Source organism: Trachypithecus francoisi, unplaced genomic scaffold (genome assembly GCF_009764315.1).
Source record: "Trachypithecus francoisi isolate TF-2019V2 unplaced genomic scaffold, Tfra_2.0 Lachesis_group8, whole genome shotgun sequence".
NCBI classification, from domain to species: Eukaryota; Metazoa; Chordata; class Mammalia; order Primates; family Cercopithecidae; genus Trachypithecus; species Trachypithecus francoisi.
In genome coordinates, this window is record NW_022681473.1 from 88,067,840 (window position 1) to 88,139,928 (window position 72,089).

Consider the following 72,089-nt stretch of genomic DNA (forward strand, 5'->3'; position numbering starts at 1 on the left):
CGAGTCCCTATCCTGCTTGGTAGACTAAAAGAACACAAAAATATTATGTAGGTTAAGTATGGTTCGGCTGGAGTGTAATGTATGAGACCAATTTCAAAAACCAGAAGAGGTCAGAAGACGATGAACTTTCAATACATTAATAATACAGATCAAGAGAAAAGGAACATATTGGCCTGGTGCGGTGGCTCACACCTGTAATCCCAGCACTTTGGGAGGCCAAGGTGGGTGGATCACTTGAGATGGGAATTTGAGACAAGCCTGGCCAACATGGCGAAACCCCATTTCTACTAAAAATACGAAAATTAGCCAGGCTTGTTGGTGCATAGCTGTAATTCCAGCTTCACTTGAGCCTGAGACATGAGAATTGCTTGAACTCCAGTGGTAGAGTTCAAGCAACTGGAGATCAATTCAAGCTGAGATCACACCACCACACTCCAGCCTGGGCAACAGAGAAAGACATTGTCTCAAAAAAAAAAAAACAAAATTATATTAAACAAATAAACAAGCCCTCTACAGCTTTGTTATTCTTTGTCTCTTTGGAAGTGTAACATGTACCATTCACAAGCACCTAAATCTTGAAGTGATCATGGTCTTTTTCAATAGACTTCTTTTCTGCCTCTGTCTCACAACAAAGACCTTGAAGGCGAAATAAATTGGATCTGTCCTTGAATTCATAAGATCTCTTCCTGGCTGAACATTAAAAATGGTTATTTTCTCTTGAGATGGGAATTTGAGATCAGCCTGGCCAACATGGCGAAACCCTATCTCTACTAAAAATACAAAAATGAGCTGGGCATGGTGGCACATGCCTGTAATTCCAGCTTCCTAGGAGCCTGAGACATGAGAATTGCTTGAACTCGGGTGGCAGAGTTCAATGGTGGAGAGAGTTACATGTGTAGTCGATAAGAGTGGAAACTGTAACTAAAGGAAATATCTGTAATAGTCTACTTTTGGCCTGAATGCTGCAATAGTAAAAATAAACAAAATATTATGTAACAAGAGAATATCAGCTTCCCTAATTTTTATATTTTACCATTTTGAAGACCACCGTTGAGTGTCTTCAAAATTTCCAACAGTTCTGTTTTGCCCTTTTTTCCCCCAATATTTGCATATTCCCTTTTGTTATTATACTTTGAAGGTTACAGAAGTGCATCTGGTTTCCCAGGCAACTTATCAAGGTGCTGAAATTTTCAAATGACTTATTCTAGTATCATTTACTATAACTGGTACAACATTGCAATATCCAGAAAAGCACATTCTGTGAATTCTAATTTTGCTGTGGAACTTATGTAAAGAGAGAGGAAATAATGATTGACATTAAAATATTAATTTGATACTAATTTGTAGTAAAATAGTGTGTCTTTGAGAAGGCTAGATTTATTTTTACATCCTAGTTTTGCCACTGAGGAATCACAACCAACTTTTTAAACAACATTAACTCCCAATTCTAATATATAAAATAAAAAATATTTTGGGGGTGTGTTACATCTGAAAAAATGTTTAGAACTATGCAAAGCTCAGACAGCACTCTGAAATTCTTTCATAAATATTAGCTTATTTTCTCTACACTTGTCCCAACTCCACCTCATCACTCTGTTCAGATCATATATTACTAGATTGAGAATTTTCAGGTCAGGATCTCCTTCCTTTGGTCTCTGCCTCCTCAGGCATAGGAAACAAAATGACTTGCTCATGTGGGTGAAAAATAATATTATGGGTTGGAAAAAAGAAATGATAAATTGATACATGGGAAATAGAAAGAAGCAAGGAAGGAAGGGAATGGGGAAGGGAGAAAAGAGAAAGGAAAGAGAAAAGAAGGAAAGCAGGGAAGAATTGCCAAAGTACATTTCACACTTTATTAAAAGCAGGAATGGATATGATCTGATGATTTAACAATAAGGATACTTATTGTTTTTAAATGAAAATCAAACATAAACTGATACTGCTTTCTCTGTATTAAGTTCTCTCAAACAAAATTTCGTATTTTCCTTTTATTCTTCACTTACAAATGACTCCAGAATATATTATGTGCCGGCGCGGTGGCTCAAGCCTGTAATCCCAGCACTTTGGGAGGCCGAGACGGGCGGATCACGAGGTCAGGAGATCGAGACCATCCTGGCTAACATGGTGAAACCCCGTTTCTACTAAAAAAATACAAAAAACTAGCCGGGCGAGGTGGCGGGCGCCTGTAGTCCCAGCTACTCGGGAGGCTGAGGCGAGAGAATGGCGTAAACCCGGCAGGCGGAGCTTGCAGTGAGCTGAGATCCGGCCACTGCACTCCAGCCTGGGCGACAGAGCGAGACTCCGTCTCAAAAAAAAAAGGAAAAAAAAAAAAAAAATATATATATATATATATATATATATTATGTAAGCCTAGGAGATTTTAGTCTTTTATTTTAGTCCTGAACTCATTTATTAATAAATATATGTGTAAGTCTGAGCAGATGAAGCACTGTAAGGACACAAAACCCATATATTATCCTCCTCTGAAATTATGTGCTATTATTCTCATTTGAAAAATAAAGAAACTTGGCCGGGCTCGGTGGCTCAAGTCTGTAATCCCAGCACTTTGGGAGGCCGAGACCGGCGGATCACGAGGTCAGGAGATCGAGACCATCTTGGCTAACACAGTGAAACCCCGTCTCTACTAAAAATAATACAAAAAAATAGCTGGGCGAGGTGGCGGGCTCCTGTAGTCCCAGCTACTTGGGAGGCTGAGGCAGGAGAATGGCGTAAACCCGGCAGGCGGAGCTTGCAGTGATCTGAGATGCGGCCACTGCACTCCAGCCCGGGTGACAGAGCGAGACTCCGTCTCAAAAAAAAAAAAAAAAAAAAAGAAAGAAAAAAAAGAAACTGAGGTTTTTTTTTTGTTTGTTTGTTTTTTTTTTTTTTTTGAGATGGTGTCCTACTTTGATGCCCAGGCTGGTCTCACACTCCTGGGCTCTAGTCCTCCTTCCACCTCAACCTTTTGAATAGCTGGGATTATAGGCATTCACCACAGTGCCCAGCCATTGAGGTTACATTTTAATGCAAGATCATGCAATAAGTAGATGTGGATTCAGGATTTGAATCTACATATGTCTAGTTTTGTAATTCTCCATTAGATCCAGCCTGTCTTGACTTTCCTGACTTGAACAAAAAGAGTCTGACTCCAAAGATATTGTTATATTTATTATAGTGTGAATGATGGTTAAACACAAGAGATGTTCAATTATGAATCGTTTGGGAGTATTCACATGTTAATATGATTTCTATAAACATTTATTTGGTTAAGGTATGTCATAAATGGTAAAAAAATGCATTTGTCTCAGAGATTAAAAGAATTAAACAAATAATAATGATGGAATTATCATATCATAGGTGCAAAGATTAAAGAGGAAAAGGAATTCTAAAGTTTGATTATAAGGCAGTATATGAAAGAGTGCATCTCATGAAAGAATTTCAAAATGTATTTCTTTCTAGACAGATAAAAGCAGAAAGATTATCATATTAAAAATCATTAAAATTATTGAAGCACATTTAGCAATTACAAGACAATATTCTTGGAGAATGAAAAAAATTCTTAAATAGTAGAGTGATCACCATAGGAAGACTATTCAATTAAATATCAGTTACAGAAGGTAGAATTATTCTGATAAGATATTAAAATGTAAATGAACTCAAACAGAAAATGGATGAAATACATGGCATAATTTATTCTACATTATTTGGGTCAGTATATTTCTATTCTTAAAGAAAATCAATTGCACTTTAACAGGCAAACTGCTAAAGGACTATCTCGAAAGTTCTAAATTCCTAAACCAAACGTGATCCATTCTAGATAAGTATGCCCACAAAGACATGAGATTAGGGAATATGCTGAAGTAGAAGCACTCCTACTTTTAGCTCATTTTATATTTCAAACATGGCATCTTGAGTTCTCTTGAAACCTTTAACTGAACAATAAAAACAAATTTGTTCTGAGAATTTTCAAATGAAGTTCCAATTCAGCACAGTGGTTTCCTTCACAGACAAAGAGAAAAGTAAGAGATTTCTGCTTAGAAAGCAGTGCGGGCTAAAGAAAAATAGATAAAATTTAAGCAGCTTCACAGTGTTCTGGCTCCTCAATATATCACAGTGGGTGAGAGTTCTCTCTTACAAGTTGCTTTCTATCTACTTGACTGAAACATGTCAAAAGAAACAACAAAGGGTATCTCTTAATACCTTGCACAATTTAGTGGATGAATCCATCCATTCTAAATAAAGCTGGGAACTCAAACATAACTAGCTGGTTATCTCCCATGGGACGATCTATAAGAAAGCCTGAAAAAAGGCTCCAGGTTTTAAAGTGGTTATATATTCTACAGTTACATCTCTGAACTGTTCACAGCATGTAAATCGGAATACTAAGCTTCAGTAAGATTGAACTAAATTCAACAAGTAATTTGGTAACTTTTTTTTTTTTTTTGAGATGGAGTTTCGCTCTGTCGCCTGGGCTGGAGTGCAGTGGCCGGATCTCAGCTCACTGCAAGCTCCGCCTCCCGGGTTCACACCATTCTCCTGCCTCAGCCTCCCGTGTAGCTGGGACTACAGGCGCCAGCCACCTCGCTCGGCTAGCTTTTTGTATTTTTTAGTAGAGACGGGGTTTCACCGTGTTAGCCAGGATGATCTCGAACTCCTGACCTCGTCTCGGCCTCTCAAAGTGCTGGGATTACAGGCTTGAGCCACCGCGCCCGGGGTAATTTGGTAACTTTATCTGGGAAGTAGGCTATGTGGGAAGGCTTTGCTTGTCTTAACTTATTCTAAAATTAAACTATCACGATTGTGTTTAGCTGAAGAAGAAAATGTAATATTATCCCTCTGAAAAAGTATCTGGTCTAATGCATGATAATTATTATAGGAAAAAGAAATAATATAGGATTTTAACTATTCCCCATTTATTACATTATAATGGGAATAAAAATCAAACTTGTCCTGAGATAATCGAGGTGAAGTTCACATTCAACCCATGGGTTTTCTTGTAAGAGCACTCAGAAAAAAAGTACTCCCTCTAAACTAACTCCAAAGGGCAGAGATGGATGGACCTAGGTTTGTATTACAGCTCTGTCACTTAATCGCTATGTGATCATGGCCAAGTTATATAACATCTTAGAGTTTCTACCTTTTTCCTGTGCAACGTATCAGTAATGGCATATAATTTGCAATGTTATAGATAGGACAGCAGATAATGTATATAGTCCACGAAACCAAACCGTAGATAGTTAATAAATGACAAAGGTATGATAAAGAAAGTTTTATTATGGGGCTATAGTTCATTCATTTCTTACATTCTTTGAGCAGCTACTATGTCTTGGTATTAACCAAGCTTACAGACAGGATATCTGATATGTATTGATCAGAATCCACCCAGATTCATTATCAGAGTGTAAATTTATATTCTCTACATTTACACTTTCTGCTTTGAAAATAATATTACTTTGAAAATAAATATTAATTTTGAAAATAAGTATTACTTTGGTTCTGTTCTTAATAAATTCAGTTGATATTGCATGAACCTAAAGTTTATTATGAATTTTACATTGAAGAGAGCAGATATCCAGACTAATTCTATGTAGAGAGCAATCATCATCTTGTGAAATTTGTCTATGATTAATGACTAGTCAAAAACAAAAATAAACTATCAGTGGAGAGGAAGCACCATGTTTAGAGCAAGGCTGTCAGAGATACACATTTTAGTTTTGAATCCAGCCTTTGCTGTTAGCTATCTGTGTGATGATGGGCATAGTATTTAACCTCTTTGTGCCTCGGTTGCCTTATATTTAATGCATTCAACCTATGTTTGTTGTAATGATAAAGTTTATCAGTGTTTGTATAGCACCTAAAATAATGTCTGGCACAGAGTTAATGATGTATTTCTCTTTGTTAAACAAATCTGCATGAAAGAAGATTGTGATTTTGTTAGTCTCTTGAAGTTCTAAAAACAACAAAACAGCCCATTTTAGTTGGGTCATATGGGGAATGAAAGAAACTTTTTTTTTTTCCTATTCTTGAATGTGTTTGTTCTGAAATAGGAAAGGACATTCTCTAGCAACAAAACTCCTTGCCTTTCTCTAAACCCTTATTCCATTCTTTCCTAGGTGACAGTCATTTGGCCAATTTGCAAGGAAAAAGTGTGCATGTTTACAAGAACCCTTCGCTTTCCTGTCTCCTGAATTGAATTTTCCACAGGTAGTGAATATTCTGTTCTAACTCTGCCTTCAATTTTACAGGAGCAGTTTTCACACAGGCAAACTTGTAGAACATAACACAGCCCATTTACAGTAGAATAATTCAACCTGGGATTGAATTCTGGGGTTTAGTATTAGCATGGAGACTTGTCCACAAATGTATTGCACACATTTCTGTATTAATATTCTGCCTTCCACCTGCCTGATGTATCTGCCTATTTTCGTATTTATGTTTTTCTATACACATACCTATCCAAAGAAAGAGCTAGATGAATAGATACATTTCACATGTACTATTGAGCAGGTGGATGCATGGCAATAGGATGACCTTTATCTTAATAAACACTTTGTTCACCAGGGTGAATTTCTGTCAAGATGCCCACAGAGCTTAACAAAGTCCTTATTTTAGAGCTGAGACCAAATTGCTTGTTCCCATTAAGAAAGACCTTTATGTCCTTTCCACATTTCCTTCCACAAAACTAAAAGCAGACTAAGCATGGGTGACAGCACTTGGTAAAAGTGATTGTAGTGACATTTTAGATCTGTCAAGTCTTTCTGTAACTGCTGCGCTGTAGGTAGCCTAATGAGACACACTGCATAGTAACACAGTGAGAAAAACCCTTTAGAACTCTTGCTATAGTCATTTGAAGGGGGTTGTAACTCTGAAGGCCATCATTTTATGCTGGGCAGTGGAATCTTTTGGTAGCTACTGAATTGCTGCAAAATGTCTTGAAAGCAATTCCCTTTCAGTCATAACCATGCAAAGATTTAAGTATGCTGGGCTTCTGTTGGGGATGGATACAGGTTTGGCATCCACACAACTGGAAATCACATCCAGGGCAGTGCTTTCTGAAAATTCAAAGATTTACTTATATAACTTACAACTCCTATGTATGCAGACAGGAAAGCTGCATTGAATGGACTTAGACTATTTCTTAAATTATTTAGTCTTTTAATACTATAGCCTTATATTTTTCTGTCACAATAAGTTTGCAACTATTGAGAATGGTGGTGTTGTTTGGACATTTCCTTTGGAGAGATGATTGTAAAAAGATTTATATTCAGAATAATTGAATATACAATTTTAGATTTGGAGAAGTCTAGGGAAATAAAAATTATGCATGCCACTTCAATAAATATTTATTGAGAATCTACTTTATATAATACACTATTCCCGGCACCATAGTAAGAACAATGATTTAGGTATGATTGAGGTACCAAAATAGCTCAAACTATGGAAATGAAAAGGTCTAATATAAGCAGTTAAAACACAAGGCAGAATAAAGTAAGGATAATAATTTAGATTGCATTTTTATTTGTATATCCCTCATCAGTTATTTGCCCTTCTGTTTATTTATACCTCCTTACTTTTCAAGAAAATTATTCCAGGAACCTTATTATATACAAGTATGTACATGTGTGTAGACTGAATGTTACATTTGTCTATAGGATTCCTATAAGACTGAAATAAAAAGGGAGTGTGAGAGTATAAATAATTCATTTTATCAGACAGAAAGACGTTTTCCTGATACTTATTTCTAGAAGGAAATATCCCTGTAATCATGTAAGATGCTATACCAGATATTGGTTACTGGAGTGAACAGTATCTTCTAAAACACCTTTGCAGCTATGTCAGAAGCAATTTTATTATAATGTTTACTTTTAGTGTCTCCATAAACGACCATTTATTTCATTAAACTGTAAGAAGTCTTATGAACTAAATTAAGGTAGACTCTATATGCATTTTTCTAATGAATTGTGGGTGCTAGAAAATTAGCATGTTGATAAAATTAGGTGATAAAAGAATGATATTTACACATCCTTCATAGCAGGAACTAGACAGGTCATATCTGCCACTGGAAAATGAAGATATTGATGTAAATTTTCTTTCAATATTAGAAAAATAAACGAAGTGTTTTTCCTTTGGGAATAATAAATAGTAGAAGATGGGGTAGAAAATTGTATTTTTTATTGTAAGTTTTATGGTACTATTTGACTTTTAAAAATAAGGTACATCTAATACTTTAATCAAATATATTTATTTATAAATACACTGAATATTTGATTCTTCATTTCTATAGTGCTTTTAAAGATTGTGTTTCAAATGTATTCATAAAGTTCATCTGATAAAATAAGTCTCCAATATAATAATTAGGAGAAGTTGCTCTTGTATCATTTAGGAAATTAAGAGTAAACATCTAAGAGAAAAGGGCCCGTAACAGGTTACTCACTCATTAAGATCTTTGCCTTCAGCTAGATGAACATAAATTGTTCTTGCACTTTAGGACTGGATCAGCCAAACTGATTATTAGGAAAGACTCTGTAAGAGTTCAGAACTAGAACCCTAATAATCATTTTTTCTCCATAATATTTATTTCCCTGAAAGGTCATTTGGGAAAACCTGTCTTACAAATTTAGACTAGTAGCTGTGGCAAGTGTAAGTGGTTAGCACCTTCTCTCTTTATATCAGAAAAAGAAAATCAGGAATTTTAAAATTTTATTTATTTGTCTTTATGACTGCCTCCTCCTACTTTAATATAAGCTCACACTGAACAATAACTCTGACTTACTAATATCTTATCTAACACAGATTGTGGCACAGGCAGGTGAGATACCAGGATAAATACATGTCTAAATGACAGAAATAGTCTCACAAAGTTTAAATATTCGTGATTTATTTTGAATGTTACTATATTTGTGAAATAATTTTCTAGATTGTTTCACAAAATGATGTGATGTCTCATCAAAATTAATTTCTTTATTCATGTTGTTAATTAATTTATTTATTCATGTTGTTACAGTTTCCTTATTATTCCAAGAAAGTAGAGTTTAGTGGTCAAGTGTCTCATGTGTAATCAAATTACATAATTTCCAACTCCAAGTTCTATAGAATACTGTCTGTAAATCTGCCATTTTACCCAATTTTTCTTTATCTTATATGTTTTCAATTATAATACAGACAAAATGCTAGTTCTTACCAATACTTCATACCTTATAGAATGTAATGAAATGTATATATACAAGTGATTAGAACAGTAAATGAAATATAAACAATTTATATATACTTTAAATAGAATGATTAGTATACCTCTGTAGCATTACACATCTGTTTCAAATAACTGGGATGTGAGTTTCTTATAAACATTCACTCAGTGTTATTTTAGTCTGTTTTCCTATCACATGGCAGCTAGCAAATGAAAATGAAAGATGTAGGGAAGTCAGTCTTAAATTACGATACCTTTGAGTTTCCTCTTTCATCTATTCATTTTGATATTATACTTTTCTGAAACTTATGTGCAAAAAAAAAGTCTATAGAACATAGTATGTGCTTTAATATAAGCTGTATATATTTTGTTTCATGTATATTATTTAATATGTTTTAGATACTTGTCCCAGCCAAACATCATGTTGAAATTTGATCCCCAATGTTGTGGGTGGGCCCTACTGGGAAGTGTTTGGTTGATGGAGGCAAATTCCACATGGCTTGGTGCTGTCCTCTTGACAGTGAGTGAGTTCTCACAAGACCTGTTTGTTTAAAGGTATGTGGCACCCCCCCCCCCCCTTGCTCCTGGTCTTGCATGAGATGTGCAAGCTCCCACTTCACCTTCCACCCTGAGTAAAAGCTTCCTGAGGCCTCACCAGAAGTCAAGCAGATGCCAGCACCATGTATCCTGTTCAGCCTGCAGAGCCATGAGCTAATTCAATCTCTTTTCTTTATAAATTACCCAGTCTCAGATATTTATTTATAGCAATGCAAGCATGGCCTAACACATTATCACTATATACCAACTAAAACATTATGGTATTACCTAAGCTCTGCCAGTGAAATTCTAGTTGCCTAGGGTTTCTTCTACTTCATAATTCTACAACATTCAATATAATTACCTATTTGGTCTATAATGTTTTCTTTGTCCTAAGTATTTCCACATGCATCCATTCCCTTCCTGTAGAAGGGATGTGGTATCGAAAAGGGGAGTGACCTGATGACATTTATGCTTCAAATCAAATCCAGCCTCCTTTTTTTTTTTTTTTTCTAAACCTTTTAACCTTCTTTTCCCAAGAAGACTTGGATGGCCTTTATCCTATGTTCTCACAGCCTTCTTCAAAATTCACAAAACATATCAGGTGCTAAATAAGTACTTTTTAATCACAGAAGTGGTATAGTTTGAAATGCATGTGTCCCTCCACAATTCATATGCTGGAACTTAAACCCCAAGGTGATGGTATTAGAAGGTGGGGCCTTTGAGAGGGGATTAAATCATCAAGGTTCTGCCCTGGTGAATAAGATTAATGCCTTTATTTAAAAAAGTTGGCAGTATGTATTTCCATTTGTTTGTGTTGTCTATTTATTTCAGCAGTGTTTTGTAGTTTTCCTTGTAGAAGTCTTTCACATCCTTGGTTAGGTATATCCCTAAGTATTTTATATTGCATCTACTATAAAGCAGCTTGATTTCTTGATTTGATTCTCAGCTTGGTTGCTGTTGGTGTATAGCAGAGCTATGGATTAATTTTGTACCCTGAAACTTTGATGAATGTGTTTACCAGTTCTAGGAGCTTTTTGGAGGAGTCTTTAGGGTTTTCTAGATATAGTCATATCATCAGCAAACGGGGACAGTTTGACTTCTTCTTTAACAATTTGGATGCCCTTTATTTATTTCTCTTGTCTGATTGCTCTGGCTAGGACTTCCAGTACTAAGTTGAATAGAAGAGGTGAAAGTGGGCATTCTTGTCTTGTACCAGTTCTCAGGGGCAATACTTTCAGCTTTTTCCCATTCAGTATAATGTAGGCTGTGGGGTTGTAATAGATAGTTTTTATTACCTTAAAGTGTGTTCCTTTTATGCCAATTTTGCAGAGGGTTTTAACAATAAAGGAATGCTGGATTTTGTCAAATGTTTTTTCTGCATCTATTGAGATGATCATGTGATTTTTGTTTTAAATTCTGTTTATGTGGTGTATCATATTTATTGACTTGGAAATGTTAAATCATCTCTTCATCCCTGGTATGAAACCCACTTGATTATGGTGGATTACCTTCTTGACACACTATTGGATTTGGTTTCCTAGTGTTTTGTTGAAGGTTTTTGTATCTATGTTCATCATCCCATGCTCATGGATGAGTAGAATTAATATTGTGAAAATTACTATACTTCCAAAAACAATCTACAAATTAAATGCAATTCCCATTGAAATACCATCATTCTTCACAGCATTAGATATAACAATCCTAAAATTCATATGGAACAAAAAAAAAGTGTACATACCCAAAGTAAGACTAAGCAAAAAGTACAAATCTGGAGGCATCACATTACCCAACTGAATTCACACTATAAGGCTATAGTCACCAAAGCAGCATGGTATTGTTATAAAAATACACACATAGACCAATGGTGTCTATGTGAGACCAACAGGGAACGCAGACATAAAGCCAAATACTTACAGCCAAATGATCTTCGACAAAGTAAACAGAAACTTAATGTGGGGAAAATATATGCTATTCTATAAATGATACTGGGATAAGGGGCAAGTTACACATAGAAGAATAAAAATGGACCCTGTTCTCTCACCTTACAGCAACATCAATTCAAGATGGATCAAAGACTTAAAGCTAAGACCTGAAACCATAAACATTCTAGCAGATAACACCTGAAAAACCTTCCCAGACATTAACTTAGCCAAAGATTTCACAACCAAAGACTCAAAAGCAAATGTAACAAAAACAAAGATAAATAGATGGGACTTTAAAGAGCTTCTGCACAGCAAAATAAATAATCATCAGAGTTAACAGACAACCTACAGCATAGGAGAAAATCTTCACAATCCACATATCCAACAAAGATTAATAGTCGGAATCTACAAAGAACTCAAATCAGCAAGAAAAAAACAACCAATCGCATCAAAAAGGGGCTAAGGAAATGAATAGACAATTCTTAAGTGAAGATATACAAATGGCTAACAAACACAAGGAAAAATGCTCAACATCACCAATTATCATGGAAAAATGCAAATCAAACCCACAATGCAATACCACCTTACTCCTGCAAGAATGGCCATAATCAAAAAAGCAAAAAAATAATAGATGTTGGCATGGATGTGGTGAAAAGAGAACACTTTACACTGTTGGTGGGAATGTAAACTAGTGTAACCACTATGGAAATCAGTGTGGATACTCCTTAAGGAACTAAAAGTAGATCTACCATTCGATCCAGCAAATATATCCAGAAGATAACCTACTAGGTATCTTCCCAGAGGAAAGTAAGTCATCACAAAACAGGTACTTGTACATGCATGTTTATAGTAGCACAATTTGCAATTGCAGAAATATGGAACAAGCCCAAGTGCCCATGAATCAATGAGTAAAGGAAATGATACACACACACACACACACACACACACACACACACACCATGGAATACTACTCAGCCAAAAAAAGGAGCAAAATAATGGCATTTGCAGCAACCTGGATGGAACTGGAAACTATTGTTCTAAGCGAAGTAACTCAGGCATGAAAAACCAAACACTGTAGATTCTCATAAGTGGGAGCTAAGATATGAGGACGTAAAGGCATAAGAATCATACAATTGTAGACTTGGGGGAAAGGGTTGTGGGGGGGTGAGGAATAAAAGACTACAGATTGGGTACAGTGTACACCACTTGGGTGATGGGTGCATCAAAATATCAGAAATCACCACTAAAGAACTTATTCATGTAATCAAATATCACCTGCTCCCCAAAAACCTGGTGAATAAAAAATAAAACAATCAAAAAACAAAATAAATATTAAAAAGCTGGCAGTAACTAGCTATTCCCTTTTTGCCCTTCCTCCATGTGAGAATGCAGCAAGAAGGTGCTGTCAATGAGGAACGGGCCCCCATCAGGCACTGAATCTTCCCACATGTTGATCTTGAACTTCCCATCCTGTGGTACTTTATTATAGCAGTGGGGATAGACTAAGACAAAAATAAATAATCATATGAGAATAAGAATTTGTATGATTTAGGATGTGATACCTTAAGATTTCCATGAATAATGCTGCTTGCACTCACAAAAATTTACTAATTGTAAACATAACAAGAGATGGGTATTCTCTTACAGATCAACTAAGCCAAAGGATCTATAGAGAAAGTCTGGAGGGGGAGGAGAGAAATGGCTTGTTTTGCTCAATGCCTAGGAGGATACTTTTGGTTCCTTAAAGATGGAAAGCAGATACTATAATTTATTCTTTACCTACAAGTAGATGGTACTTTTATTGTTGAGAATGTTTTCTATTTTATAATAGATATGCCGAATACTTATTATACTTTGGAAAATAGTTTTGCTCGATTTTTTACCAGCATATATTGTACATGGATGACTTCCAAACCACACTTCAAAATAAAAAAAAGACATTTTCAGCCAGTTGCAGTGCTCACATCTGTAATACCATCACTTTGGGAGGCCGAGGTGGGCAGATCAGTTGTCAGGAGTTTGAGACAAGCCTGGCCAACATGGTGAAACCCCACCCTAACTCTACTAAAACAAAACAAAGAAAAACAAAACAAAACAAAATTTAAATAAGAAAATTAACAAAACGGTGATAAAGTTACTGCAGGGGGAAGAATATTATGTGGTTAAAGATAGTAGAACTCAAAGTCACAACATGTATTTAGGGATCTGGAAGTCATAAACAAAAATAAAACAATCTCTGATTATTTGTGTTGAAAATGAAGCCAACATAGTAAGTTCAAATAGTTCATGATTTAAAAGACTTTTTCTTCTACACAAGCAGAGACAATACTTCAGAATCCAGAAAAATGTGTTCTATGAAATAAAATTATGGATTATGTCAAAAATATTATAACAACAGTTAATACTTTTCTTCTTCAGAATGGTGTTCTCAAATACAGAATGGGAATAACTTAAAAACTACAAATCAGAATAGTACAACAACATAGGTCAGAAGAAAAATACTCCTGGTATTTAGCCTGCATTAATAAAATTGGTTTCCTCCAGAGAGGCACAATGTAGCATGGATCTCTCTTATGTAGATAAAAATTTAAAAATGCAATGGAATAAACTTAATGTATCTTTAAGAGCACAGTCGCAGAACCAATAGCCTTCCTTGTTACTTTTTTTAAGTCTTGCTATGTCAATTCAAATGACAGTTAAAAAAAATGAAATCTTAACTATATAAAATGAAATTAAGTAATTTCATTATGATAGTTATGATAGTTTGATATAGATTTCTGTAATGAGTCAAAAGATCTATTACCACCAAAATCAGAAACTTTTCCTTTGCCAAAGTATATATTAAAAAACAGTTCCCGGCCGGGCGCGGTGGCTCAAGCCTGTAATCCCAGCACTTTGGGAGGCCGAGACAGGTGGATCACGAGGTCAGGAGATCGAGTCCATCCTGGCTAACACGGTGAAACCCTGTCTCTACTAAAAAATACAAAAAACTAGCCGGGCGAGGTGGTGGGCGCCTGTAATCCCAGCTACTCGGGAGGCTGAGGCAGGAGAATGGCGTGAACATGGGAGGCGGAGTTTGCAGTGAGCTAAGATCTGGCCACTGCGCTCCAGCCTGGGTGACAGAGCCAGACTCCGTCTCAAAAAAAAAAAAAAAGAAAAGAAAAAAAAAAAAGTTCCCAAAATGTGCAAAAAAGCCTGGTTTTGAGACATAAATTAACATGGCATTTGATAATTTTTTTCATTATGAAATATCTCAAATTCTCTAACTTTCATTTCTCATATATTTTGATATGTAAATTAACTTCAAATCAAAATATACATAGAAGGATGTTGTATATTGCTCACTTTATATAATCAGAATAGAATTTCACCCAAAATCTAGTTTAAATGTCAAGACTGACGACACCACTCACACACCAAGAGGACATGAAGAAATTTGTTACTTACATAGTTAAGCCTTTTCTGGGGAAAGCAGGAGAGTTCTCCATAGCAGTTCTGAAAGTCTTGAGAAAGAAGACTGGCTGAAGGTTTTTATTCCATTTTGTTCAGGCTTCCTGCACACAGGCAGAAGTTTGCATGGTTCGGAATCCCCTGGTGAAAAGGGACAGAACAACCAGGCTTTTCTGTTAGGTTTTTAGATGTGGTGCACAAGGGGAAAGGGGAAGGATGAGGCTTACAATCTGTCAGGTGTCAACTTCCCAAAATGGAATCCACTTCTTATTACAAAGGACACAGAATATCCTCCACCAAGTTTAGTAGCTCCCTAGAAATGTTTTTGAAACATTGGAAACTTCTTCATAAAATTTTTGGAAGAGTTATTATAAATGACTAATACCTGCATGAATTTCTTTCTCTTTTTCTCCCTGTTCTCTCTTCCCTCCTTCTCTTTCTTCTTCCTTTCATTCTGTTCTTTCATTTATCTTTAATAGATAGCCTACTATTTATTCTATTTTTACAAAGCATAATGTCTAATAGTGGGAAAATAGACTTTAAAATATCTACAAAGATAACTATTTATGATTGCTGCAAATGTTATACAGAATTTAACTGCTATGCATGCTTACAATATGGATCCTGGGATGGTGTACTTAAGTGACCTGCCAATCAAAACCTATCAATTAGTTATTTTAGTTAGTAAGTAGCAAAATAATTATGACTGATAGATGCAGAGTCTCAAAATTTCAATGACAATTTAGCAATTAGTTTTACCAACATGGCTAATTTGTTAAAGATATTGCTATAATCTTAGTTTATAGTTCATCTGATTACCTTTCCTTAATTAAGAAAATTTTAAGAAATCATTATTATCAAAAATTAAAAAGAAGACCAAAAATTGGAAATAATGAAACAATGATAGATAGAGGATAATTTTTTTTCACATCATTATAGTTCCTATTTCTAGCATGATACATGTAGATTACAGCTAGCTGGTCTATATAATTTTGCCATTAAAAGCAATGGCAAAAACCACAATTGCTTTTACACCACCGCAGTAAAATAAAGGAATCAATGAATAAATGTCAGGAAAAGAGAAGAAGACTTAAAAGTTGAAATAGCTTTACTTTTATAGCTGTAAACATAAGACCTGAATAAATGTAAATACAGGAATTTCTGACTATGCATATTAAGAGAATTGCCTCAGAAATGCATCACACTTTTCAAAACATCAGCTGCTGAATTATGTTGATTCTGTTAAGAAAGTTGTGAAAGTTGTTATCTTTATTTTCTCTTTCTGTTTTAAAATTATTTTCTTGTATTTGCATAAACAATTGTGTTACAATATGTAAATGTAGTTTTATGCTTATTTTATTTCAATTTCTCAGAGATTTTGATGCTGCCATTTTCATTTTTTTCTGTCACTTTTGAAATATTTAAGGCTATTATCTCCTCCAATATTATATCTGAGTAATTTTTCTCTCTTCTAGGACTATGATTACAAATAAGATAAAATATTTTCATTCAATTTTTTTTTCTTTCTGTGATACATGTAGACATACTTTATTGACCAACATTCGAGTTCACAAATATAGTCTTTGGCTGTATCTAATCTGCTATCCAAAATATTTATTAATTTCTTTACCAGTTATTTTTTTAGTTCTAAAATATCCACTCATAAACATTAATACTATTTATTAAAGTATTATACCACTAACTCTAATATCTGGAAAATCTGTGTTTTAGTTATTTGTTTTTCCTCTTGAGTCTTTATCCTATGTTCCTGTTTCCTAGGATGCATAAACATTTCTTTAAACACCGGAAATTGCATATTAAGAATTATAAAATATTATAAATTTTCTTCCTCCAGAAAGGGTTATTTTTTCGCCTGGGTAAATGGTGTTGGGAGTGCTCGCCATGATCTAGTCATGGACCAATGTGAGTTGAGGCAGGAGTCTAATTTTGCTAAATCTCTCTCTTCTTATTTGCCTTCCCTCTAGGACCTAGAAGTTTCAACTGAGGGCCAGATGTGTTCAATGGGATTCCCCTCCCTGGCAGCTTCTGAATTAGAAGCTTTGTTTCCTTAGTCTGGAGAGACATCTTACAACTATACTATTACTCAGAGCCTTTCTGCTTAGAATTCAACCTCCAGCCCAAAATACAAATGGATATGGCAAAAATTCTGAGGCAGTAAAAAAAAAAAAAAAGCGTCAGCCTCAGTTTCTCTTCTCTTTAGGATCTTGCTCAAGTTTCCAGAGTCCAATAGGAGAGAACACACCTACCTATGAAGAAAAAAGTCAGTTGTAAGAAAATAGCAGGGAGAAAAAAAAAAGAGACACTGTCCGCCCCCCCCACCCCATACACACACACAGACACACACACACAGAGAGAGCGGGAAATAGAGAAAATTAGATAGATGGATAGATAGATAGATAGATACTTAAATAGGTAATGTTTTTGAAGCCATGTCTTCATTTATTCCTTTGTGATACAGTTATCATCCACTGAGCTTTGTCGACATGTTTATATTTAACGTAAGTCTGAAATAAGAAGTTTTGATGATGTCACACTTATTCCACTAATTTATTGTATTTTCTTTCTTTTGTACCTCATTAAAACAATAAACTTGGTTCAATAGGTCTGAATGAAAAAGTATGAACTACTCTCTTACTCTTCTTTCAAATGTGAAAAAAGTGTCTTTTTTTTTTTTCTTTTTCTGATTTCAAATAGGTGACTTCACATCAGAATATGGATTAGTCAGGGTTTTCTAGCGGGACAAATCTAATAGGATGTATGTATATATGAAAGGGAGTTTATTAAGGGGTATTGACTCACAGGATTACAAGGTGAAGTCCCTCAACAGACCATCTGCAAGCTGAGGAGCAAGAAAGCCAGTCTGAGTCCCAAAACCTCAAAAGCAGGGAAGCCAACAGTGCAGCCTTCAGTTTGTGGCTGAAGACTCAAGAGCCCCGGCACACTTTGGGAGGCCGAAGCAGACGGATCAGGTCAAGAGATGGAGACCATCCTGGCCAACATGGTGAAACCCTGTCTCCACTAAAAATACAAAAATTACCTGGGCATGGTGACGCGTGACTGTAGTCCCAGCTACTCCGGAGGCTGAGGCAGGAGAATCACTTGAACCCGGGAGGCGGAGCTTGCAGTGAGCCGAGATTGTGCCACTGTACTCCAGCCTGGTGACAGAGCAAGTCTCCGTCTCAATCAAAAAAATACTCCAGCCTGGTGACAGAGCAAGTCTCCGTCTCAATCAAAAAAAAAAAAAAGAAAGAAAAGAAAAGAAAAAAAAGAGCCCCTGGCAAACCAGTAGTGTTAAGTACAAGAGTCCAAATGTCGAAGAACTTGGAGTCTGATGTTTGAGAGTAGAAAGCATCCAGAATGGGAGAAGATGAAGGTTGGAATACTCAGCAAGTCAACTTCTTTCACCTTTTACCTGCTTTTTCCTGCCCTGCTGACAGCCCATTGGATGGTGCCCACCCACATTGTGGGTGGGTCTTCCTCTCTCAGTCCACTGACTCAAATGTCAATCTCTTCCCACAACACCCAGAAACACCCAGATACACACAGACAAAATACTTTGCATCCTTTAATCCAATCAAGTTAACAATATTAATCATCACAGGATATTTTGATTTTTTTATTATAAATTATTTGTATACTTATGCTGCTTTTTATTTGGAACTTAATAGCAAACCTCCTATGGGTAAGGATACTTTGATATTTTCATTCCTTATGAACATATTTAACTGTATAATAAAAAAGCATCAACATTTTATATGTAGTTTAAGAATGTTGATTATATCAAGATTCAAAAAGTGAAACTAAATTTTAGGTTTGTATTTTTACTGAATTTTGGGTTGGTACTTTTAGCATATCTCCAGTCTAAGAAGCAGTATGTCAAGAATTGTTTGAGAGTATAAGTTCAAGGTTTTTTTAAAAAAAAAAAAAAAAAAAAACTGTCAGAGATGTCTAGAATCATTAACTTTACTAAAAGAAAAGGAAATACAGAAAACAAAGCCAAGTACTGAATAAAACCGGTGAAAGTGTTTAGCCAAATAGAAACAATTACACAATTGTCTACAATTATAAAATAAAATGGAAAATTGAGAATTAATATTAATAATAATGTGTTAACATGTGGTAAAATATTTATACTTATGAATTTAACTGAGAAATTGGGGAATATTATGTTTATTTCTGGAAAAATAACCTGAAACGGCTTTTAACACAAACTTAGGATGTGCAAATACATAAAGTTAAATCACAGAGATTACATGAAGGATGCATGGTTTTATGAATCTTAAAAATCAACTAGGTTAACATGGATTTAAATATGTGTGCAGTAAAATAAAACGTTCTAAATTAATAGTAAAATAGAGGAAAATATTTTTGCTTATATGTTAAAAAGTACAATGAACAACAAAAAAAGTACTGATCAGTCTTTTGCATTTCAAAAAATAGAACAGCTCTTTTATGTTTTCCCTAAAATTGTAATGAAAGATATGACTAACAAATAGGTGCATTAAGGTGAATTTTCTCTTTCTCCTCATTGCCTTCCATGGCAAAATTAATTGTGAGTGTTCTCAAGATACCTGGATTATTTTCTATATTTAAAGTCATACATGGCTGGGTGTGGTGGCTCTTTGGAAGGCCAAGGCAGGAGGATCGCTTTAGGCAAGGAGCCTGGGCAACATAATGAGACCTTGTTTCTCCAAAAAATTAAAAATAAATAAAAAATTAGTGAGGTGTGATGTTGCACACTTGTAGTCCCAGCTACTTGGAAGGTGCACTTGTAGTCCTAGCTACTTGGAAGGCTGAGGCAGGATGGTAGTTTGAGCTTGGGAAGTCAAGGTTGCAGTGTGCTATGATCATGCCACTGCACTCTGACTGGGCAACAGAGTAAGACATTGTCTCAAATAAAGTCACGCACAGGTTGTGATATTAAAAAAAGAGCAAATTCATAGTTCTCGCTAGGCCCTCTTGTCTCAGATATTTTTGCAATGTAGCTAGTGATAGTAACGAATCAATAAATGAATATATGCATGAAAATGCTAAGCTACAGAATATACGACTCTCAGAAAAACCAACCCTTTAGATTCCATCACTAGGAGAGAATGTGTTTTTCAGTATGTGTGGCTCCCTCTTCCCATATACTTCACTGTGGGCAAAACCTCTTCAGGCCTCTTCTTTATGGAGCATCAATTTCACTTTCATTCTAGTTGTATTACTTCGCTCTGATAAATGGCTTATTTCTGCTTTTTTCCCTTTTCATGGTCATATTGCATTTGCCCAGCTAAAATTTATTGGCGAGTGTCTAGCATCTATGGAAGTATCCTTAATAGACATTGAAATATCTTGATTCTTACCTGTATTTCTGATTAAGAAAGAAACTTGCCACTGGAAGCATGAAAATACTTATGTGGCAGGTCTTTTGAGTCTTTACAGTTTATCTCCTACCTTCTATCATATATGTATCTTACCCAGATTTCTAGTACATTAGCCATGTGTTGTTGCTTATCCTGCTTGATTCACAGGATAATACTGATATAATTGATTGATGTGATGTTCTGAGGGAAGTCAGGCTATCCATGTCTCTTGGGGGTATATTTTAACAGAGCAGGAGTTAAGACATTCCTGGGATGAAGCTGTGTACAACAATATTGTCTTTAAAAAAAAAAAACTGTTGTAAGAACACTTAACATGAGATCTACTATCATACAGATTTGTTAGTGTATAATACATGATTGTTGACTGTAGTCACAATGTTGTACAGCAAATCTCTAGAGTTTATTCATCTTGCATAACTGAAGCATTATGCCCATTGTTGTTTGTAAGTCCACATTTTTTTCCTGCCCACAGGAGAAAATTCCACTATTTGATTCTGTGAGTTTCACTACTTTAAATGCATCATCTAAGTGCAATAATGCAGTATTTGTCTTTCTGTAACTGTCTTATTTCCCTTAGCATAATGTCCTCAATGTTTATCCATGTTGTTACACACTGCAGAATTCCCTTTTATAAAGCTAAGTAGTACCCCACTGTGTGTATATACCACATTTTCTTTATTCCTTCATCTATTTATTGCCATTAAGGTTGTTTTTACATCTTGACTGTGAGTAGTCCTGCAATAAAATATATGAATGCTAACATCCCTTTGAGATCCTGACTTCATTTTTTTTTTTTTTTATAAATACCCAGAAGTGAGGTTGCATCTACTTTGTCTTAATGAGAACTATTTCTGATTCTGTTTCTGAACTGAGACAGAAACAAATGCATCTGACAAACTACTACATATCCTGCACCTAAGACCGTATGTAGCTGCTCTAACAACAATAACACAACCTCAGCTAGAATTGGGGTTCCGATTTTACTGGGCTTGCAATTGGTTGGCTGCTGTCTTCAGGGATCCATCTGGTTTCTGCAAGGGCCAGACTGGAAAATTAACAAGGGATATGATAGTAATTACTATTCCTGTATTCCTTAGATGTTTAAGTGTAGCATTCATTTTCATTACCAATACATATTGTATTTAATTTCCTATGTTGGCCAGGGGGAGACAGTTTTCTTCCTCTTGGCTTTCCCACTAAGATAGCTCTAACTCCAATGTGGGGTTATTTCAACTGCCAAGTCTATCAGTCTCCATCATGCATTCAGAGACTGGGAAATGATCACCAGGTGGGACCAAGAATCCAATGGGCCCACTGTATGCTGGACTTGAGGCCAAGGTTCCATTTATTACCCAAACCCAATCTCTCCCATGGTGGACCATGACAAGATTTCAGGGATTTTACATCAACAGTAATGCAGACCCTTTCCTAACAGTCTTCAAAAAGTCTCATCATCACTATTTCACAATATAGCCTCACCCAAGTTACAAAGTGTAGGCAGGACCAATTTCACGGACAGGTGACCTATGCAGTCATACAGAACCCAGGCTCAGGAGGGTCTTTCACTCAGTTTAAAGCTCTGTTGTTACTGTCTTGAAATTCTTGACAATTTTTAAACAAGTGGTCTCCCATGTTTTGTCTATAGGCCTTTTTGGGGTAGGGATGGAGGAATCATTACTATGTACATGCTCCATGATGTTCAAGGGCCTTCACTCTTTGGGAACCAGTTACTTTTTCTATCAATCCACAGATTCAGTGTCTGAAAACTGACTCAGGTCTGATAATTTGTACAAAGGATCCTGAATTTGTACTGTGGCTATACCTATTGAATCTGAGTCACTGAAGATTAAATTCACTTCATGTTCATAATTGCAATCTTCTGCCTTCTGGCAATAAGCAATGCCAATAGCAGTCCCATCATTTCAATGACATCAATCAACCACCTCCTATGTTCACGTCCCCTTATATCAACCCTAGCCCTCAGGAGACAGCGACCACTGAACTTCATAGTTTATGCATTTATGACTCTCATCAGCAAATTCTTGATGACTTGTTGACTGTTTTGTCCTCTGGGCATTTCTATGTAAAATAATACTCTGATGAGTCTTCTGGCCTTATAGAATGTGTTAGTCTTCGTACTTCAAATAGCAACACCAAGATAAAACTAAACATGCACGGATTTTATTACAAGAAATACTTGTGTGAAAGAAAACAGAAGTGGAATTTTAGAAGGCAGAGAACAAATGTGAAAGTACACAAATACAATCCTGAGTGAAGAAGAGGAGAACATTAGGTAGAAATGTCCTTCACTACCATGTAGTCTAAGAAAAAGTTGAGAGGAGTGCAGCGGCATCCTCAAGCCGATGTCAGCCAACTGAGGGTTCCCATCTCTTTCAGGAATGGGCTCTGTTAGTTTCTTTACAATAATGAGTCATTGGCTGGCAGCCATGTGAGGAAAGTGTGCCTTGGTGGAAACATGAAGATAAATTTCAGAGTGTAGCAAAGGGGACGCTTTTTCAGTTATCACCCTCAAAGTTTAAGGTCCATGAGACACATTCTCATGACCATCTCAATCCATTTTCTGTACCATACAGATCTACACCTCTGCACAGATTCAAAGATAAGCTGTTTCCTGTTTCTGTGGGTCTTTCTGCCTAAAGGAAAACTCTAAAATGGGAACACAATGATATAAACTACAGTCCCCATCTCTGAAGTTGATCTTAGGCCCATCACTGGTATTCATACTCCTTTTCCTCCAGAATCTATTCTGAATCTCCTCATCTTCAGCTAACACCAAGGCTTGTGGCTTAACTAGATGTATAACAGAAATCTTCATTTTAGAGGCATCTGAATCCTATGTAATCATACCTTCTCGGTCTCAAGTTACAGCATGTGTTTACTGGCATTTAAGATGGAGTATGGGATTATCAGCAGGTACCCAAGTAGCTGATCTGGGATCAAAACATAGTCCTCTCAGCCCACAAAATGAAAGACAACACTGATGGTCATGATCAATTAACTTTGCCAGTATCTGCTAGTTCCTGGACAAAATGAATCGATAAAGTCCTGGCAGCAACTATAACAAATATGCTATTCCATGGGGATTTTTCTGTGTTACCTGGTAAGTGTGTCCCTCTTTTTAGGTTCAGAACCTACAACCCTACAGAATCCAGATTTGTTGTGGCAAGAAACAATAAAATTCTCAAGTAGATAATTCAGAGTACTTGTAAGTAAGGCATAAACAAATTATTTGCTTCCTGAACTCATATATACTTCCTCTTGGGAATATGGCACCATATGAATATCTGGTTTCATAAATACATTGTGAGTAGTACCAAAATATGGTACTTCAAAAATTCTGAGTGCTTTCTCTGAGCTGGCATTTCAGCTGCTCATTTAGAAGGCTGTTGTGCATTCTATAAGGCCAGCTGCCTTAGAGTGCTGCAGCGTGTGAAAGGATCATTGATTCCACTCCCATACGTCTTTTGCTGTAAAAAGTGGGTCTTCTTGCTGAATGCCGAATTCTATAAGCACTCATAATAGTTCTGGTTGAAATTTCACTAAACAGAAAAGGCAAACCTAGTCATGAATAGCTATCTATGCCTGCTAGAATTAATCAATGACTCTATTGTGGCTATTCCTTTCATGGGTACATTGTGCCAGTTCTGGGATGACTGGTAACAAAGCCTGGCTACTTCAATTTTATATGTTTATTTGTTGCTTCTTCTCTGGTGGATGTTTTCTTGAGGACATGAAACTAAATTCTAAAATCTTTATGCTTTTTTTCTATGCCAATATGTTCATCTACATGCCTCCACACAGACCTCCTTGACTCTCATCTTCTAGCTTTTTTCTTTCCAGATCCCTAGCCAGACAGCCAGGCATGTTACCACTGCCCAGGGCCAAACTTTGCCATTACAGACTTGCCTTAGATGACCATTGCCTTGTCTCTGAAATTTAGCCAGTCTGCTTACTAAATCCTGAGTTTGGTGTTCAGCTGCTTCTCTTCTTGTACGGTATCAAAGAGAGCCTTTGACTTTCACATTTATATTTGTTTGATAAGGCTTTAGCTTACTATTGTCCCTCTGTATGACATCAACACAAGGTAACAATAACCAGCTTATTCCATTAAATTTTCCTTATATGTGCCTTTCCCATCTCCTCCCCTTCCCATTTCTGCATCTCTATACTTTCCCAGTGCCTTGTATCACTGGGCAGACTAGGCTGTTTCTTTTAATTGGAACATTCTGTCAAGTCAGCACTGAGGAAAGTTTTAGCAATTGGGCTGCCACCTTGTTCCAGGGACTACCATTGCCCAGTCAAGCATGGGAACCTCATTGCCAGCCCCACGAATCATCAAGTCCTAAAACACCATCCTGCCCCCTGCTTTCTCAGATGACTCCTGAAAATTCTATGTTAGTTTTGTCCTCTGGAAAGGAGATGCTGAATTAGTAAGGAGTAGGAAGTATTACTGGAGTGCAATACCTAACAAAGGAGAAGGGAGAAAACAAATTTGACCAGGTGAAGTGGTAGGACCATAAAATAGATCTAACAAGGTCTTTACTAGATCAGAGTAGGGTTTTACAGCAAAGATTGCCCATGAAATGTTTAAATGGCCAGGGGCTTGTACCTCAGTCCTGTTTAGTCACTGGTGAGGGCCATCCCTAGGAAAGTATAACCTAAGCTCATAACCAGAGGTAAACTATAAGGAAGTAAAAGTTAGAAGCTGTTATCTAGCCACACATCCTCCATTTATTTAGAAAGTCACTTCTTAAAGAAGGAGTTGAGCAATAATTTTCTGTGTTGGCTGCAAGTAAATTGTGAAAGTTCATATGGTTGAGGAGTGGATTAGTTCCACAAGCTTAACAACATGTATAATAATTATAATATCCATATGCATAAGTTACCAGTACCACAACATTATCTTATCATTCACAAATCACAAAGTAAGTCTGGCTTGACATTTCTGTTCAGAATCCAGTATTTATTTAATCTATGACTGCTTTTAACCAATTAGATGCTATCAAACTGACAGAATTATAATGACTACCTGCTTTTATTTTCTCTTAGAATAAATTTAACATGTTTTATTTTAAATATATAATAACATATTGTGGCTTTGGAAAATAATAATGTAGACTCAAATTGATTCTATTTTCTGCTACTATTGGCATACATTATGATTAATCATACAGGTTTTTCCCAACAGAAAACATCTTTGTGACAACTCAGTGTTTAGAAAAATAAGTGGAATTTTATTTTCAAATGTATTATAAATATTAAATATCCATTTGCCTTTACAGCTAACACTTTTGGGAGAGTTTACTATTTCATGTAGTTTCACCAATATATAAATTCATAACTATGTATATTCTAAGACATTTGATTTAATGGATATTGAAATTATTAATTTTTTGTTAATATTTTGTTTTATTTCTCCTTAGTGAAAAGTTTTTTTATAAGTTACACAACTTTCAATGCTTCAGTTTTCTCACCTATGAAATGCAGGCAATAAACCTCCCTGTCAGTACCTCTGGGTTCTAAACTGAGATCAATCATCATGTCTTATATGTAGCATTTTTTAAAACGTTTGTTTTCTTTCTTATTTTTTTCTCTTCACGTAAAAATGAATCCTGATATCTGTCAGTATAGATGTGAGGGAATAAAAATGTCATTTTAGGAAACTCTGTGGAATTGCTCTTCATGTTCTTTCTGTTCTCTACCTCTCCACATCATATGTCACCTGAAGTGAAAGGTGAGAAAAAGTGAAGTTTCAAAGTATAATAACAATTCTTGATTTTGCATTATTTTTCTATGTATATATTACTTTTATACTGTCTCTAAGCAATTAAATGAAGAATGCCTCATCCTGTTTTTTACCAGATGACTATATCAGAGATAGCTTCAAATGAGACGTTGTCTATCAATTCATTTTATAAGAAATGACATTATTTTAAGATGCTTTTGTTGTAAATACAAGATGTTTCAACCTACTACAAACACACCATTAATATTCTGAAGCATTCTTCAAGAAAAGAACATTTTAATGGCCTTTTTAAGGTAACATATAGGATAAAGCAGTTAAAGTAGAAAAGAAAGAAACAAACCCTAGCAGTCTTCAAGATATGTCCTATAGCCACATAGATATTGCAATATAAACTTATATTGTATGTATTTCTTTATGAACTGTTTAAAATAGATTCAGCCTACTAGTATAAATTCTAGTTATTTCTTAGCAAATATGACATAACATAACAGATGTTAAGTTTAATCCTTAATCTTAACAAACTTCACTATTTAATAACATGAAATGTATAATTTGCAAATGTAGAAGTGTGTCTTTATTGCAAAACATCATTTTTTTTCATATAGTTTATTCATGTTCCACATTCACCTATGATGGCATAAAACTACCAGCTCGTTTAACTCATATAAAAAGTCTAGACTTAGTACACAGGTATTAACAGCTGATGGAGTATATCATTGAGGACTCAGATTTTTTTCTGTCTGTCTGCCCCATCTTTCCTAAAGGATAGCTTACGTCCTTGGAAATGGAAATGGAAGTGGTGGAGGAGTAGAGTTCATTTTATGAAAGAAAAATATTTTAACACCCCAGCCTACTTCTGCTTATATCCCATTGGCCAGAAATGTGTTACATTGTTACTCCTACCTACAAAGGAGTATGGAAAGGTAAGTATGTTTAGCTGGGTATGTTTTCATACCCCCCTAAAAATCAAGATTCTCAGCAAGGAATAAAATAACACAAATGTATGCAGCCATCCTAAATAGCTTTATCTCTAGTAAACAAATTAAATTTTAGTTAAAACACTTTAATAAAGAAAACTCCATGTCTAGATGTTTTGTAAAGAAAAGATATGAAGCTGCAAAGTCTCTTGAAAACGAGAAAATATACAACTAATTTCATGAGGCTACAATTACTATAATATCATCATTATAAAGAATAGCACAGATACTTGGAAGGCTGAGGCGGAAGAATTGCTTGAGGCCAAGAGTTCTAGACCAACCTGGGCAAAATAGACCTCCCTCTCTTTAAAATATAATAATAATAATAATAATAATAATAATAATAAAAATAGCCAGGTGTGGTAGTACACACCTGTAGTCCTAGCTACTCAGGAGGCTCAGGCAGGAGGATTGCTTGAGCCCAAGAGTTTGAGGCCATACTGAGATATGATTGCGTCATTGCACTCTAGCCTGAGAGATAGGGACAGATCCTGTCACAAATGAACAGTACAGATCAAAAAAGATACCTCATAAACATACATGAAGAAAATCTCACAAAATTTTAATAAATTGAATCCAACTATATATATATAAATGTTCATAAGTCATGATCAATTTGGACTTATGCCAAGAATTCAAAGTGAAATTCTGAATACTTTTCCTCTAATATAAGAACAGGGCAAGAATCGCTCTTCTCAGTATTTCTGTTTAACATCGTACAGGAGGTTCTAGCCAGTACAAAACAAAATTCAAATATTAAATAACTTTTTGGTCTACGTATCTTCTTTTATTCCTTTGTGACAATTTAAATAAAGGTCTGCTTCCCATCTGAACTTAACTTCATTATATTACCAAATTATTGGTCAAAGTCCTCATTCTCTAGCATATTCAAACTGCTCTCGTTTGGATGAAAAAGCATGATGAAATTTTATCTGAATTTTTAGGTGCATTTTTTATCATGACAGTGAAATAATATTTTCTTCTCGAATTGGAAACAAGCCAAATAACCAAGTAAAAAGGGAAAAGTGTTTTACTACTCAAATATCTTACTGCACTTTGAACATTCAGTTTAAATGTTTGCTTTCCTAATATGAAATCTTTATTTTCTGAGACTGTAATTAACAATTTTTATTCAAATTGCTTTTAACTTCAATTTACGTGACTTCAACTTCCACTTCTATTTGTACTTTGTCTTTTTCGCAAGACAATTTTCTGAAACTCATTTTTTCACTATCACATAATACCTCTAGAACTGTTACCACTTTCTCAGAAATGAATTTAGCATATATGTCATTTGTACATTTATTGACAAGATAACCATATTATTTGTCTCTTCTGATATGTTCTGTACTCTGTATTCAGTGCCTATTTAGGAAGACCAGAATTGTCTATATTAAGTATATCCTCTCTTGAATGTCAACAGAAAAAACTCGAAGAATTACTGTATTTTCAATGCTCATACAAAAAAGAAAAAAGTATTGTTTTATTTTTCATTTAATCAGAGTACAAATTCATGTATTTGTATTTTAGGTGCTAAATATTCTCATATAACTAATATGAATAAAAATAAATCTCATTTTAACTAAATGAATAAAAATAAAATTACTGAATATCTAATTCTACATAAAACACAAAATGTGGAAAGAAAAAACTCACTGTTCCTATCCACAAAAGTTTGTAATCAATAATATTGATAACTTATGTTCTATTGGACTTCAAAAAGTTCTTCTGGGACACATCAGTGAGTTTTTATGTCACTATCCACTTAAAACACTGGTTTGATCAGGAGATGGCAAATTGCAGTCTGTGGGCCAAATCCAGCCCACCATTGGATTTTGTAGATAAAATTTAATTGTAACAGAGCCAAACTCATTTTTTAAAAATGTATTGCTTATGGTGCCTGTCATGCCACAATGGCAGGCCATATGATAGCAGCCATATGGCCTAAAACATATACTATCTGGCTTTCTTGAGAAAAAGCTTTCTGACCTCTGGTTTTTCTATCAGTTATTATTTATATGTTTACTTTAGGAAATTGTTATAACTTGATGATTTCAGATAATGTTTTTGTGTAACAGAACTGATATGTTCGGTTTGCTGTCAACTTACTATTCAGTGTAGATGTAAGTAAGACAATATAAGGAATCCTTTTCTGTAATAAAGTGTATAACACAGCTTGATTTGGGAAACTCCTAGAAAGATAGGCAGCAAACAAACACATTGACTAATCTGAGAATATCACTTACCATTTGAAAACCACCTAAGTCTAATTAAAACATCAATAAGGAACAAGTGAAGAAAGAGTAATTACATATTCTGAATATTAACTATATGAAAGGCACTGATCTAGCTCAATCTATCTATTTAAGTATATTTTGTTTTTTAAAAGTCTTACATTGATTTAGCTGTGAAGTACATAGAATTATCACAATTTTTAAAAAGAAGAATCTCAAGTAACCCATCATAAACGGCTCTTAGGAAAGAGTAAAGCACAAATCTCTTGCCAACCAATAAAGTTTAGTCACACTTTTCTTGTGCTCTTCTACAATTAGGATTATTATTATTAGGCCCAAGAGAAGAAATGGCCCCCATTCATACATAAATAACCAGAGCAGAAATAACTATGGATTCTTGTATTTAAGCTAAGAGGATAAATGACTATGACAAGTAAGAGGAAGATTTTTTAAAAAGGCAAGAAATAGATGAAAATGATCGACACAACACATGAATGTTAAAAATCTAAATTACCTAGATATACAGTGCTGAAAGTAACTGTTATGTGTTATTTACATAAATAACATCTAGTAAGCTATAGTTAATTCACCTTAAATGGTCTGATGAAACCAGACCAAAATGGTTAAAAGTGTTTCTGTGTTAGTATGGGAATCAGATGAAGAAATACACAGACAGTTTCAAAGACAATGACTGGCACATACAAGCTGCTCAATATTATTTCTGTATGATAGGATTCTCTGTGTATGTATATATGTATGTGTATGTGTGTGAATGTGTGAGGTGTGCAGTGTGTTTACGACACATACCTACATATTGAGAGGTATGTACATACCTACATACACATACCTACATATTGAGAGGAAGACATTGAAATATTCTTTTCTAGTAGACTTCATGTTGAAGACAGTCCAGAAACTCCATTTCAATAATACACTTCATCAGAAGTTGCAGTCATTGTGCTCATTTTGTTTCCTTATCTTCATATGAAAAGTGAGACTTTTTTCTTTCTTCATATGGTAGATAATTATTTTAGAATTAAAACATTGAGGAATCCTGTTCAACTAATGAAGGGTAAGCACATTTTTTTTTTTTTTTAAGGGAGTTTCTGTATCTTTTACATTTCAGGATCTTATCTGCTTCTATCACATCTCCCCACAACTCTTAAAAATTATTTTTACCTTGTAGCTGATCAAAATTTTTCTGTTCAGAAGTTTGAGTTCAAGCCTCTGCAGTTCTCTCAGCTTGCTGGTGATTATTGCTCAATAGTATTCACTTTTCTCCATCTCTTGTTGAATATAGCTTCTATTTTTCTGTTCAAAAAAAGGTTATAAATTTCTGCAATCTGTTTTGCCCTACGTGAATCACATCAAACATACCCTTGAGAGATTATGGTTCATCCTTTCTGACATCTGGGGGAGCAGCCCAAAGCTCAGAAGAAAAATTCAACACTGAGCTCTTTAGTAAGGGGCTTGAAAATTCTATTTGATGATTTTTATATTTCCCCTGCAAAGCACTAAAAGAATGACAATACTTATCCCATATCTATTTTATAGGACCATTGCAGGGATTCATTAGATCATCTATGTCATGTGCTTGGGGCCTTCAAAGTAAACTGCTCTAGGATCTTATCCCCAGCTTTTCATCCTTTGGCCCTTTGATGACCTTTCACTGCAGCTAGGATAGTTAATTATTTGAAATTTTTTTCAAAAAATAGCAGTGACAAAGAGATGGTATCATACAGATATTTTCTTAGAAGCTCAGTATAAAACAGCAGGCATTTGGACAATACTTGTTTTCTTCCCTGTGAGATATCTCTGCAATGAATACCTCGAAAGTGCCCTGCAACTGTGTGCTCACCTGCAGGTCTCCCTTTAGCAAGAGATTCTGTACTAACGTAGGTCCTTGAGGAAGCTGACTCTCCTTTCAAGACTCCAAAATTCCATGCAATGCGTACACGGTACATTCAATGCATATAACCACATGTTGCATAGTGACACAGAGCTACACTAAGACAATATAAATTAAAATTTGCCACAAATTAATGGAGTTTTTAAGAACACATACATAAAACAGTTAATTTAGATTCACAAAATCCAGCCACACAGGAGTATAACCAGTAGTCTTCAAACAACTAGCACTGTCTTTGGCATATATAGTAGGTGTTCAATAAATGCTCACTTAATGAAATGAGTACTAGAAAAGGGCACTTCTGCTTTACCCATATAATAACTGGTTCTTGCTACTTGAGTTCTTCCTTCCTCATGTGTTCTCATACTAGGAAAGATAAAAATTTTCTGACTTCTCATTTCATGTTAAAAAAGGAAAAGTGGCTTTGTTACCCACTGAACCCTCAACACAGGGATATGTAATTTTTATATCTCTATGATCATCCTGGACTCTTCCACAGGTAATACATTACCCGTAAATTTCCTATTTTCATTCTTCATAATGTTCCAATTTTTGTATTTGATTTTTTTCTGCATGGTATTGATATGCCTATATAACCTTTCAGATGACGAATTTCTTTAACTAGATGCTACTGATAATGCTTTATAACTTTGTAGCAATACAATTCTCCTTACATCTTTTTCATATATATTTGGTGCTACACCCTGGCAGAAGTGAGCTAATTTTAGACTCTATAGCTACTATAAGGACAAAAGGTAAATAAATAAAAATGAAATACAACCACATTATTGAAAAAACATTGTGGTTTTCACAAACAAGTAATAATACTTCATCTTTAGGTCTGGATATTTATATTTACAAATTATACTCAGGTAAATTACCTCACTTGATTCTCACATTCTTGACTAAGTCCTGTTTCTCACCTATTCTACAGAAACATACACTTTACAGATAAGGGAATTAAAAGAGAATATTTAAATCCTACTTATATTGAGCGAATTCACCACCATGAAACTTGTTCACACTTGCATAATGTGTCCGGAATTGGTGGGTTCTTGGTCTCACTGACTTCAAAAATGAAGTCGTGAATCCTCGCAGTGAGTGTTACAGTTCTTAAACATGGTGTGTCTGAAGTCTGTTCCTTCAGATGTTCAGATGTGTTCAGAGTTTCTTCCTTCCGGTGGGTTCGTGGTCTCGCTGGCTTCAGGAGTGAAGCTGCAGACCTTCGTGGTGTTACAGGTCTTGAGGCACCACGTCTGGAGTTGTTCCTTCCTTCCGTACACAGTTGTTCATTCCTCCTGATCAGTTCACTGTCTCGCTGGCTTTAGCAGTGATGCTGCAGACCTTCACAGTGAGTAATACAGCTCATAAAGGCAGCAGGGACCCAGAGTGAGCAGCAGCAAAATTTATTGTAAACAGGAAAAACACAAAACTTCCACAGTGTAGAAAGAGACCCAAGTGGGTTGCCATCAGCTGGCTCAGGCAGCCTGCTTTTATTCCTTTATTTGGCCCCACCCACATTCTGCCGATTGGTCCATTTTACAAAGAGATGATTGGCCTATTTTACAGAGAGCTGATTGGTCTGTTTTACAGAGAGCTGATTGGGCCATTTTGACAGGGTGCTGATTGGTGTGTTTACAATCCCTGAGCTAGACAGAGTGCTGATTGGGGCATTTACAATCCTCTAGTTAGACATAAAAGTTCTCCAAGTCCCCACTAGATTAGCTAGACACAGAGCACTGAATGGTGCATTTACAAACCTTGAGCTAGACACAGAGTGGTGACTGGTATGTTTACAAACCTTGAGCTAGACACAGAGTGCTGATTGATATGTTTACAATCCTTTAGCTAGACACAGAGTGCTAGACAGAAGAGTTCTCCAAGTCCCCACTAGGTTAGCTAGATACAGATTACTGATTGGTGCATTTACAAACCCTGAGCTAAACACAGAGTACTGATTAGTGTATTTACAATCCCTTAGCTAGACATAAATGTTCTCCAAGTCCCCACTAACCCCAGGAGCCCAGCTGGCTTCACACCCAGTGGATCTCACACCAGGGCTGCAGGCAGAGCTGCCCGCCAGTCCTGTGCATGAGCCTGCACTCCTCAACCCTTGGGCGGTGGATGAGACTGGGAGCCAAGGCACAGGGGACCAAGGCACAGTGGGCAGCACTCATCGGGGAAGCTCAGGCCACACAGGAGCCCATGGCGGGAGGGGAAGGCTCAGGCATGGTGGGCTGCAGGTCAGGAGCCCTGCCCCGTGGAGAGTCAGCTGAGGCCCTGCGAGAATTTGAGTGCAGCGCCTGCGGGCAAGCACTGCTGCGGGAGAGGGCGCATCCACTGCAGCTACTGGCCCAGGTGCTAAGCCCCTCATTGCCCCAGGCCGGGGGCGCTGGCCAGCTGCTCCGAGTGCAGGGCCTGCAGAGCCCACGCCCACATGGAACAACTCCCACTGGCCTGCAAGCCCGCCGGCGCCTCTCCCTCCACACCTCCCAGCAAACAGAGGGAGCGAGCTCCGGCCTTGGCCAGCCCAGTGAGGGGCTCCCACAGCACAGTGGTGGGCTGAAGGGCTCCCCAAGCACTGCCAGAGTGGATGCCAGAGGCCGAGGAGGCACTGAGAGCGAGGGCTGCTAGCATGTTGTCACCTCTCAATAATATTTCCATGCTGTTCTCCAAAGGAGTTGTACTGTTTCATATTACCTCCAGCAATGGGAGAGGACCTTGCCAATTGCTGATATGGTTGCTCATTTTACTTTTAACCGTTCTCATCAGTGTGTAATAGTAAGTCACAATTAAAAGTCAGAAAATTTTTTTCTTTTCCTAATGTCGTATGATATTGAGTACCAATTTCATATGCTTACTTGCAGTTTATATTCCTAATTTCGTATGGTGTCTGCCAAAATATCTACTCTTACGTTTTCAAGATTTTTTTTTTTTTTTTTTTGAAGCAGTCTCGCTCTGTCAACCAGGCTGTAGTACAGTGGCGCAATCTCGACTCACTGCAACTTCCACCTCCTGGGTTCATGCTATTCTCCTGCCTCAGCCTCCCAAATAGCTGGGACTACAGGCACCTGCCACCATGTCCAGCTAATTTTTTGTATTTTTAGTAGAGATGGGGTTTCACCGTGTTAGCCAGATGGTCTCAATCTCCTGACCTCGTGATCCGCCTACCTCAGCCTCCCAAAGCGCTGGGATTACAGGCTTGAGCCACTGCGCTGTTAGTTTTTTTGTTTGTTTGTTTGTTTTTTAAGACAGGGTCTCACTCTGTCACCCAGGGTGGAGAGAAGTGGCTCCAGCTCAGCGCACTCCAACCTAGACTTCTGGACTCAAAGCATCCTCCCACAGCCTCCTGATTAGATGGGACCATAGGTGTGCTCTACCACGCTTGACCTCTTTTTTTTTTTTTTTTTTTTTTTTTTTAATTTTCTGTAGAGCTGGGATTTCACCATGTTGCCCAGACTGGTCACAAACTCCTGAGCTCAAGCAGTCCACTCACCTCAGCCTCCCAAAGTGCTAGGATTACAGATGTGGGCCACCATACCTGGTTCAATAATTCTGTATATATTCTGGATATGTTATTTTTTAGATATGTCACTTGCAAATATTTTTCTTTCCCTCTGTGAGTTGTCTTTTTATTATCTTTACCGTGACTTTCATAGAGTAGAACTTTATGATTATAATAATTTCAGTTTATCAATTTGGAATTCCATAGGTCATATTTTTGGTGTCATATCTAAGAAATCTTTGCTGTTTTTAACAGTAGGTATGACATTAACTTACAGGTATTTTTAGATGCCCTTTATTATATTTAGGAAGTTCCTTGCATTTTTATTCTGAAGAGAGTTTTTAATCAGAATGGGAAAATTAGGTATTTTCAAGCGCCTTCCTGTGCCTATGAAAATAAGCATACATTTTCCTCCATAAGAGAGGGGTTGTCAAAATTTTGTTTAGAATTTTTTCATGTATATGTATTAAGAATTTTGGTCGGCCGGGTGTAGTGGCTCACGCCTGTAATCCCAGCACTTTGGGAGGCCGACGCGGGAGGATCACGAGGTCAGGAGATCGAGACTATCCTGGCTAACACGGTGAAACCCCGTCTCTACTAAAAATACAAAAAATTAGCCGGGCGTGGTGGTGCGCGCCTGTAGTCCCAGCTACTCGGAGGCTGAGGCAGGAGAATGGCATGAACCCGGGAGGCGGAGCTTGCAGTGAGCCGAGATCATGCCACTGCACTCCAGCCTGGGCGACAGAGCGAGACTCCGTCTCAAAAATAAAAAAATAAAGATTTTTGGTCTATGATTTTATTTTTGTAGTATCTTTGTACAGTTTTGGTATCAGAGTAATACTGATACTTTACAGTATTGGCTTTACAAAATTAGTAGAGACATACTCTCCTTTTTGAAATTTCTGGAATTATTTGCATAGAATTGTTGTACTTTCTTCCATGCATGTTTGCTAAATATTCAAACATCTACAGATAGGGCCATCTGGGCCTGGAGTTTTATGTGTGGAAAGGTTTTGTCAAAAACGAGGAAGGGGCTGAGATTTTTGCCAACTTGTAAGCCAACAATTTAGCCTGCCACGTTTTCGTGGATGCAGAAAGAAGACACGAGACAACTTGACTACTCACAGCATAGGAAGTATCATGAGTATTACCATATTTGTGTCATTTCCCTTTTCACTTAATTTCATATGTTATCCCATTGGCCCCAGATAGATGCCTGCATATGCAATGAGCTGTGTTGAGAGGAACGTTTAGTTAATGGAATCCACTTATTTTTTTAGTGGTCTGTAGACACTTTGTTGCGATCCTGAACAGTAGGTGAGCCTGTCTTCTCCTCGAGAGGCAGATACTACCTCTGTCCTCTGAGGTTGTAAGGAAACATTCTCTATCCTCCCAAGGTTAACATTGCCTCTATCTTCCAAGGTTATTTGCTCTACAAACATTGTTAAAAACGTTATCTGAAAAAAAGGGCAGTTAGTGCCCCTGCTCAAAAGATATGCAGATATGGAGAAACTCATAGAAGATTCTCTTATAGGCTATTAAATGCAAATTCAATTCCTTTAGTAATATAAAGCTCTTCGGGTGTTACATTTTTTGAGTGTGCTTTAGAATGCAATTTTTCTATTTCATCTAATTTGTTGAACATATTTACATAAAGTTTTTCATAACATTCTTTTACTATACTTCTTCTGTCTGTAGAATCTGTCACCTTTGGTACCTTAGAACTACTCTATATTTTCATATATATACAGAAAGAGAGAGAGAGATACAGTAATAAATGCTGTTCCCTTTAATAAAGTATGTGTTTGTATATATGCATATATATGTGTCCGCATATATATGTGTGGTGTTTGGCAAGACCCCCTTGATATAAGCGATAGAAATCTGATTTATAACTCTAACTATTTTAGCCAAACTTAGAACGGGGTTTTCAGAAGTGTGATGGGATATACTGACAACTAAAACTAAGGTAGGGCCAGGCGCAGTGGCTCTTGTCTATAATTCCAGCACTTTGGGAGGCCAAGGCAGACAGATTACTTGAGGTCAGGAGTTCGAGACCAGCCTGGCCAACACGGTGAAACCCTGTCTCTACTAAAAATACAAAAATTAGCCAGGGATGGTGGCACATGCCTGAAATCCCAGCTACTTGGGAGGCTGAGGCAGGAGAATCACTTGAACTCAAGAGGTGAAGGTTGCAGTGAGCCGAGAGCGCCACACTGCATTCCAGCCTAGGTGACAGAGTGAGTGAGACTCCATCTCAAAGAGTAAGATCCATTAAAACTCAAGAAAAGGTGTTTAGGTTAGCCGGGCCTTAGGAGCTTGAATAGTGCCAGTATTTTCTTTCTACATATTCTATGCTTTTATCTGTGGATCATCTTAATTTGATTCTCTCTGAAAACTGAGTCCTACTATATGGTAAGAAACACTGCCACTGACAGGTTTGAAATTTCCTATCTCACAGCATATGCTCAGATAGGATTGACCTATGGGCTGTTTAATCTCCAATTCCAAAATTGACAGAAAGTGCTATGATATGTAAGAGATAAATCTCAGGTAGGCTGGGGAGAGTCATGCTAGAAAACACAGAGGAGTCTCGTGTTTTGGAGACTCTATTAGTGCAGGCATCAAGCTCGGGCAGCCAATGTGTAGAGAATATGTAATACTGGTTTCCAATTCCAAGTAAAAATAAGTTGACTTTGTATAATATGCACCTAAAAGTATATGAGAAAAAGGATTGTTTCTCTGGCAACTCCTCTGTCCTCAGTTCTACACATCTCAATGCATTTGAGTACGTTTAATTTAGTATCTTTAGTGTCCTCCTGAATGTTCATGTTAGCAAGATTTTACCCTATGTCAGTTACCGTGAGAACCCTTTTCCATCATTACAGTCATGTGAATTTGAAAACATCTAATATCTATGATGTTCAGTTATGTCATGTGAAATATGAGGAACTGATTATATAAGCTTGATATGTCAATGCCAGTGATACAAATATCACCAAATATTGATTCCAACCATCAGATATATTTTATTTGACCTGCACTATATATTTTTGAACGAAAACTTGCGATTATCTGGCTCAGTTGAATTATAGAAATGCATAACATAAATCTGGAGCTGAGTAGTGGTCACTCCCTTTAAAAAAGGCATGCTCTCTACCTTCTATTTCTGTCCCTATGTAACTGGCATCACTGTGAGGTGGTACCATTTGACCTTGTCAGGTATTTGATATTGTGAACCCTGGTTAATTGGAACGATGAATGTGAAAATTCCTAGCCTTCTGTTGAAAGAGTTTCTAAATTTGAAATCTGAAAATTATTTTTATTGCCCTCATTAATCTATAAAATCATAAGTTCCTTGAACACAGAGATTATGTCTATGTAATTTGTGAATTATTCACATCACTTAATACATTGCCCATGAGAAATAAAATTCTTGGAAGCAATATTTGGTAAAAACTATTTAGCACTTCTCTTTCTGTGCATTGAACTTTCAGATTCAAGGGCTTATGGGTTTGACCCTCATCTAGAGGGCTCTTTCCCAGTCTTCTTCTTCTTTTTTTTTTTTTTTGTTGTTGTTGTTTTTTTATATTTTCCCAGTCTTCTTACAGGCGCAGGGGAGAAGTCCAGACAGAAACCAGGATCTGTAATAATCACTTGATGCTGACATGTATGATATTATAATACTACATAGAAAATTTTGATCTTTAAAAATATTATGAAGACAGAAAAATAAATAGTTTAAAATAGCTAAACCTGAATCCATATTTCCAATATAACTTTCTAATACTTTTAATCTTTTGAATTCATTCTCTCTGAATTCTTTATAAAATGTAACTACAAATATGGCTGCAAGTTTTGATGAGGAATTGAAAAATAAATGGTAATGCAGATATATCTGAGTTAACTGAAGCAAGTGTGTGTGTGTGCACACGTACGCATGCATGTCCCCCTCACTGCTATTTATGTAATTTTACCTCAGGATGGAATCAAAATTTCCCTCTATAAAATTCTTATTTTGAAAGCTGCATGCTATTTAGACAAGGATAGTAAAACAAACAAACAAAAATTAAAACTGAAACCAAAGACCTCTGCTTATCCTCATGTGCTGCAAAATATTGATATTCATATCTTAATTTATAGCTATGACTATATCCACAATCATATCTATATATAAATTTATAGTATCCTATTCATTCTAATTCTGATTTTTGCTTTCCAAATTATTAAAAGCATTGCATTCAAACCTTCTAAATAATGTGTCTATTTTGAAAATCTAATACAGCAGGACTAGGCAAACTACGATTGACCTTCTGCCTGGTTTTCTAAAGAAAATTTTATTGGAATACAGCTATGCCTCTTCAATTACATGTTACTCATGGCTGTTTTCACACTACAAATAGGGAGTGGAGTAGTTGTAACAGAGACCATGTGGCCCACACAGCCTAAGAAAATTTACAAACTGATGTTTAGAGAAAAAGTCTATGAACTTTTGCATTAGATAATAGTAAGGAAATAATAATTATGACATATAAGGTAGGTTCAGGTGTAAAAGTTCACATACATACATACACAAGCACAAACATATACAGAGAGAGAAAGAGAGGAAGCCACTTTTCATGGTAATTTGGGACCTGAGGTGATTTTATTTTGTTTCTAAAACAAATAATTTCTTAGTAAGTATTTTTTTCTTGCTTGCAGAGCTCTTGATATAGAATTGCTTGCTATAGCCTTAATATTTTTATTGTAAATAAACATGTTTTTGAGCAATATTACATCAGTAATCTCATGGTTTCATGTGTTCCTGAAATATTTTTCTATAAATATCTTTGCTATAAAATTACTGATGACCCCAAATAAACCAGGAAAAATCTAGAGATTTATCTGTCCTCAAATGATATGTTGATACTATCAGTAGCACTAGAATTATACATACAACTATTATTTTTCCTTCAAAGTTCACACAAACCTATTAAGATGGCTTGTATAATAACATTACAAATCATCAGGTGAAGGATTACGTAAAACTAACCATAATTATTGACCTGAAATCTTAAAATTTCCCCTCATATATTATTTTCAATTACTTAACGACATGTTTGTTCCATTTGAAAATATTACCTAACCATAATTGCAGGAGTCAAGTGCTGATTTAGACTTTTGAAAGGAAAGCATTCCCAATTTTGATTACCAAAGCAAAATACATATATCAATAAAAAGGTAAGGATTAAATGTACTGGCATATTTAGTCAGTATCTTATTGTTATACGTAAAAAAAAAAACACAGTGAGAGAAGTATTTTGTTATTTTAATTGTGAATCTTTCAGTGTTTAAAGGTAATGACTAAGGAAGAAAAATTAGTTGATTTTAATGTCATTTTTTTCTTATTTAATGAACAAAAATCAAAGTTTTATCCATGAAAGACAGAGTGGCTCTACCCAATTCATTATGTGTTTATTTCTAATTATTTATTCATAGTATGTATATTGAAATAATTTAAAACAAAAGGAAAATTAGCAGTCATAAAATTAGCCCACTCTACTTTTTCATAGCAGACATTCTAGACATATGCTTTATATTTTCAGAAAATGAATTTTGGAATAAGGCCAATACGAATATGTAAAATTGGGAAATATTTTATTCTAGTTTTGTCATTCAAATAAAGATACCTTGAATAAATCATAGTATCACTCCATAGGAAGATACAAATCATACAAGCCCAAATATGAAAAAAGAGGTGTTTTTTTCCTCTTCATAAATTATCTCTCAACCAAGAGTTAATGTGCATACCTCATCAAACACACACAGTGACATCCCTCCTGTTCAATGGATGAGCCACGCCTGTTCCAACCTAATATCAAATTCTTAATGGTGCACCAGTTCCCACTCCCTCTCTCCCATTCAATTGATTTTTCTCTCACATTTTTTTCTATATCCTCTATATTTAAAAATTTCCTTCTTTTATAGTTAATAATATAGAATGCTTCCAATGTGCCAAGAAAACTTGTAGGTGCTTTACACATGTCTTGATTTTGTAATCCTTATTTAATCCTATGGTTTACCATTATCAAATCCATTTTACAGATAAAGGAATTAAGCCAGAATTTGAATCCAGGAAATGTGGATCCAGATTCTATGATCTTAAACACTGTACTATTATGCTTTTCTTAAGCAGAAAAACAAAAAACTGTGAGACCTCCAGTCTTTAAACAAAGAATGCCCTCTCTTGATTCCCACACTGTCCTCTAGCTACAAACTCATTTCTTGTCTAGGTCAGCAATTGCCTCTTTTGCCAATTGGAATTCTTTGTAAACATCATACTCAAGTAATCAGCAGCCTTTAAATATGGTAGTTTATCCTTTTAAAATATAAATCAAGACCTGTCACTCCCTTCCTGCATAGACCCTTCCATTGGCTTCCTGTCACATTTAAAGGAACTCTAACTTATCATGGTATACGGGTATACAAGACTCTGCCACAAGGGGCTTTGGCTGTCTCTCAGTCTCACATCCTACCTCTTTCCTCCTTGATGGTATTCTGACCATAGTATGCTCCTTCTTCAGGCCTTTTGCTCTGTTGTTCTTGCTGAATGAGAACACTGCAGCCTTTACTTTTTTAAGTTTTCTGTCTTCAAGACTTTAAGTTCATTTTACTGGGCTTAATCTGACCAGAAAATCTGTAAAAGACAGAGGTATGAAAAAGACCCTCATTAGCCTCAGTTGTTTCATGAATCAAATGGCTGTGCTTTGTAGATAGACCATCTAATTTAATTTACTAGACTTTGCTTAACATCAGAAAACATGGGTTAAAGCCCCATATTATCATTTATTAACTAGAACATTTGTGCTGGAATAAAAAGTATTCTTAGTGCTTCCTGAGGAGATTGTGTTTACATATATACAGTTTCCTGTGGCTATGCATACAGATACACATACACACACATACAAACATGAGACACAAATATGAAAGAGACCCAGAAAGAGAGATGGAGAAAAGGAGAGAGGAGAAGGAAAGGAAAAAAGGGAAGAGAAGAAAAGAGAAGGGAAGGGGAGGGGAGGGAAGGGGATGAAATTATGGAATTACCTCTATGTTTATCACCTCTTTTAGATCAAGGTATATGCATTTTAATTTCTTGTGGGGTATCATTTCATCTTTTCTTTTAAATTAATAGCTTACTATTCATGTAAAACTAGAAAAACTCCCTACAATTTAAAATAGCTAACAGTCTACATATCTATACATGTATATTTAATTTCATTATTACTTAACTTGAAGGATTTCTATGAATTTTAAGAGATAACAGTGTTTATAACATGCATGACATATAGTAAGCAATGAATACTCATTTTAGTAATTTATTTACTTATTGTAATATATTTATGACCACTGTTAGTTTTACCTGAACTACTAAGGGAGCTTCTGTGATCAACTTTATCAACAAAAGTACTAGTTGTCATATTGCTATAAAGAAATACCTGAGACTGGGTAATTTATATCAAAAAAAAAAAGAATTTTAATTGGCTCATGGTTCTGCAAGCTATACAGAAAAAATAGTGGCATCTGCTTCTGAGGAAGCCTCAGGAAGTTTACAATCATAGCAGAAGCATAAGGGGGAGCAGGCATATCACATGGCGAAAGCAGGAGAGAGGGGGTGCAACACACTTTTTTTTTTTTTTTTTTTTTTTTTTTGAGACGGAGTCTCGCTCTGCCGCCCAAGCTGGAGTGCAGTGGCCGGATCTCAGCTTACTGCAAGCTCCGCCTCCTGGGTTCACGCCATTCTCCTGCCTCAGCCTCCCACGTAGCTGGGACTACAGGCGCCCGCCACATCGCCCGGCTAGTTTTTTGTATTTTTTAGTAGAGACGGAGTTTCACCGTGTTAGCCAGGATGGACTCGATCTCCTGACCTCGTGATCCGCCCGTCTCGGCCTCCCAAAGTGCTGGGATTACAGGCTTGAGCCACCGCGCCCGGCCGCAACACACTTTTAAGCAACCAGATCTCCCAAAAACACATATACACAAACATGAGACACAAAGATGAGAGAAAGAGCGAGACAGAAAGAGAAAGAGAACAACTCACTGTGGCAAGAACAGTATCAAGAGGATGGCATTAAACCATTCATGAGAAATCCACCTCCATGTTTCAATCACCTTCCATCAGGCCCCACCTCCAACACTGGAAATTGACAATTCAACATGAGATTTGTTCAGGAACATGTAGCCAAACTTTGTCACTCTTTAAGAATGCAAAGTGCATACATTACCTTAAAGACAATAGGAACTTAACAGTTAAGTGTCATCTCCAAAGGAAGTTTTCATTCTCTATAGACATTTCACATTTCAATTTCTTAAAGTGAATACTATTTGTAGAAATAATCTCAGTTAATTTTTAAATAATGCCACGACCCCGTAGTATCAGAATAGAGTTGATCGCCTTCTCAAGAGAGGTTTCTTACTATGCCAAAATCTTCATACCTTAAAACCTATGAGGCAGTTTCTTTCCGGTTGATTAAAAAAGCAGATAACCGGCTGGGCATGCTGGCTCATGCCTGTAGTCCCAACACTTTGCGAGGCTGAGGCAGGCAGATCACTTGAGATCAGGAGTTCGAGACCAGCCTGGCCAACACGTTGAAATCCCGTCTCTACTAAAAATACAAAAATTAGCCAGGCATGTGCCTGTAATCCCATCTACTTGGGAGGCTGAGGCAGGAGAATAGCTTGACCCTGGGAGGCGGAGGTTGCAGTGAAACAAGATCATGCCACTATACTCCATCTGGGTGACAAGAGTGAAACTCCATCTCAAAAAAAAAAAAAAAGCAGATAGCTTATCAATGCAACATTTTGTACTTTGACGTTTTATTAAGACATAAAACTAGCAAGAATTAATGAATTATCGTATTTTGGGGGAAAAGCAGATTCTATTTTGAAATATATGATCAAATGCTGAATTATCTTTCCATGAAAGACAGTCACACACTTCAGAGCATGAATTATAGCCATTTTGAAAATCAAGAGTAAACAACCGAAGACATGCAATAAAAATTACATACTTTAATATGTCCTACTATTTCAGTTTATTTTTCTTATTCCTTGTGCTGTGGTTGGGAGCCCTAAAAAAACCCCAATGGTACCAGTCTTGTGTCTTCTGTGAGAACGGCCCTCTTTTCTTCCTCTGTCACTCTTAGGTTGATGTTTCTACTTTTATTTTAACCAGTACCTACGCATTAAATATGGTCTCCATTTTTGCTTAGCTCAGAAAAATTTCACATTTCTTGATAGCTATTGAAGGGTGATATATGTCAATGAAATATTTATACTAATTTAGTGGTAAATTACTTTAGAGAAATTTTAGAGTTACGTCTTTTACGGTTCTAAAGTCATATGACCCAGTTACTAACTGGCTTCTATGTTTGGTCTTCTATATATGTCAACAGCAAAATAATATCTCTAGGCTTTTAAAAAAAGCAGTTATGCCTATTGTTAAGTATTCCCGAAAGAATTCAATCTGAGGACGCTCTATGGGATTTGCCATTTCAAAGTAGTTTTTTTTTTTTTTCCTTTTTTGTAGAATGGTAAAAAGTGAATTTGTGAAAAGCAGAATTAATTTGAGAAGCTGGAATCGTAATTTATCTCTATTTCAGAAGTTTGTGGGGTTTTTGCTTTACTTCTTCCTCTTTATTGCATTATAACTTATATACAGTAATGGCACACATTGTAAATATACAACTCAAATAGTTTTCCCATATGTAAACAATCATGTAACTATCACCCATATCAAGATACATACAATTTCCAACTTATAACTGGCTCCTTTATGTAACCTCATGGTTGTAAACCCCTTGCAAACATATTCTAACCACTATCATCATACAGGTCCTAAAATAACACTGTTTTATCATAATGTTGAAGGCAAAACATAATTATTTTCCTGCCAGGGCCACAGTATGGAGTTTGCCAGTTCTCCTCACATCTGTGTGGGCTTTCTCTCAGCACTCTGGTTTCCTCCCACATCCCACAGCTGTGTATATGAGGTTCAATGGTGAGTCTACATGGGCCCTGTCTGAGTGCAGGTGTGTGTGAACACACCTTGCCATGAAATGGCATCCTGTTTTGTGTCCTCACCTGCCAAGATAGGCTATGGGCACCTGTGACCCTGAACTTCACTAAGCAGGTAAATTAATATCATACTTGTTCTTATTAATTTTTTCCTAAAGATAGGTATAGCTCATATTTATTTCAATACTTAATGTTAGAAGTATTTTGGGTCTATTTAGAAGTTTGGTGACGTTTTTGTGACCAAAAATACACCACAGTGTTGCAGGACTTTTCCTTAGTTCAGCTAAAGATAGGATTCCTTGTCCCATGGCCATGAAAATTCAGGCTCACAGACAATTTGAATGGTGAGTAAGACAGGGATTTATGGGGTGGAAAACAAGAAAAGAAGGAAAACAGGGAATCTCCCTAGGCCATACTCCCTGCTAGAGCACTTCCCACTGCAGCTTGAATCCAAGGTTCCGTACAGGAACAGAAGGCGTCAGGCTGCAAACTTAGTGAACTTCCCAAGGCTCCACCTCAGTGGTCAGGCTGGTTGGAGTTTCTCCAGGGACCTCCCTCCCACTTGGCCATCTCACTCCCTACTCTAAAGAATTACATCTAGGCCAGATGTGGTGGCTCACATCTGTAATCCCAGCACTTTGGGAGGCCAAGGCGGGTGGATCATGAGGTCAGGAGTTCGACAACAGCCTGGCCAAGATGGTGAAATCCCGTCTCTACTAAAAATACAAAAAAATTAGGCAGGCATAGTGGCGGACACCTGTAATCCCAGCTACTCAGGAGGCTGAGGCAGAGAATTGCTTGAGCCCAGGAGGCAGAGGCTGCAGTGAGCCGTGATCCGTGCAACTGCACCCCAGCCTGGGCGACAGAGCGACACTCCATCTCAAAAGAAAAAAAAAAAAAGGGTACATGTAAGGCCCTTGGGATAAGGATAAGGACAAAGACCGATCTTAACTGCTTCTTGCTGACAGGGGGCGCTTTTTTGGGAAAACGGCAGTCAGAGCTCGCTCTGAGGCCTATTTAAGGGCTCCCAGTAGAAGGAGCCATTGTCAGAGGCACTGGTTGGGTGACCATTTAGAGTCTGACCGCCTGAAGGCAGGAAGAGACAAACTAGGTTATTAGAAAACATGTATCAAAACGAAACAAAGGGGAGGGGCAAGGACAGCTCAAAAATTTCAAGGCCCTTTACCAGTCTGCACAGGGAGAGGGAGGCCAAAAGCCCAACTTGACCCTTTTGCCGGCATGTTCTGGGTTCCCTTCTTCTGAGCCCAATCCTAAGCCAACCAGTTTAAGGTTTGGGAAATCAACTCCTTCAAGTTTAGAGGATGCATCTGAGAGGAGTGTCCTATAGTACAGAGACACAATTACCTATCTATGAAGACAGAACCCAGGAGAATAAAGAAAAAAAAAAGAAAGAGTTTTTTTCAAAGGAGTCCCAGGGGTTCAGGATGCATTCTAAAGGGGTACAGACTGCAGATGAATGGCTACCCATCTAGAAAGAGGGCAGCAGACATCCCTGGCTCCCTTCTCTTTATAGCAGATACTTGAGGCACACGAGGAAGACAGGTAAAAGTGTCTTCTTTCCCTCTTCCATACTTCAGCTCCGGCGACCTTGGCAGGCACCGCCATGGGTACCAAAGCAGCCTGCACCCATGAAGCAGGGAAGCTTAGAGAATAGCAATTATCTGCTCTCACCTATGTCTCTTTCCCACCTACTGTCAATAGCCTGGGAGTTCCCTAGACCTCATTTATGCCATGGATATTGAAATCACCTTTGCAAAATTATAACAGGAAATTATGACGTGAAAAACTCAGACCTAACCAACTCTATCTTGCTTCTAACCCTTAAACTGTCCTTGTTCATTCCTGGGCATAGGCTGAACTAACTTTGGGAAGTAACTGAGTTTATGGTTTGACTGTGAAACAAAATTGATAACACCTGTCTCTCGAAAAGACCTCATTCTTGCCTGGAGTCCAGTCTGCCTTTGCAGGACTGCCAAGTAATCTACAAGATTAGAAATTACAACCAGGAGGAGTGGCTCACACCTGTAATCCCAGCACTTTGGGAGGTCAAGGCGGGTGGATCACGAGGTCAGGAGTTCAAGACTAGCCTGGCCAACATTGTGAAACCCCGTCTCTACTAAAAATACAAAAATTAGCTGGGCACAGTGGCACACGCCATTAGTCCCAGCTACTCAGGAGGCTGAGGCAGGAGAATCGCTTGAACCTGGGAGGCAGAGGTTGCAGTGAGCTGAGATCACACCACTGTATCCCAGCCTGGGTGACAGAGCGAGACTCTGTCTCTACAAATCAGGTGTCATGCAGCCTCTGGCTCCAACAGTCTGAAACTCCCCAATTGGTCCTGGGGATAACATCACTATTGTAAAACCTAAAATCAGTGCTTCAGATATTTTGCAGACCCTACACTCAGTGGATCAGCTGACACCACTCAGACTAGTAATCTGACTCCACAAGTTCTGCCATCACACCCAAGAACAGAAGATATTAAAAAAAAAACTAACTTCGACCTCTTATGATTCCATCTCCAACCTGACCAATCAGCACTCCCCACATCCCAAGCCCCTACCTGCCAAATTATCTTTAGAAACTCTGATTCCTGAATGCTCAGGGAGACTGATTTGAATAATAACAAAACTCCGATCTCCTGCACAGCTGGCTCTGTGTGAATTACTCTTTTGCCATTGCAATTCCCATCTTGACAAATCAGCTCTGTCTAGGCAGCGGGCAAGGTGAACCCATTGGGCTGTTAAAATATTAATGTGGCCTTTAGCCATGAAACAGCTTCAGCCTGGCTTAATCGGCACGAATCAGCCACACTCACCTGCGTTATGCCTTTTAACCTGCGTTATCATCTGCTTCCGAAGCCCTCAGATCCAGTTTTCCTTCCTAGGGCTTTGACCCAAAGCTTAGAATTGAGTGTGGGACAAAAATGTGTCTTGGGGAGTGGTTGCATGGACTGCTTATTATAAGTCAAATGCTGACGTGAAACTGTGGAACTGAGTCCTCCTTCAACAAGAGAGAGAAAAGGATGTCTTGTAACACACTCAGATAACTGGTAGCTATAGTTATTCTTTCTAGGATGTGGGTGCATGGTGCTTGGCTTTGGTTAGTTCCCTTGGTCTTACTATCTCCAAAGAAAACCCCCGGGTGATGGGCACCCTATTTATTCCAATCACCTGGAAGGATTTGCAGGGTAATTTCTCAGAACTGGAATATTGATCCAGATTTTGACATTACCCATCCCCTTTTGTTCTTTCTGAGCTTCCACCAGAGATTGCTGATAGGTTCACAGGAACAAGCCGGGTAAGTCTAAAATGTAGGCAAAAACTTAAAAACAACTAGTGAGTTTAGAATTTAATCATAAATATATGATACATTTTGAAACGTGATTTCTCTCTCTCCAGTCCGTTTTCATTAAAAAAAATCATCATGGGGCTGGTTTGCAAAATAGACTTTAGTATTATACTTGGACTGATTATTTGCATAAAGTGTAGCAAGAATAATTATTTCGACACAGGCCTTTTGAATTGGCTTTGATGAAAGTTTGTTCCACAGGTAATCTCAGATAAGACCTTCTAAAGCCAAGCTCAACAATGGGTTTGTATTCTCAAACACCTGTGAGTTGGGTGATCCTTTCCTCTTTAGGTTCCATAATAAACTTGGAGCTCCTAGACCTGTTAGAAAGTGACATGCTTTACTGACCACAGGTCAGGAACCCTGTACAGGGACTGCAACAGACAAGGGTATAAGGCCAGCTTCCCCACTGGGCTTTTATTGGCTCTACAAGTGGAGATTGACTCCTTAAAGGGAAGCATACCCTTCCAGTCAAAGCCTTTGTAAAATACCCAGTTTCTCCAATTGTGTTCTGTTGCAAAAGAAAAATGATTCTTACTGCACTGATGCAAACAACTATATTGCCATAAGAATACTCACAGATGGTTTCCAAATTCTAGAAGAACTAGGCAGAGAGAAATAAACATGCTCCAAATTTTGATCACAGGAGTGTATACCTTAATTACTAAACGCTGTAAATAGTTCAAAATAAGCTTCCTTGACTCTGACACACAAAGATCAGCAATATTCTAAGCAAAAGTCAGAAAGACTTGCTTCAGCTTCCTGATTTCAGTCCATTTAGTTAACTCTTGTTTTGCTTGATATTTGTGAACATTTCTGCTCTTCTTGAGTCCTGTACATTTTCCTTTATTCTAATGTTACAATCTTCAAAGTTATCAGAAGTCTGTATTTGAGAGCACCTGTTTAAGTTCTATAGCTAATTATAAACCAACTTTTGAAACGGATTAAAATAAGACAACAATTATCTGTGAAGAGCAAAATGTCCAGGGTAGTTACACTTAGAAACACGACTGACAAAGAAGTTTGGTTATCTTCGTGGTTTACAAACTTAACACCCTTAATCATAATTGATAGTATACACTTAGACACTAGAATTTTAGAAATTCCATATAATTTTGGAACATATATAAGCATTATTTACCAACATATAACCTAAAGAATATTGAACATCATTTTGGCAACCCTATGTACCTAAACATGTCAAATAATCCTGTTTACCTCTCTTTAATGGATAGTCCAGGAGTCCCTGGACTATCCAAAAAGTCAGGTGTCAGGAAAGACAATTTTGAAACTTAAGTTTGATTTTGGGAAGCCTGTTAAATGTATTCAAGGCTCAAAGCACTCGATATTATGAAATAAAGTTCAGATTACTATAAGTTTTTTAATTTGCCAAAATGACTCGAAAAGTTTAAAAAAGCAAAAACCTTTTATAACCTTTTGCAAATTTTGTCAAAGAGCAGATTAGCAACTTAAGAAAACCTTGTCATGCTTTGACTTCAATGCTCATTTTACAGAAAAACCATATAATATCTTTTTGCTTTTAGTCAGTATGTTCACACACAGAACCTGTTCTGTGGGATTAATTTCCAAAATTTTTGCACTTGTTTGAACCTTCAGCTTTTCCTATGGAACTCAAAACAATCCTTTAACCCTAGGCAAAAATTTACATTTCCATGCCTTCTTATGACCTTTTACTAAAAAACACATTTTATTATTCTTACACCCATTGCATTCAAATCAATTTTCAATAGTTTCATTTACATGTTATAATGGTAACACCCAGCAACTCTTAACTTTCAGGTAAAAAGGGGTAAGTTGCTTTAATTGTGTGTTAAGTGCAGCCAAGTTTGACTCCAGCTTAATTAAGAGCGTAGTTAGTTCCACATGTCCCAAGGCCTTATCAATTGCGAAGGCCAGCAAATTAAATAGTTCTCAAAACATAAAAAGCAGTTTGTAACCTCGAAACACTTAGCAAGCCTTGCATCTGACCTTCATAGTTTAGCCCACCTATTTACATTTTGATGTGATCTACTTTTTATCAATAATCTTTAAGGCTGTTCCTATTTATCAAAGATTAAAGTCACGTGAACTGAAAGGTACCACAGCTTTTATCTTCCCTTTAAAAAATACTAGATCCAAATGCTTGTCTTTCTTTAGGCTAAATTAATCAGAGCTCTTTTTACAGACATCACACGCAGAACAGACACAGGCTGAAGAAAACCTTGTCTCCACAAGATCATTGTTTACAATCAAAACTTTACGAATATAAACAGTGATATCTGGGGGATCTGGCCTAGTAAAACGTCTTCTAGAAGGGGAAAAAACCTTACAAGTTAACTTGCTGATGTGGTAGAGAAGAGGAAGGAAAGAAATAGTTTAAAAATTCCTAGGGAAGAACCAATTTTTTTTTTTTTTTGAGACGGAGTCTCATTCTGTCAGACTGGAGTGCCATGGAGCAATCTCGGCTCTCCGCAACCTCTGCTTCCCAGGTTCAAGCAATTCTCCTGTCTCAGCCTCCCGACCAGCTGGAGGTGAGCGCCACCACGCCCAGCTAATTTTTGTATTTTTAATAGGGATGTGGGTCCACCACATTCGTCAGGCTGGTCCCGAACTCCTGACCTCTTGATCCACCGCCTTGGCCTCCCAAAGTGCAGGGATTACAGGAGTGAGACACCGGCCTGGCCAGAACATCTTATTCTTATGCAACTGGTTCCTCCGCCAGGGATAACAGTTGAATTACTATCAATGGAGTAAAACCCCTTGGCGGGGGAAGGGGAAGGATGCACTGTGGTTGGCAACCAGACAGCGGCTGCGCATGACCCTTGGTTTATGCGTCCTAGTCCAGGCACGTAGGGGAGAGGGAGCAATGAGCCCCCATTCGCCTCTTTCCCGACCCCTATACAGGAGTTGGGGGCACTTTTCCCCCTAACCTCAGAAGTGAGAGGAGGGAAAGGCTTAGAAACCAGTGAAAGGTTTTGACTCCCCATTTCACTCACCGCTTCTCGAACCCCCACGTCGTGCACCAAAAATGTTGCAGGCCTTTTTTTTTTTTTAATTCAGCTAAAGACAAGGTTCTTTGTCCCACGGCCGCGAAAATTCAGGCTCACAGTCAAATTGAATGGTAATACAGCGTTTTATCCGGTGATATTGGGTGAAAAGGAAGAAAAGGGGGAAACAGGGACTCCCGCTAATCCATAGCCCCTGCTAGAGCTCTTCCCGCCCGGCAGCTTGAATCCCAGGGTCCACACAGGAAGAGGAGGGGCTAGGCTCCTCCCCACTGCAAACGTCCCAAACTTCCGGAGGCTCCACCTCAGAGTGCGGGTGAGTTGAAGTTTCTCCAGGCACTGTCTTTCACCTGGCTACCTCAACAAGAATTTGACTCTTGCTTATCTCAATTAGCCTGAGGTAAAATTGGTTTCCTTACATGCCATTTTGATTAAAGACGCCATTTCCAAGAACCTATCAAGGAGTTTAAGGGAAGACTTACTGTGTACAGCTGTAGCAACATTTGCCGTTAATAAGGGATTGCATATATGATAGAGGTTCCACAATAGCGCTGAAAAATTCCTCCTATCTCCTAGTGATGTCCTAGGTGTCCTCAAAGTTGTAGCACCACAGCTTATTTGTCTGTTTGTAGTACTGGCATAAATAAACCTACTGGGCTGTCAGTCATCAAAAAGTCTACCACATACAGTTAGGTGTGGTACATAATAATAAGGGTAATAAATGACTACGTTACTGGTTTATGTATGTACTATACATTTTATCATTTTAGAGTGTACGTTCTCTCCTTATTAAAAAAATAAAAGTTAACTGTAAAACATCCTCAGGCAGGTCTTTAGGGGGGTGTTCCAGAAGAAGACATTGTTATCATAGGAGACAAGCATATGATTGCCCCTGAAGCTCCATGCATGTTACTGCCCCTGAAGAACTTCCAGTGGGACAATTCGTGGAGATGAAAGACAATGATAGTGATGACCTTGACTCTATGGCAGACCCAGGCTGATGGGTGTGTTCCTGTCTTAGTTTTTAACAACAAAGAAACAATGTAAAAGTGAAAAATAAGTTATACAAAGCTGATAAGATTGAAAGAAAATATTTTTGTACAGTATAAATTGTGTATGTGTTTTAAGCTACGTGTTATTACTGAAGAGTCAAAAAGTTTAAAAACAGAGTAAAAAAGTCAAGGCCAGCCAGGTGCAGTGGCTCACACCTATAATCCCAGCACTTTGGGAGGCTGAGGTGGGCGGATCACCTGAGGTCAGGAGTTCCAAACCAATATGATAAAACCCTGTGTCTACTAAAATTACCAAAATTAGCTGGGCGTGGTGGCAGATGCCTGTAATCCCAGCTACTTGAGAATCCCTTGAACCCGGGAAGCAGAGGTTGCAGTGAGCCGAGATTGCGCCATTGCACTCCAGCCTGGGCAACAAGAGGGAAACTCTGTCTCAAAAAATAAAAATAAAAAACGTCACAGTAGGCTAACGTTAATTTATTATAAAGGAAAAAATACAGATTTTAAAATAAATTTAGTGTAGCCTTAGTGTACAGTGTTCAAGAAGTCCACAAATTGTACAGTAATGTCCTCAGCTTTCACATTTACTTGCTCACTCACTCCCTCACCCAGAGCGACTTCCAGACCTGCAAGCTCCATTTGTGGTAAGTGTCCTGTATATAAAAATTACACAATTTTTAATCTTTTATACCATGCTTAGTATACATTTTCTATGTTGAGATATTATATACACAAAGATTACATACACAGAACATTTTAATTGTCTACAGTATGCAGTACAGAGGGGCCTCAAATAATGTTGTTATAATGTCAATGAAGAAAAAAAAAATCACTTTCTCTCCAGGTACTCTGGTTTCCTCCCACATCCCAAAGATGTACATATCACGTGAATTGGTGTGTCTATATGGTCGCGGTCTTATGTGTGTAGAGGTGTTTGTGAGTGTACCCTCCCACGAGACAGAGCCCTGTCCAGGGCTGGTTTCTGCCTCATGCATGTGCTACAGGGACAGCTTCTACCACCTGGGACCCTAAACTAGAATAAGGAGGTTGGAAAATGAATGAATGGATACAAATTATTATAAAATAAAAATTCATAAAATATAATCATATAAATGCATGACAATAAATGATGTAGTATTGTGGCAAGCCAGGTCTCACTAACACAAGCCTCTGTAATAACTATTTCTGTACTGACTGAGTGGTTAAGTTAAATATTAAAAGCGCAATGCCCTTATACAAAAGCTAGGGTGTAACAAAAGCTCACCAAGAGTTTTGCCTTGGCCTTAAAGCATGACAAAATAACCAAATAATTCTTTTTTTTTTTTTTTTTTTTTTTTTTTCTTGAGACAGAGTCTGGCTCTGTCGCCCAGGCTGGAGTGCAGTGGCGGGATCTCAGCTCCCCGCAAGCTCTGCCTCCCGGGTTTACGCCATTCTCCTGCCTCAGCCTCCCAAGTAGCTAGGACTACAGGCCCCCGCTACCATGCCCAGCTAATTTTTTGTATTTTTAGTAGAGACGGGGTTTCACCCTGTTAGCCAGGATGGTCTCAATCTCCTGACCTCGTGATCCGCCCGCCTCTGCCTCCCAAAGTGCTGGGATTACAGGCGTGAGCCACCGCGCCCGGCCCTTTAACCAAGGAATTCTTAACAGGACCCATTAAGGGTTAAGCAAGTTTAATTGTGGGTCATCTGCATCTCGCTATTGGGCCATGAGAAATACCAGGCCGAGCCTCAATGTAGTCTGGGAACAGTATGACAGTGCACAGCAAGCCAGCCATATTTATTCTTGTTTGTTTTAGAACTGCATGGTGGTGAGAGATGCTCCTCACAACATCTGCTTTATAAAAATTTATTCATTAATTTAACCCATCCCCACTACAACCGCCAGCACTCAACGATTCACCAAAATTAGGTAAATGATTATCTTACTTGTTTTTATTAATCTTTCTTAAACATATATATAGCCCACATTCAGCTCAATGTTTAATATTAAAAGTGTTTTGGGGTCTTTACGTAGATATTTGGTGATATTTTTCTGACCAGAAATATACTGTAGAAACTTAACCCTTAATTATATCAATTTGCCATGAAAAAATTGGTTTGTTGTATGTCATTTTGCTTAAAGGCACAGTTTCCCAGAACTGATTGATGACATTAAATAAAAACTTACTGTATTTGTTTTGTGTGTTTTGAACTTTATATGAATGTCATCAAACCGTATGTATTTTTTGTTCTTCATTTCTTTCCCTCACCATTATATCTAAAATCTATGTAGTTCCTTGCAGTTTGTAGCTTTATCATTGCTGTGTATATTGTATTCACTTGTATGAATACATTTCAGAAGTGTTTTTGTAATCATAAGTGTAAATTATGTTGCATAGACATTACACACCAGAATAATTTAATGTGCATGAAGATTATAAATAAATTGTTAATTTTCTGGGATCAATGATTACCGGCAAAATGTCATTATTCATTGTCTTTCAGTAGAGAACAAACTGGGCACTTTCTTTTGAAAGACTTACACAAGCTCTAGCCACTGTATTGCTCTTTATTCTTTGTAATCAAGATCATTTTCTTAATAAGGCAAGAAGAGAGGATAAGAGGGATGCTGGTATTCTTCAGTGTAGCTAGTCAGCAAGATCTCTATTCTTTTATTAACCTTTTATTTTCATGATTAAAAATTTTGATTTGTATGCTTATGTGTATTTGTTTTATAAAAATAATCTGTTAGCATGCATAATAGATTAGTGCTGTCAGTAGTATTTTTTGTGAATTAAGTAGAAGAAATTTGGGAAATATTTTTCCAGCTACCACATAATCAGAGTTTGAATAAAAGTTCATATAAGAAATGAAAATAAAACAAATATTTCATTATTTTTAGCTTGCAATGCTTTGACAAAATCACATACTGTTGTAACTCTAAATGTATATAATATCAGACAGATTCCCCTTACTCTTTTTAGAGTAAGATTGAGATTCCTTGGAAAACTTATTAAGGGAAGGATGTTGGGACAATTCAGTTCTTGTGCTGCAGTTAATCCTGAGGTTGTGACTGATAATTCATAATCTCTATCCTTCACAATAATTTTAAATTCCCCTTTCCTTCAACTGGCAATTTTGCTGATTAGATAATTTGTCTGAAAAGGTAACCTAGACTCTTTCATAGGGATCTGAAGTTCTGTCAAGGTATATTTATTAGGCCATGTATGTTCCACTTATTTACAGTTTAAAATAGCTATAGAAGTAATAAGAGATACACCCGAAGATCTCCTGTGTGTTAAACAGATTCTCCCCTTACACTCATGAAAATCAGCGTTAGTAACCTTTAACATTATAGTTACTTCTTTCTGTGCCTTCTGGTCTAATGGCACAAGGAAGCCATAGTGACTCAGTGACAACTATAGCTTTGTGCTTTGTGGAACTCTAAATACTTAGTGGCAAGAATTCCTTTTCTGGGAAACAGGACATCAAGAGCCCAGTGTTTCTAAAGATGACAAGCACAAATCCCTTAATGGATTATTGGGAAAGATGGTGAAGAGTATTAAACTTCCAGCTTATGTTCTCCAGACCCATGCATCCTACTATATAAAAGTAATTGCTTTAAAGCGTATAGTGAATACTCAATCTTAGTGCCCCACCTTTGCCTGCAGTCATCTTCAAGCTGGTATTCAGCATTTTTGAGCATCTTAGTCATCCATTTTTTGTTTAAAGTAATCAGTTGCAAAAATCAGCATTGATGTATCGGCAGTGGTTAATGCCTTATCTCCTTGTTCAGAACCAGATTACAGATCTGGGGGGAAATCATGCAAATGGACTAGAGTATCTCTTGAGCCATAGTTGCAATATGTGGCAAGGCTGCATTTACCACAGATGGGGCCTATTTTCCTGCCCTGCAGCACACTCAAAACTAGCAGCCTTCCACATAATCCAACAACAGGTCAGAACCCCATTTTAAAATATGAAAAGTGCTCACCCCAAAATCTGAAGAAGCCTAACAATTAGTGAGATTTCATCTTCCTGCAGTGTCATGAAGGTGCCCTAAACCATCCTTTATTTTGGAAGAAGTGTCTAAACCACTAGACCTCTAAATATTTTAATGTGGCTCCTTGAATCAGTGTAGGTTTTATCTTTCCCTTATTGAAGTACCTGTGTCTTATCATGATCTAAAAAGTACTGTCTATATCTTATTCATTTGGCCCAACAAACAAAATGTCAAAAATAAAAGCAGATCAATGTGATGTTCTAGTAGAGTGCCCAAAGGGTCCAGATACCTCCAAATTATATTCTGATACAGGTTGGGGAAAAAGCCTGGAATAAGATCATAAATATGTTATATTGTCTACCTTATGAGTACAAAATGCTTTTGGTCCTTCATTCTGATGGGGATAGAAATATTGTATTCTCTATTGTGAATAGAGAAAGACTTGGAACCAACCCACATGTCCATCAATGATAAACTGGATTGAGAAAATGTGATACATATACACCATGGAATACTATGCAGCCATAAAAAAGGATGAGTTCCTGTCCTTTATAGGGACATGGATGAAGCTGGAAACCATCATTCTCAGCAAACTATCACAAGGACAAAACACCAAACACTGCATGTTCTTACTCATAGGTGGGAATTGAACAATGAGAACACTTGGACACAGGAAGGGGAACATCACACACTGGGACCTGTCATGGGGTAGGGGGAGGAGGGAAGGATAGCATTAGGAGATACACCTAATATAAATGACGAATTAATGGGTGCAGCACACCAACATGACACATGTATACATATGTAAGAAACCTGCACGTTGTGCACATGTACCCTAGAACTTAAAGTATAATTTAAAAAAAATGTATTCTCTTTATCAGTGGTCACATAACGTGACAGATGCTTATTGCTGTAACAAAAATACCACATCTGCCAAGCAGTGCAAATTTACTACCTGATCGAGTTTGCAGTAGTCCACTATTATCTTTCTAGATCATTCTTGGAGTTTGAAAAAGACAAGTATAATAAATGAATATTTGATGGGAACCACCACCATTACATCCTTTGGTCTTTAAGATTGACATAAATTTTTGTCCTTCCTCCTGGAATATAATGTTGCTTTTTTGTTTTCTGTATTACTGGATATGGAGAGCAGTTTCAATAACTTCCTACTTACCCTACCACCAGTGATAATAATTTCTGTAATTTCTATTGCCATCCAACCAGTGACGTATTCAATTCTAGAATCCCATCCTGGGAGCCTGCTTCTGATTCCAACTGCTTAGGTCAGGTTTCTAAAAAAAAAAAAAAAAAAAAAAAAAAAAAGAGGGAGAGAGAGAAAGAAAGAAAGAAAAAGAAAGCATCTAACCTAGGAATTTTTGTTCAAAGCATTTAGAAAATGCTCTCAAGGAGAATGGGTGTGGAATGAGGGAAGGAAGATTGGGTGGAGGGTAAAAAGCTAAGCAGGTATTGTCTAGGAGGTATCAGGCTAGTTTAAGTGGGATCTCACAAGAAAGATCTGGAGCATGACTTGCACACGTAATCCCATATTGTTTCAAGGGCTTTTAGTACAGGTATGTTTGTCAAGTCACTGGCCACAGGTTGCTTACTGCGATAAGGGGGAGCATAATCTCCAGAGTTAGGTAGCTCCCATTTGACCAAGAAAAGTTATTTGGAGAAGAAGGAAACTGGTCTATGTGAGCAGGCAGTATTCTAGGCAACATGAAGATGGGTGCACTGCCACAGTTAAAGGAATCTTGACAAAGCACAGTAGTATCCAAGACGAGATTTCAAACATCATTCATGTTGTCGATACACTGCAGGTATAATCAGTTAGAGTTTACAGTGTGATAACAACTGCATTCCAAACCCAGTAACACAGCAACAACATTTCTTTATTCCTCATATTTCATTTAAACTCTCGGTGAACCTATGGCTTTTTTTCTTTTTAACAGGATTCAGGTTGGATAAAATATTACCAGGCTTGGAGTAACAGGCAGAAGAGGAGAACTGAAACAATTACTTTTGTTCTCTCTCTCTCTCTCTCTCTCTCTCTCTCTCTCTCTCTCTCTCTCTCTTTCTCTAATCTGGTAGTCACTAGGACAATTCTGAAAATCTGAAGAGATTCCACCCTCCCACCATCTGCCCCGACTTCCTTCCCCTCCTCCCTCTTCTTCTTCTTTTTCTCCACCCTTGATCTATTCTAGGGTAGACAATCCTCAGTCTATTGTTCTGCATGGCCCTTGGCTCTGATCCTCTTGTAGGTACTTTTCTTTCCCACTATCTTCATAGGCTACATCAGATTTTGGATACTATTCTTTTCCCAGAGTCTGAGAAGCTCTTTCACTCTGATTCCTGGTCATAGGAAATTGGGCGCCCCAAGGGTCATTTCACATTTTTTAACAGTCACAGATTCTTTTGGTCCAGGCTGTTGATTATCTTAACAGTAAATTTTTTTCAAAAGCAATAGTGGGCTTTTAATTTATTTGATTACTATCTACTACAGATACTGATAACTGTACCAATAATTCTTTATAAGATTTTTTTCTTCCCTCTGGGCTTATATGCTGTTATGTTGAGCCTATGAAGCTTCTAAGAGATATTTTAGTCTTAAGCCATTTTGTTTAATTGAAAGGGCTGAATCAATGCAACATTAGTAGGTGTTTATTTTTAATCTTTTAATAGATATAACCTTGATATGATTCTTGCTTGAGGCTGAATTTTAATTTTTGTTGTTGTTGTTGTTCAAGGCCTTCATAGTTTATCTTTAACCAGTTGGAGTTGAGAAGCAGTTCTATTTTCTAATTCTGCAAATTCTGGCCTTTGCTAGATTTCTGTGCTGCTTTTTATGTTTGAGAAGTGGTCTAATGATTCCTGAACTCATCTTTTTCTAGAAATACTTGTCAATACATAACAATAGTAATAAAATAATGTTTTCCTTTTACTCCCTTAAATTCAGAAGTTAATTAGAGAAAAGCATTAGCAGACCTTGAATCGTTTATTATAGGGATTGAATTGATCCTTCATGGGGCTTCAGTCTCTAAGAGAGTTGGATTATTTCCTAGGTCATCATTGCTCTTATGGTGTAGACCCTATAGAATCTCATCCTACATTGTGGGGAGTTTACAAGTGTATCCCCTCCATAAGGAGCAAAGGACTCCAATATTTGTCCCCATTAGCCCTGCAACTATGAATATCCTACCAAAGTAGATGGTTTCTAATGTGTTCAGTAAATAGTAACTCCATTTTGTATAAGTATGCATGTATGAATGTATTGACTGACTGATTTAAAGATCCTTTGTGCCACATGTGGAATTTCTGTGGTTTTACTTGTCTCCCTTCGTCCTTCTTTATATGTTCTGCAATACTAGTAAAAGGGCTTCATTTTAGGAAAGAAACACCTCTCATAATAGGATACCAGTTCTCTGTGCTTATGGTTGCTTTTTAAAAATAATATTTTGCCTCTTTGCATGTTTTCTCTTTTACTGTTTTTATGATTTAGAAAGCAGTTGCTCAATTTTTTTTATTTTTTAATTTCTTTCATTGGTTCAAATCTTGACAGAAAGGCATGCATTTTTAAATTACTCAATTTTGTTTGCCTGTTTTCATCTGTTTTGAAACATTAAGTCCAAACTGGCATTTCCTTCTCTTTTACATATTATTTATGTCATTACTGTTCTCCTAAGTTCAAATGTGTTTAATATTGTTAGTATAAAATTTTGTTATAATTTCTCTTTTTTTTTTTTTTTTGCATAGTGGGAAAATTTCAACTTGTAGCTTTTCTTTTAAAAAACTTTCAGTCATTGGATATGTGTGAGTCTGAGATAACTTCATTTTCTATTTTAAATATGTTATTTATCCAAACAAAACAACTTCATGAAGTTTAAATAGGGTGCACAATTATCACGATGTTAAAGTATGCCCTGGCCAACAGACGAAAGGGGCTCCCTGTGCTTTACTGAGGTGCTTGACATTAAAACGGAATCTGGTGGCCAAAGCTTGATGTGGGAGCAGTCAAATACTCTGTCCTAGGAAAGATATTGTAAAAGTGGAACAGAACCTTCCTTTCTACAATCAAGTAAAACCAGTTCCTGTTGGGAGTGCCAAGATAAACTGTAGCTGGAATACCCGCCCTCCCTCCCCAAACAGTGGCCTTTCAAAATAAATATCTGACAGAGGCATCTTGTTTTGGGCTTGGACACCACTTAATCAGGGCTCAGCACTGTCGACCAATCAGAATTAAACAAGTTTGATCACTTTTTTTGCATAAACAGACCTGATTGAGGACTGAGGTGAGAACTTACCCTATTTAAACCAGACCCTTCCTTTGTTCCTGTTATGCTCAGACCGTTTGTTCCCCGAAGAAGACCACCAGAGTCCAGAGTCAAAGCCAAGCGGCAAGGATCTTTAATGCAAGTTCGAACTTGGTCCCTCCGTTCTATAACATACAAGAGGGCCCCGAATGATGCATGTGCCCGCTTTTTATAGCCCGATGCATACAGGATATGTAAGGTTACAGAGGTACAAAGGAATTCTTTTGGTTGCAGCATCACAACTGGTAATTTGGTTAATACAATTAACAGTTTCTATTTGTTCCCGCGCATTTAGTAAAACTACAAACGGTTGTGACCTTATCAGGGGCTCTCTAGGTGGTGTTTCTGAGATGTGTGGGGAGGGGGATGTGTTTGCGTTGGGCTCAGGAAGTTGGGACAAAATAGAGGATTGTGTTTGTACTGGCCCAGGACTAAGATATGTGGCAGACACTGGTAATTAGAGCAGGACAGAGACTTTCACAACGTTTGTCCTTACAATGTCTGGAGTCTATAGATAACCTTAATCGGTTAGGTCCGGGGTCGATCTTTAACTAGGCTCAGGGCGCCGCCCGGGCTGTCAGGGCGCTGCCCGGGCTGTTTGCCTGTGGACTTCATTTCTGCCTTTTAGTCTTTTCATTTGATCTCTTTCATTCCTTAGAGAGCACACTTTCACTTCTTCTAGAGGTTGTGTCTCCCCAATCTGCAGATTGTTTCTTGATAGAAAATAGGGCTCTCTCTTTTTCCTCTGCAGTTCTCAGTCTTTTGTTTACAATGATATTCCAATTGCTAAAGTTGGGTTCTTCAGAGAAAAAAAAAATGATAAAGCAAGTAAAATTTAAAACCCATTAGGAATGTTAAATGTGCATAACAATACTCTTTCTATGACTAATCAATAACATTTTAAAATATGTTGTAAATGAGAAAAATTTTTCTCCTTTCTTGTATTTTATTTTGACTAAAAGTCTAAGATGAGGAATTGCTTTTATGACCTATTGATTTGTATATTTTCTTACTTTAGAAACCAGAAACTAACACCTAGAGACAACAGATATATCTAAGAAGATCAAAGGGGTATATTCATTTTATTAAAAGATAAGATTTAAGAATCATACTTTAAAATAAATTTAACACGTATTTCCTAATTTGTAAGTTGCTTATTCAAAGGATCATTTGTGAAAATTAGATAAATAAATTTATAAAAACTATGAATGCTTACAATCTGAAAAGAGAATACTATTTTAATTTATAAAATTGACTATAATGTTTAGAAGTATCTGTGTTACTAAAAATAATTAGTTTAAAAATCAGACATGGTATAATATGAATAGTTACTCGTGCATTTAAAAGACTAGTTTAGAGCTGGGCTCAGTGGCTAATGCCTACAGTCCCAGCACTTTGCTAGGCAAAGATGGGAGGATGGCTTGAGCCCAGCAATTCAAGACCAGCCTGGGAAAAACATAGTGAGACTCTGTCTCTACAAAAAATAAAAAAAAAAAATAAGCCCAGCATGGTGGTGTGTGCCCATACTTGAGACCAGGAGACCATAGCTTCAGAGCCATTATCGTGCTGCTGCACTCCAGCCCGAGTGACAGGGAGAAAGAAACCCTGTCTCGAAAAATGAAAAGTAAATAATTTAAAAAGACTAAATTAGTTGCTTAATTACTTTCAGCTTCTGTGTCTAGTTTGCAAATTTGAGTTAAAACCACCAAAATTATAGGATAATTGTGAGAAATAAAAGGGGACTCTAAGTTATCAGTAATTTACAAATATGATTGCTATTTATATAATGCCTTCACCAATCTAGATCAATTGGCTAAGTACTAAGTACAATCATGCTACAAAAAAAAGAAAAAAAGAAAAAGAAAAAAGATAAAAAATGACAACAAAAACCATGGTATAGTTTTTATTTTAAAAATTGCTTCACTTTTTATATTTTCTTATTCTTTTTCACATTGGACAGTGCCAGAGACAAGAAGCTGCACTGCATGGTCCATTAGCCCATTCAAGAAGATCCTGTTTCATTTCCAGATATGCTTTGTGATATGTCATGCTAATTTCTCTTGAGTTTCACATTCCTTTTTTTCCTATGACTTTCTAGACCCATAAAATAGAAATACATTTTAAAATCAAATGATATTATTTTAAAATACTTTAGTATCTGATATGGTTTGGATCTGTGTCCCTACCCAAATCTCCTGCTGAAATGTAATCTCCAATGCTGGAGGTGAGGCCTGGTGGGAGGTGATTGAATCATGGGGAAGTTTCTAATAGTTTAACACCATCCCCCTAGTACCGTTCTTGTGATGGAGTTCTTGTGAGATCCAGTTGTTTAAAAATGTGTGGCACTTCCCTCTGCCCCTTCCTCCTGCTCTGGCTGTGAAAGATGTGCCTGCCTGTCCTTCAACTTTTTGCAAGATTGTAAGTTTCCTGAGGCCTCCCTCAAAGCCCAAGCACATGCTGCCATGCTTTCTATAGAGTCTACGGAACTGTGAGCCAATTAAACCTCTTTTCTTATAAATTACCCAGTGTTAGGTAATTCTTTATAGCAATGCAAGAACTGACTAATACAGAAAATTGGTACCAGGAAGTGGAGCATTCCTATAAAGAAACTTGAAAATGTGGAAGCAACTTTGAAACTGGGTAATGAGCAGAAGTTTGAAGAGTATGAAGGGCTCAGAAGAAGACAGGAAAATGAGAGAAAGTTTGGAACTTCCCTGAGATCTGTTAAATTGTTGTGACCAAAATGCTGATAGTGTTTTTGACAGTGAAGTCCAGCCTGAGGAGGTCTCTGATGAAGATGACAAACTTATTGGGAACTGGAGTGAAGGTCACTTTTGTTACGTGTCAGCAAAGAGTTTGGCAGCATTGTGCCTCTACTCTAGGGATCTATGGAACTTTAAATTTGAGAGTGATGAATTAGGGCATCTGATGGAAGAATTATCTAAGCAGCACAGCATTCAGTATGTGGACTAGCTGCTTCTAAAAACCTATCTGATATGCATTAGCAAAGAAATGACCTGCAACTGGAACTTATATTTAAAAGGAACGCAGAGTGTAAAAGTTTGAAAAATTTGCAGCCCAACAATGTGATAGAAAATAAAAGCCCATTTTCAAGGAGCAATTGAAATCAGCTGCAGAAATTTGCATAACTAAAAGGAAGGCAAGTGCTGATAGGCAAGACAATAAGGAAGAGGCCTGGAAGGCATTTCAGAGACCTGTGAGGCAGCCCCTCCTATCACAGGCCTGGAGACATAGGAGGAAAGAAAGGTTTTGGGGTCAGGACAATGACCCTACTGCCCTGTGCAACCTTGGTACACTGATTCTCACGTCCCAATCACTCCAGCTCTTGCCATGGTTCAAAGGGACCTGTGTACTGCTTGGGCCACTGCTTCAGAGGGTACAAGCTGTAAGCTTTGGTGGCTTCCAATGGTGTTAAGTTTGTGGGTACACAGAGTGTAAGAGTTGAGGTTAGTGAGACTCCACCTAGATTTCAGAGGACGTATGGAAAAGCTTGGATGTTCAGACAGAAACCTGCTGCACCACAGGGCCCTCATGGAGGACCTCAACTAGGGGAAGTGTGGAGGGGCAATGTGGGGTTGGAATCCCCACACAGAGTCCCAACTGGAGCACTTCCTGGTGGAGATGTGAGAAGAGGGCCACCATCCTCCATGCCCTGGTACTGTAAGTCCACCAACAGCTTGCACCATGTACTTGGAAAAGCTATAGGCACTCAATGCCAGCCCTTGAGAGAAGCCATAAGGGCACAGCTTCCCAAGGCCTGGGGAGCAAACCTCTTGCATCAGTGTGCTCTAGTTGTGAGATACGGAATCAAATAAGATTATGTTGGAGCTTTAAGATTGAACAACTGCTCTGCTGGGTTTTGGACTTGCATGAGTCATGTAGCCCCCCTTTTTGTGGCTGACTGCTTCATTTTGAAATGGGAATATTTATCCAGTGTCCGTACCCCCATTGTATCTTGGAAGTAACTAACTTTTACAGGCTCTAATTACAGTAATTGCAGTAACTAATTTTACTGTGAAATTTTAAAGTGAAATTACAATAACTAATTTTATAGGCTCATAGGTAGAAGAAGCTTGCCTTGTCTCAGGTGAGACTTTGGACTGTGGACTTTTGAATTAGTGCTGGGCTGCGTTAAGACTTTCAGGGACTGTTTGGAAGGCAGGATTTTATATTGCAAGGTGTAAAGGACATGGGATTTGGGAGGGCCCAAGAGCAGAATAATATGGTTTGGATTTGTGTCCCTTCCCAAATCTCATGTTGAAATGTGATCCTGAAAGCTGGAGATGGGGCCTGGTGGGAGGTGATTGGATGACGGGGATGGTTTCTAATGGTTTCGTACCATTGACCTAGCACTGAGGTCTGGTTGTTTAAAAGTGTGTGGCACTTTCCCCCTCTCTTTTTTCCTCCTGCTCTGGTCATATAAGATGTTCCTGCTTCCCCCTTTGCTTTCTGCCATGATTTTAAGTTTTCTGAGACCTCTCTGGAAGACAAACAGATGCGGCCATGCTTGCCTATGGAACTGTGAGCCAATTAAACTTATTTTCTTCGTAAGTTACCCAGTCTCAAGTATTTTTAGCAATGTGAAAAAGGACTAATACAGTACCTGTTCTCTGGAGTTACTTCTACATCTCATAATTATTTATAACCATTGGTATAATAATTTACATCTGTCAAAATATCCCTGAAATGTCCCCAGTAGTACTTTGGCAAGTAAAGGAAAACTGAACATGCCCACACATACACTCTGTAAACCAAACTTACAAAGATTCTGGTAGGATGTATCTCTCTAGCTTTCTTATCTATTTATGTTTTAGGAGATAGGCCAGAAAATAGACAGAATGATAATATCAAGGTAAGCAGGAAGCTTTTTTTCTAAGTTCAAGCTATATTTCTAAGAGGAAAATTTTAGTTTATATTCAGAGATGTCAAAAGCAAACTCATTTTTGCTATGTACTATTACATACGTGGGAAAACAGTCTCTGACACTTACATGTTTTGCAGATGACTTATAAATTATCTCCTAGTTACAATTCTGTATTTTCATTGGAACATTGAATATACATTTCATACAATTTTCTTTGTATTGCTTATACAAAAACTAATAGAATTCTCATTAATAATCAAAATTACATAAAAATAATAAGTGAGATTTTTGAAAGATCAGAATATCTAAGAATATAACCATAGGTGCTTGGTAATATATTCCTAGACTTAATTACCAAACTATTGAATCCATACTTTGGAAGTGAACCTGAGAATATGCATCTTTACAAAGCTCTCTGAGTTTACAACTGAGTTTTCCAGGTGTTATTTTACTGGTTTGTATTGTGTTATATACTGAAAATCAGAAAATGAAAGAATAACTGTTTATGATAGTTTATATATTTTATATGTAATGGTTTACCAATTTAAGTCAAAATCCTTTAAAAAAGTTTTAAAGGAACTCTAATGTATAAAATAAATTATCTTTTTACAAATCTGTAGGTCAGGCCGGGCGCAGTGGCTCAAGCCTGTAATCCCAGCACTTTGGGAGGCCGAGACGGGCGGATCACGAGGTCAGGAGATCGAGACCATCCTGGCTAACACGGTGAAACCCCATCTCTACTAAAAAATACAAAAAAACTAGCCGGGCGAGGTGGCGTAGTCCCAGCTACTCGGGAGGCTGAGGCAGGAGAATGGCGTAAACCCGGGAAGCGGAGCTTGCAGTGAGCTGAGATCCGGCCACTGCACTCCAGCCTGGGCGACAGAGTGAGACTCCGTCTCAAAAAAAAAAAAAAAAAAATCTGTAGGTCAAACTTTTTCTATATTCACCTGTGTTCAACAGTAAAAGTAAAAGAAATGAGATGTGAGGAAGTGTTGAGGCCTGAAATTCCAAGTTCCATTCAGAATTCATATAGGAAAGGATGAACAAATTTGATATTGCATAAATTAAAACTTTTCCATGAAAAATAAATCATAAAATAAAAAGGTTAATGCTCAAATAAAAGTTTTTATTCGTAATAGACAACATTTTAATGTTTAACATATATATGTAAATCAACATTTAAAAAGACAAAGCAATAAAATGAAAATAGGCTTTGGGTATGAATAGGATATTCATGGAAAACATTTAAAACAAATGAATGTAAAGAAAGATGATTCATATCCTTAGCAATCAGAGAAATTAAAATGAAATAGGGAAATTTAAAGTAAAATTACATTTTAGATAAGCAAATCTAAACCATAGATAAGCAAATAAAAGTATAAATTCTGCATTGTCAAAATGTGGGCTTTTCTCATACACTGATAGTAATTATAGGGATTATAAATCAAAATAGCTTTTTGAGGAATTTGACAACTTATTAAAATGTATAAGTCCTTTGCTTCAGCAACCCTACTTCTACTAATTGCAGCCAAAGAATTATTAACATATAGCCATAAGGACAATGTATGTTGAAAAGTATTTATTTCTGCTATTTTTTGAATTGTTTGAATAGAAAAATATAAAGAAATTGTTGCGAACATATAGTTCATTCATTATACTGAACTCAATAAAAAAGTAAAATAATAGAATATATTTTTAAGTACTATCTTGAAATGATTTCTACCCCATGTGGTTAAGCAAAAAGACAACTCATAGAAAATATAAATAGTTTGGTCCTATTTATGAAAAAAACAGGTATTTATAGCCATGAGAAAAAATGTTGTAGAAGCCTGTCTATCAGGCTAGTGACAATAGTTGTCACCAGAAAGTGGAACAAAGTTGGATAAGATATACTCACTTTTTATCTTGTAGTATTTGAAATATTAAATAATTGGTACCAATTGAAAATTTAAAGAAGAATATTTAAAAGAACAGAGATGAAATGAGTTAACAACTACAAAATGCTAATCTTTAATTCTTGGCAATTGATGGAGTCTGATTCTCCATCAGTAGTTATGTATCCTTTCCTGGGAAGGAATAGAAGGGCTAGAAAGAGGGTTCAATTCTGTCCCCTCTTGGGAGTGAATCAGAAATCTTCTCATAAAATTGTGAAAACATGAGCCAAGGAGTAACAAACTCTTTACAACAGACTGAGTTAAAACAGAAATGAATGGGGATCGAATATGGGTGACTTCAAAGTTTACGTGAGAGACAGGTTTATATTCTATATTGTTTTTTCTGTTTCCTTTGTAATTTCTCACTGTTACCAGAAGCTAAATATGTCAGCTTCTATTAAAGTACTGTGTACCACATATATTTTAAAAATCTTAAGTCTTCTTCTTTTTCCAAATCAAAGCTTTATAATTAAAAAGGGATAAATAAATATTTATTGAGAATCTAATATATCGTAGTCACTGTTCTGGGATATTAAAATGCAGCAGAAAGAAAATAGACCAAAACCTCTGCTTTCATAATGCAGGGAGAGGCTCAATAATCAAACATGTAAAATCTAAATTGTGTCAAATGTTTCTTTATTCGTTATGGGTAAAACAAATAGGGAAGTGGAATAGCAGTGTCAAGCCAAGGCAGTGAGGTTGCTCCTTAAAATAGGATGATCAAAAAGGCTTCACTGAGGAGGTAAGAAGAGATACAAAGGAATGGAAAGATTAGAACCTTGCTGATATTCCAGAAAAGGCAGCAGAGAAAACCCTGGCAAAGGCCCTGAGTCAGGAGTGTGATTGGCATATTTTAGAAACAACATGGAAGCAAATCTCATTACAGTAGAGTGAGCAAGGGGGTGAAGAGTAGAAACAACATCACCTGTCTTGTGTTTGTGTGTGTGTGTGTGTGTGTGTGTGTGTGTGTGTGTGTGTGTTACAGGAGCACAATATATGTAGTCTTTTAGTACAGGATCAGTAAACTATACCTCAGTAAACTATACCTAGGAGCCTGCTACCTGTTTTAGTAAATAAACTTGTATGAAGATATAGCCATACCTATTCATTATGTATTGGCCATGGGTGATTTCATGCTACGAAGCAGAGTTGAGTAGTTGCAGCAGAGACTGAATGGCCCATAAAGTCTGAAATATTACCATCTGATCTTTTTCAGTTTGCTGACCCTGACACAAGGCCACTGTAAGGACTTTGCCTTTTATTTGTAAGTCAGATGCAAAGCTAGATGCTTGACCTTTATTGCTTTTATGTATTGGGGTCATTATAAGCATTTTGGGTTGACTCTGTGTGTTATTAGAAGTCTTTGAAGATTGTTAATTAGGGCAGTGATCAAAAGGATGACTATAGCTATTTTGTGGCAAATATATTGTAAGAAAGCAAGCATGAATGCACACAGAATAATTATGTGGTTTAAAAGTAGTATAAATAAAAAAACATGGAGGCTTCACCAATGGAGATAATATTGGGAAGAGGAAATGTACATTCAATGGTAATTTCTAAAAAATTGAACAGGGTGGTGAGAAAAAGTTAAAAATCAAGAATGACTCGTATTTATGACTTCAGTAATTGCTGATATATGATGGATATAAGAATTCAAGAGCATATAAATTGATAGAAAATCTGGGAGTCATTGGTCTACAGAAAGTAAATACTTTGAAGACATTGGATGAGATAATCTAGGAAGAAATGTTGAAGGAATAGAGAGTTCTTTGATGTGTAGCAGGAAAACAGGATGAGAGCAGAAGACCCATGAAAGTATACTGATCAGAGTCCACACAGAAAAAGATGACAGTGTTCAGCTCCATGATTGATTGGAGACTTGGTGTACTCAGTAGTTCATTTTAACAATAGTGGGAGTAAGGAGCACTGGTACAATAAACACAGAACAGTTTGGGAGTTAAGAATTTGCAAATAATTGATTTTAATAATATACCATGAAATGTAAACTGTAAGAAAATGAGTAAGGCAAGAGGAATATAATGGATCTTGAAAAAGTAGCAAGATAAATGAATTGTCATAAACAAATTTCAACATAGAATTCTTGTTTACCAGAATACTCATGGCCTCAAATAAGTATTTATCACTCAAAGTTGACCTTTAACTTTCCTTTATTTGTCATAAGAACCATAACTATATATAATTTTAATAACTGCTTGTATTTATGCATCATTTTACTATTTAGAAGATATTCACACATGTATCAGAATGTCCAAAAGTTAATAAAATAGCAAATGAAGCATTGAACATTATCTTAGAGACTTAATAAGTGAAGGATAATCCAACAGTAATGAAAATACTAGCAGAGCATATATCAGATAAGTCTTAAGCTGCAAAACAGAAAATTATCTAAATAAAAATTGGCTTAAAATATGCTTAAAATTGGACTTTCCTACTCTAAAAATCCCAATTATTTGTGCTACATTTTAATCATGTGAAGATGTGCTGTAAATATTGGATCATTAGTAAAGCCAAAGTATTTTTTGCCCATGCAATTCTTTGAAAAGGAACAATTATTTTGTAAGTTATATGCATTTAGTAAGACCTGAACCTCAGTGTTTGATGAAGTCCACTTCTAAGACATGTACTCTTTGTTCTAAAAATTCCTTGGAGTTTGAGGATGACAGTAACATTGAGCTTCAACTATTAGGTGACAATGGGAAAATCCTACTGATAAGATTTTGCTTAAATAGATGGATTCTGTACTTGGGTAGACAAAATTCAGATTTTTTCTTTTAAGGAGGAAAATATACTACATGTCTCTCACCTTGGATACAATAAGGTCCCACTCTGTTACAATAGAAATGTAATTTAAACATTATATTTCAAAGCTTGTCTTATAAATGTAAGCACAGAATCAACAAGTTAATCTCAAATGTAAATATGTATAGTCCTGCATAAATGCTGCATGTGCACCAGCACTTGATAGCAGAGCATTCTCAACAATTTACTGAACTCTTTCATACGGTTGCACACCCAGCTAACACAGCCATTTTCCACTTAACTAAGCAGCTTCAGAGCCAGAGCAGAGACTCTATTTATTTCAATGTCACCTGTAGTTAAGGTTATGTCAAGATTCCCACTATGAACCTGTTTTCAGAGCTTTATACCTTTGTAATGGTTCTAATCACATAGTGAAGCCAAATCTCTCTAAAAGTGCATCAAGCAACATGCATTTTGAAAAAGCAATCCAAATACGCAAGACTAAGAAAACACTCCAATATTAAAAGGATTGCAATTTCTACTGAGCTTGTAAGTATTTTTAGCAAAGTAAGTGAACAATAAAAGTACAATTTTTAAGTAAAAAAATGACCTGCACTTTTATAAAAATTGACTGAAGGGAGAAATGTCCATGGTAATTTAGACAGGATTAGATTGGAAAATGGTGCTCTCAGCTTTTTGGTCAAGGTAATCCATGCTGCATCTCTCTCTCCAACCCCCTGTACAATATTATTATTTGTTTCACAAAATTGTTATTATGTGAATATTAATGCCTAGTTCACATACAATATTCTACTCTTGATTTTTCCTCTTTACTCTGTCACCAATTCTACATTAATTTTTTCTTTTTTTCAAATAAGGGAAAATTGCTTTTAGCAACCATGGCAAATGTGCAACACTGAATTTATCCCTCCCTTCCTACTGTGCACCAAAAAAAAAAAAAAAAAACCAGAAATATTTGCATGGGACATGCTAATTTCTGATGAGAAATGTCAAATCCTCAAGTGGCCTTTAGCGTTTATAAAAATCCATATGTGCTCACCTTTTATTATTCACTTAATGTTTTAGCTTTCTCATGTACCACTTCATATTTTTTTTTTTTTTTCCGTTAGGGGCTTTGGCAGATGCAAAAATGACTAATATGTTGCTTTAGTAAATCTTGTGCATATTCCAGATCATTGCTTGGTATATCTACCCATGTATCACTTTGAGAAGATCATCCTTTTTCTCTTTGATTTTTCTCTTCTGTCATTTCTCCTATCTATGACACTATGACTAGATGTTTGCTATGTGATCAAAGCTCCGAAATGTCAAGGAGAATGAGAACAGAAAATGAGAAAAATGGCTTATAGAATTTGGCATATGGAATATATTTAATAAATTTTAAGAAGCAGTTTGGGAGAATAGCAAGGAAAATAACTGTTTTCTACACGAATAAAGAATGGACAGCTTGTGAGGAAGCTAATTGTAACATAGAACTACTTCAATATATTTTAACACAAAGTGACATCTGGAGGTATTCAGGATTCAAAACAAAGAGAAGAAATAGGGGACTTGATCATGTTATTAGGTTACAGGAGACAAAAGAGGGATAGCAATAATGTGTCACATGCTCACATACTTGAGGGTGTATGTGTGTTTTAATTTGCATTCTCCCAATAGGAGAACCTATGTACACAAACATGAGTGTAGGCAGTTTATTTGAGATATGATTCCAAAAAGGTAAAGTGAAGAGACAAGGAAAGTGAGATGAAGAAGTAGGAAGATTTAATATCAGAATTTATTTAATTAATGAATTTATTTTTTGAGATGGAGTGTCGCTGTGTCACCCAGGCTGGAGTACAGTGGTGTGATCTCAGTTCACTGCAACCTCCAC